This window comes from Callospermophilus lateralis, chromosome 1 (genome assembly GCF_048772815.1).
Source record: "Callospermophilus lateralis isolate mCalLat2 chromosome 1, mCalLat2.hap1, whole genome shotgun sequence".
Taxonomy (NCBI): Eukaryota; Metazoa; Chordata; class Mammalia; order Rodentia; family Sciuridae; genus Callospermophilus; species Callospermophilus lateralis.
Window position 1 is genome coordinate 144,908,058 of NC_135305.1, and position 61,967 is coordinate 144,970,024.

Consider the following 61,967-nt stretch of genomic DNA (forward strand, 5'->3'; position numbering starts at 1 on the left):
TTATATCAAAGAAGACATTTGGCATTTGTTTTTTAGGGATTGGCTAGCTTCACTTAGCATAATCTGCTCTAATGCCATCCATTTCCCTGCAAATTCTATGATTTCATCATTTTTTAATGCAGAGTAATACTCCATTGTGTATAAATGCCACAATTTTTTATCCATTCATCTACTGAAGGGCATCTAGGTTGGTTCCACAGTCTTGCTATTGTGAATTGTGCTGCTATGAACATGGATGTAGCAGTGACCCTGTAGTATGCTCTTTTTAGGTCTTTAGGGAATAGACTGAGAAGGGGAATAGCTGGGTCAAATGGTGGTTCCATTCCCAGCTTTCCAAGAAATCTCCATACTGCTTTCCAAATTGGCCGCACCAACTTGCAGTCCCACCAGCAATGTACAAGTGTACCCTTTTCCCTACATCCAGCACTTGTTGTTGTTTGACTTCCTAATGGCTGCCAATCTTACTGGAGTGAGATGGTATCTTAGGGTAGTTTTGATTTGCATTTCTCTGACTGCTAGAGATGGTGAGCATTTTTTCATGTACTTGTTGATTGATTGTATGTCCTCCTCTGAGAAGTGTCTGTTCAGGTCCTTGGCCCATTTGCTGGTGGGGTTATTTGTTTTCTTATTGTTTAATTTTTTGAGTTCTTTGTATATTCTGGATATTAGGGCTCTATCTGAAGTGTGAGGAGTAAAGATTTGTTCCCAGGATGAAGGCTCTCTATTTACCTCTCTTATTGTTTCTTTTGCTGAGAAAAAACTTTTTAGTTTGAGTAAGTCCCATTTGTTGATTCTAGTTATTAACTCTTGTGCTATGGGCGTCCTATTGAGGAATTTGGAGCCCGACCCGACAGTATGTAGATCGTAGCCAACTTTTTCTTCTATCAGACGCCGTGTCTCTGATTTGATATCAAGCTCCTTGATCCATTTTGAGTTAACTGTTGTGCATGGCAAGAAAAAGGGATTCAGTTTCATTTTGTTGCATATGGATTTCCAGTTTTCCCAGCACCATTTGTTGAAGATGCTATCCTTCCTCCATTGCATGCTTTTAGCCCCTTTATCAAATATAAGATAGTTGTAATATTGTGGATTGGTTTCTGTGTCCTCTAGTCTGTACCATTGGTCCACCCGCCTGTTTTGGTACCAGTACCATGCTGTTTTTGTTACTATTGCTCTGTAGTATAGTTTGAAGTCTGGTATCGCTGTACCGCCTGATTCACATTTCCTGCTTAGAGTTGTTTTTGCTATTCTGGGTCTTTTATTTTTCCATATGAATTTCATGATTGCTTTATCTATTTCTACAAGAAATGCCGTTGGGATTTTGATTGGCATTGCATTAAACCTATAGAGAACTTTTGGTAATATCGCCATTTTGATGATGTTAGTTCTGCCTATCCATGAACAGGGTATATTTTTCCATCTTCTAAGATCTTCTTCTATTTCTCTCTTTAGGGTTCTGTAGTTTTCATTGTATAAACCTTTCACCTCTTTTGTTAGGTTGATTCCCAAGTATTTTATTTTGGGGGGGGATATTGTGAATGGAGTGGTTGTCCTCATTTCCATTTCAGAGGATTTGTTGCTGATATACAGGAATGCCTTTGATTTATGCGTGTTGATTTTATATCCTGCCACTTTGCTGAATTTGTTTATTATCTCTAATAGTTTCTTTGTAGACCCTTTTGGGTCTGCTAGGTATAGAATCATGTCATCTGCAAATAGTGATAATTTAAGTTCTTCTTTTCCTATTTTTATGCTTTTAATTTCTTTCATCTGTCTAATTGCTCTGGCCAGTGTTTCGAGAACTATGTTGAACAGAAGTGGTGAGAGAGGGCATCCCTGTCTTGTTCCAGATTTTAGAGGGAATGCCTTCAATTTTTCTCCGTTCAGTTTGATGCTAGCCTGAGGCTTAGCATAGATAGCTATGTATCCGATTCACCAGAATTTTATTGAGGATTTTTGCATCTAGATTCATTAGAGATATTGGTCTGTAGTTTTCTTTCTTTGAATTGTCTTTGTCTGGTTTAGGAATCAGGGTGATGTTGGCCTCGTAGAATGAATTTGGAAGTTCTCCCTCTTTTTCTATTTCCTGGAATAGCTTGAAAAGTATTGGTATTAGTTCCTCTTTAAAGGTTTTGTAAAACTCTGCTATATACCCATCCGGTCCTGGGCTTTTCTTAGTTGGTAGTCTTTTGATGGTTTCTTCTATTTCCTCAATTGATATTGGTCTGTTTAGGTTGTCTATATCCTTCTGACTCAATCTGGGTAGATCATATGACTTAAGAAATTTATGGATGCCTTCACTATCTTCTATTTTATTGGAGTATAAGGATTCAAAATAATTTCTAATTATCTTCTGTATTTCTGAAGTGTCTGTTGTGATATTGCCTTTTTCATCCCGTATGCTAGTAATTTGAGTTCTCTCTCTTCTTCTCTTTGTTAACATGGCTAAGGGTCTGTCGATCTTATTTATTTTTTCAAAGAACCAACTTTTAGTTTTGTCAATTTTTTCAATTGTTTCTTTTGTTTCAATTTCATTAATTTCAGCTCTGATTTTAATTATTTCTTGCCTTCTACTTCTTTTGCTGTTGTTTTGCTCTTCTTTTTCTAGGATTTTGAGATGAAGTGTGAGATCATTTATTTGTTGGTTTTTCCTTTTTTTAAGGAATGAACTCCAGGCAATGAATTTTCCTCTTAGCACTGCTTTCATTGTGTCCTATAGATTCCGATATGTTGTGTCTGTGTTTTCATTTATCTCTAAGAATTTTTTAATTTCCTCCTTGATGTCTTCAATAATCCATTGATCATTCAGTAACCTATTGTTCATTCTCCAAGTGATGCATGATTTTTCCTTCCTTCTTTATTGTTGATTTCCAGTTTCATTCCATTATGATCAGATAAGATGCATGGTATTATCTCTACTCCTTTATAATGTCTAAGAGTTGCCCTGTGACATAATATATGATCTATTTTTGAGAAGGATCCATGTGCTGCTGAGAAAAAAGTGTAACTGCTTGATGTTGGGTGGTATATTTTATATATGTCAATTAAGTCTAGGTTGTTAATTGTATTATTGAGTTCTATAGTTTCTTTATTCAACTTTTGTTTGGAAGATCTGTCCAGTGGTGAGAGAGGTGTGTTGAAGACTCCCATAATTATTGTATGGTGGTCTATTAGACTCTTGAACTTGAGAAGAGTTTGTTTGATGAACATAGCTACATCATTGTTTGGAGCATATATATTTATGATTGTTATGTCTTGTTGGTGTATGGTTCCCTTGAGCAGTATGTAGTGTCCCTCTTTATCCCTTTCGATTAACTTTGGCTTGAAATCTATTTTATTTGATATGAGTATGGACACTCCTGCTTGTTTCCGAAGTCCATATGAGTGATATGATTTTTCCCAACCTTTCACCTTCAGTCTATGTATGTCTTTTCCTATCAAATGCGTCTCCTGTAGGCAGCATATTGTTGGATCTTTTTTTTTTTTTTTTTTGATCCATTCTACTATCCTGTATCTCTTTAATTGGTGAGTTTAAGCCATTAACATTTAGGGTTATTATTGAGATATGGATTGTTCTTCCAGCCATATTTGTTTATTTATGTTACTTAACATGGTTTGTTTTTCCTCTTTGATTATTTTTTCCCTTTACTGTACTACCTCCCACTGTTGGTTTTCATTGTTATTTTCCATTTCCTCTTCCTGTAATGTTTTCCCGAGGATGTTTTGAAGAGATGGTTTTCTAGCTGCAAATTCTTTTAGCTTTTGTTTATTATGGAAGGTTTTAATTTCATCTTCCATCCTGAAGCTTAATTTCGCTGGATACACAATTCTTGGTTGGAACCCATTTTCTTTCAGTGTTTGAAATATGTTGTTCCAGGATCTTCTAGCTTTCAGAGTCTGTGTTGAAAGATCAGCTGTTATCCTGATTGGTTTACCCCTAAATGTAATCTGCTTCCTTTCTCTTGAAGCTTTTAAAATTCTCTCCTTATTCTGTATGTTGGGCATCTTCATTATAATGTGTCTAGGTGTGGGTCTCTTATGATTTTGCACATTCGGTGTCCTGTAGGCTTCTAGGATTTGGGATTCTGTCTCATTCTTCAAGTCTGGGAAGTTTTCTCATATTATCTCGTTGAACAGATTGTTCATTCCTTTGGTTTGGACCTCTATACCTTCCTGTATCCCAATGACTCTTAAGTTTGGTCTCTTTATGTTATCCCATATTTCTTGGATGTTCTGCTCATGGTTTCTTAAGAGTCTCGCTGAGCTGTCTATGTTCTTTTCAAGTTGAAATACTTTGTCTTCATTGTCTGATGTTCTAAGTGTTCTACTCTGCTGGTAGTATTCTCATTTGAGTTTTTAAGTTGGTTTATTGCTTCCTGCATTTCTAGGATTTCTGTTTGCTTGTTTTTTATAACCTCTATCTCCCTGTTTAGTTGATCTTTTGCTTCTTGGATTTGTTTATGTAATTCATTGTCGAAGTGATCTTTCATTGTCTGATTTTGCTGTCTAATGTCTTCCTTGAGACTCCAGATCATATGAAGCATGTAAATCTGAATTCTTTATCTGACATTCCATCTGCTGCAGCTATTACCTCTTCTAAAGTTGAGTTGAACTGCATTGCTTGTGGTCCTTTCTTTCCTTGTCTTTTCATACTGCTCGCATTTCTTTCTGCTTGGTGAAACTGTTGTGTTATTGAATTTTCCCCCTATATATTTATATTGCTCTTGTATAGTTGCAAAGTCTCCCTTGCAGGGGCGGGCGGCGACTGTGCTCCTCCTCCAGTTGGGGTGATCTGTCTATCACGCCTGCGGGCCGCTGGGCCCCTTCTCCAGGTTGCATGGTCTGCCTACCTTGCGGGCAACGGCTGGGCCCCTCCTCCAATAGGGGTGATCTGTCTACCACGCTGGCGGGCCACTGGGCCTGTTCTCCAGGTTGCAGGTTTGCCTACCTTGCAGGCGCGGGCGGCGGCTGTGCCCCTCCTCCAATTGGGGTGATCTTTCAACTAGGCCAGTGGGCCGCTGGGCCCCTTCTCTGGGACTCGCGGTCTGCCTCCCTTGTGGGCGGCAGCTGGGCCCTTCCTCCAATTGGCACCCCACGCCGTCTACTGCGTGTCTACCACGCCATCGGGCCGCTGGGTCTGTTCTCCCTGTCGGTTGCAAGTCTGCCTACCTTGCGGGTGCAGGCGGCGGCTCTGCTCTGCCCCTCCTCCAATTGGGGTGACGTGTCTACCATGCCGGCAGGCCACTGGGCCTGTTCTGGTCGGTCGCAGGTCTGCCTACCTTGCGGGCGGGTGCGGCAGCTCTGCTCTGCCCCTGCTCCAATTGGGGTGACGTGTCTACCATGCCGGCGGGCCGCTGGGCCTGTTCTGTAGACGGTCGCAGGTCTGCCTACCTTGCGGGTGCCCGCGGCGGCTCTCTAGAACATCTTTATTTTTTTTTTAACCTAGTTTTATTAAATATTGCTTCTTTGGGATGTGTTTATAACAACTCCCAGAACATTTTCATGTAAGGATTCAAAGCGGTCATATTAAAATACAGCTCCAATATAAAGTTTATCACAGTTTTACAGTATTCAAAAATGACAGACCTGCCTTAAAAAACAAAAATCAAAAAAAGGACTATTACACCCAAAACATAAGAAAACAATTAAATAAACAAGTTTGGCATTTTCATAACTTTATAGTATAAAACAGAATATTAAATCTATTACTGGCAAGCGGACACTCATGAATTACCTAATTTGAAATGTGTCCCATTTAAACACACTATACAAGTTCACTATACAAAAGATTGAAGGTCTTTTTGATGAAAGAAGTGCACCCTGAAAATTTTTGCCAGTTTAGAATATTTATCTCTGAAAATCAAAAAAGTCCTTTTCCTTTTTTTAAACTGAAGGCTGAATTCAGACTTTTTTGTGTTGTTTTGTCTCATTTGTCAGCCTTCCTGGTTTAAAAACAATAGTGTCTATGGACGCCCACCAGGGGGCAGTGTAAGATTAGCCATTAAATCACGAACAGCTGCAAATATTGTGCATTCACCTTGTCGCGGTGGATTCATCTCTGCAAACCTCTTCAGAATGTTGCTGACCATCATGGGAGCAGCAACAGAAGAGTTCTGCTGTCTGGGAATGTCTGCCTGCTGAGTTGTACCTGAAGCCATGTCATAAATGATGGGAACTATAATACTAACAGGTTCTTGGGGAGGGACAGATGTTTTCTGAGTTAGTTGAAGAAAAAATAGCATTTTGGATTTCAGCACCACAGCAGGTGTCCCAGGAGGTGCAATGGGCGGTGCACTGGGGGGAATCGTCAGGCAAAACTGAACATTCCACTTCAGCTGTGTTGCCTGGTCAGGAAACAGTTCTAGCTTCATAATATGCACACAGTCCCTGAGGATGTGCGTAGGTGCTCCTAACAGCTTCGTGAAGGCTATTAATGTATTGGCTTTAAAAGGTGGGCCTGCAACTCGTGTTTCAAAGAATTTCTCCAAAACTTGAAGTTCATCAGGTTTCCACTGTCCCGCGTTTTCGGGTGTCACTTTTAGCTGAAGGGTCTGGTTGGTTTTGGGACTAAGAGCTACTCTGCATTTCAGGGCGTCAGTTTTAAACATGATCACTCCGGGTTCATTGGAATTTATCAGTTGCAGCGTTTCTTGTTGAATAATTCTTTGAAGGTGTCGTCTCATGATGACTGATCCAAGGAATCTCTCAAGTGGGGAACAAAGGTAACTACCTGCCAGGCCGGGCACGAGACCTGGCGTTGGAGAGGGCAGCAGTAAAATGTGCAAGGCACTGTGAGTGAGGATGGTAGGTATGGACGCCGCCCAGGAGCGCTGAGGTAGTTTGCGAGGTGGAGGCATGTTTGTCGGCATTGTTTGGGAACTTGTTCCAGCTCGAGGGGAATGAGAAGCATCGGGAACTGGAGAATGTAGTGATGGGTTGGCAGGTGACATTCCAGGCAGACGTGTTGCTGGTGAAGGGCCAGACACTTGAGGGGACCCTGGCCAGTTTCCTGCTCGTCCACTTGGTGACACCATAGTGTATGGGGAGCTAGGGTCAAGAGTTCCATGTGGACTAGCAAAACTGGCCCCTGGTCCTATTGAGATTCCATGCGAGGATGGGGGAGGAGTTGGAACAAATGACGCTGGTGATGGGGCTCTCAAAGCCCCACTGGGGGAGCTGGCGGCATGCAGATTTCCTGGAGACTGTGTGTGCATCATAGAGGGAGACTGATTAACTGTGCTGTGATAAGATGTGGGGGGTGAAGTAAGAGGATATGCGCCTGATGTTCCTGGCTGCTTTGGAAATGGCTGTTGCTGGGGTGGTGGCTGGAGCTGTGACATTAATGAATCCATCATATCCCCTCCTATAGGAGAGGGGGGATTATCATCCTCATTTACAGATCTTCTTCGAGCATCCTGATTGCTGTCAACGAACATATTCAGGAAAGTCTTTAGCCCTGGTGCAGGATAAAAACCTTCAACTAATTTGCTGTTATCAAAAAGACTATAGGCACCATCCCGTATTGCCACGACACCTCGACTCCGGCAATATATGTCAATGCAATACATGTTCCTGAAGGCCAGTCTGATGTGGGTGGACGACTGTGGCAAAATGGAGAAGCACTGCTAGGCAGTGTTGGTTCTCTGGGTCAAGCCCAACATCGGCACAGTGGGGAGTTTGTTGATGGCATTTAATGGAGCCTGAGTGTTAAATAGTACCTGTAATAACTGAACCACATTTGGTGTTTTGTTGAACATTTCTTGAAGCTGATGGAGAATGGTGTTGTGACAGTTACTGCAACCTGAGTTTGGGCCAACTGTTCCCAAAGAAATGTGAAACTTCTGGTGGATGGAATTCCACTGGATACTAATTGAACTTCCCTTGGTGGTTCCATAACACAAGATAAGTTTTCGATAATTATAAACACGAACTTCTGAGAAAATATTTAGATGCGCAGGTATGTCTGGTAGGGAACGTGCAAATTCCAACACACACTCATATAATCGTGCAATGCTGTTCCAGTCATTAAGGAACATTTCAACCACTTTTCTACCACCAACAGGTTCAGAGAGCAGATTTTCATAGGTCAGGTAAACATGCCGGGATGGGCCTTGTTCCCTTGTAAAAGTGCCATTAAGTGGACAATTTGCAAACACTAACTCTGCCACCCACGTGCGATTATTTCTACCTTGTAATCGGAAAGTGCAATCAAGAAGAGAGCGGTCCAGAGCTTTTTGGGTTTCCTCGTTTACACCCTTACAGGGGGGAATTTTTAATAAGCGAATTGCATGGCTGAAGCCATCACCTTCAATTTGCACTCCTTGATGCGGAATCTCCAGATTGGATAACTCCAACCGAAGTCCTACAAATGGCATGTTTGTATCACACATGGCAACAAAGTGAGCTAGAACTTTATTGAAGGCACATGTTTCTCCTGATCGCTTGGTTTTCTTGGATTCTACTGGACATGGATCGTCACATAACTTACACTTAGTTCCAGTTTTAGTCTGTTTCCCAGGTTTTGTACGATAAATCAAGTCCTGGACGTTTTCCTTGAACTGCTGCAGCAGAAGTGCCACCACAGGGCTGTCTTCACGATCGGTGGCATTCACGGACATGAAGTAGTACTTGTATGACAGCTGTGTAGGTTTATTGGGAACCTCCAGCATCTCCACAACAATGTAGTATTGTGGAAGACGGGTGAGTTTAATAAACAGCTTATTCTTAGAAAGGTTTCCAATAGGATGAGTAGAGTAATTGGAAAGCTGCAATGTCTCACTGCTTATTGTAGGCAGATGTTTTATAGATTGTTTGCAACGCTGTTGTCCAAGCCAAAACTTAAGTTGCTGAATCCAAGGAATGATCCGTTTCATGTCATCATTAACAGACTTTTCCATGTCATCGAGAGTGGCTTGGTCAAGTCCATAAAGCATCAACTGGAACATCCCAGAATGCAAATCTACAAAAATGTGCAGGCATTCCGAATTACCACAGGGCTCCAAGATGGGGACGACGAGAGCCGGAAGTGCAGTCTCGATGGAAGAGTTTTCATTGGCATTGAAGCCTCTAAGAATGGCCTTCAGTTCCTGGAGCTTCTGATGAGCTCTTGCATGGACGCTGTCAATCAAGAGTTTTTCTATTGAAAAGTGGTCAATCTTCATAGCTCTTTCCACTAATTTGGAATCAGAAGCTGGCAAAGGGGGATCATGAAAAATCTGTAGAGGCTTGGAGACATCATTCTCATCAATTTTAATTGTAACTTTGTGAACAGAAGCTGTTCCTGTTTTCCTACCAAGAACCTGTTGATTCCAAACAGACAGCGAGAGGCACTTTCCAGCATGATACTTTTCCACCTGCACAAGGTCTCCCCACCGCTCTCGGATTAACATTAGAGTCTGGGAATGTAACACTTCTAACTGAAGTGATAAGCAGAAAGAATGTAGACAGTTGTACATGTCCTGAAGCGGTTTCTCATCAGCAAAGAGCCTAGACTGCACCAGCTGATGGATAAAGTTGATCTGCGTACTATGAACCAAGGCTCGCCCATCTCCTGTTTCTTTATCCTCAACCAGAATTTCTAGCTTGAGAAGACGCCATGGAACATCAGGGTCATCTCCCATCACTGTCAAGGTAGCCTCAAATTCTCCTTCAACTCGAAACTTCACGCGGCCATTTGCAACTGTAAGATTTGCTAGCTGAGGAGGAAGATCTGTGGTTACAAGCCGATGTCTAAGAATCTGATTAAGCTGATAAAGTGTGGCTTGTTTCTCGATTTTGGTAATTGGGTCTGGAGGAATGATTTTATCCCTAATGCAGGTTGGCAGCCGTGGATAAGAGCCAGTAGTCAGGACATCGATGGCATACGGAATGGCAAAACTAGGCAGGCGGGCATGGACCAGAGCATCTCTAGCTAACGAGGCCAGGCGATCAGCAGTATCCACAAATAAGATGGCTTGCTGATCTAAGAAGCTTGAGATCATCGCACATTTTTCCACTTTGCCAGCATTATTAGCCCATTTTACTAAAGCTAATAATCGAACGAAGAGTTGGCGTGTCCGGCTAGCAAACTGTACTATTTCTATTTTCCTTTCCACATCAGATTTTCTTGGCAATTTTTTTCATTCACATTTTTCAGTTCCTTTGTTTGGGCGTCCTGTGATTCTGTCATATCTCATTTCAGGACTAGCAGTATATTTTCTCAGCTCCCGAATCGATCTACGTGCTTTAGATCTTTGATGAAATCTTAGGGCCTGTCTTCTGATCCAGATGCTTAAACAGCTTGTTTCCTGGCTCTTCACATGGATGACTTCTCATTCATCAAGTATCAGCTTGCATGCGTGAGGCCCTGGGTTTGATCCTTGGCACCACATACAAAGAAATAAATAAAAATAAAGATATTGTGTCCATCTACAACTTATTCCATCTTTGTTAGGGAAGCGACCCCACCTCAGTCTCTAGAACATCTTTAAAAGCCAGTCTCTTCTCATCCTCTGACACTCTGTTTCCAGGGTTTTAACATTTTTAAAATATAAAGACAAGTACCTGATGCATCCTCTAAGGAAATACTCAACACCCAGCAACATCAGAAATCAGGGTAATTTCTTCAAATACCATTGCCCTTGACCCGCCATCTCCATGGGCATGAGCCTTTTCACATAAAGGACACGAGGGCTGTATGGAATTCTGCTTCATGTCAGCTGGTGGTACAAGGAATACCTAAATGCAGTATGGAAAACTAAGGACGTGAGAAGGAGGGATTAAAAGCGAGGATGATCGCATCCTCCTTCAGGCAAAGCAAAAGGACAATAGTTGAAGCAGTGATTTCCTTTGCTGAGATGGTTCAACTCAAGTTTTTACAGCTCTCTCATGTCAGGATCTTTTTGGGTGAAAATCAGAGCCACCCAAATCAACTAATAAGCTAAAGCAAAAACTAAATTGATTGGCTCATGTGACTTCAATGCCTGGCCCAAGAGTGTGAGGCTAGATGCTCGGTGTCATCAGACTTTGTACCATGTTATCTTCCGATCCCTTGTACCTCTTTGCTTCTGTATTGGCTCAATGGGTGGCAAAGATGGCCCTTAACAACTTAGGCAGAAAAAATGTCCTCCTCAAGAGCTGTGGAAAAAGACCTAGAGATACCTCTCATGGGTCCAACTTTGGTCACATGTTCTGTCCTGAACCAATGCTGCAGTCAGAGGGATGGAAAATGCAGGTTGGCCAGGTGCAGATCATGTGCACACCCCCAGAGCAAAGGCATGAGGACCCCATAGGCTGGGAGGAAGGGGTGCTTTCCCACTGGTCACCAGCTATCGCTGGAGGAAGAGGGAACAGATCCTGGGCATCCAAAACCTGACAGCGTCAGCTCTGTGGTGATGATGAGATGTCCGGAGCTTTCTCTAGCACCCCTGAGCTTTCTCCTGGTGGTCACTTGTTGCCCAGTACTCCTTCTGTATCTTCTCTTGGCTCCTGGTGGTATCTACAACTTTCCTAAGGCTGAAGTTCATTCTGAAGGTGACTCACCCCAGATACAGGCACAATCCCCCCCTTTCACTCCCTAAAGCACTCTTAATCTAACGTGTTGTACATAATCCCCTTTTACCAAACTTTTGGGGTTAAGATGGATTTGGAATTATAACAGCATAGGAAGCCACAGAAACCCAAATACCAGGTATATGACTGTCCATCCTGTGAGCCTCCTGATATCTTGATGCTGGATTTGGCCTCCTCCCGTCTCTTCTCCCTTCTCTGATATCATCCTCTCTCAAGGCTCCCACCACATGTCTCTTATTAGATACCAGGTAAAAATCAGTATTACACACAATAAAAATATGGAATAATTTACCTGTCTTTAACTTTCTGTTCCAGACTGTGTTCTGGGATTTGCCTTTATAACTGAAAAATCTGCTAAAAGTATTTTCCTATGGGCTGGGGCTGTAACTCAGTGGCAGAGCGCTTGCCTAGCATGCATGAGGCACTGGGTTCGATCCTCAGCACCACATAAAAAATAAATTAATTAATAAATAAAGGTAGCATCTACAACAAAAAATATTTTTTAAAAAACTATTTTTCTAAGCCACAGATACAAACCATTTCTTTCCTAAGTTAAAATTGGTACCTCTGAAGTAAATCAAATCCATAAAGAAATACCATTCCATACCCAATCGGATGGCTATAACTTGAGAAGAAAAAAATAAAAACAAGTCTTGACAAAGGATATGGAGAAACTGGAATACACATGCATTGCTGGAGGGAGTGTAAAGTGATACAGTCACTGTGGAAGACAGAAGTTGAGATACAGAACTACCACATGACCAGCAGTTCCACTCCTGGGTATATATTTCAAAGAATTGAAAACAGGGGCTCTAACAGATATTTATATGCCAGCGCTCACTGCAGCATCATTCACAGTAACCACGCAAGGGCCCATTAGTAGTTGAATGGATAAACAAGATACATATGTGCACATAGCAGAATAATATTTAGCCAAAGGAGTAAAAGGAGTGAACCTTTTACATATGCAACAACATGAATGGACCTTGAAAACATGCTTAGTGAAATACGCCAATCATAGAAGAATGAATATATATGATACCACTTATACAAAGCACTGAGAATAGTCAAATTCATAGACACAGAAAAAGAAGTTTCTATAGATTGAGGGTAGGAGGAAGAGTTATTGTTTAATAGAGGATTTTTCTTGGCAGTAATGAAAGGTTTTAGGTCTAGATTGTGGTGATAGTCACACAGCGTTGTGAATGTATTTCATGTATTTGATGACATTGAATTGTCTGCTTACAACTAATGAAAATGTAATGTTTTATATATTTAATTAACATTAACTAATTAATTAATTGGAAGCTACCACATGACCAGATTCTCCATTTTTTCTTTTGTTTCTATAGGAAAAAACTATAAATGGGAGTATGTCTGCTGAAATGTTGTAACCTGAATATAAGTCCCTCAGTCTGTAGTCATGCAATTATTCATTGCACAAGAGTTTATTGAGCACCTACTCTGTGTAAAACACATGCCAGCTTGAACATGGGAAGAAAAGGGTAGAGAGATGAGTAAGTTCTATATTCTGCTCTGAAGGTAGGGTCGCCAGATTGAGCAAATAAAAAATATAGAATATGTCACCCCATGCAAATCTTTGGGATGTACCTTTACTAGACGTTATTTATTGTTTATCTGAAATTCAAATCTGGATGTCCTGAAACCCTGATAGAGGGAATTCATTGTCCAGTTAGGGAGATAAGAGTTGTTCTGAAGTCACCAAAATGCAAGGTATAATGAACCAAGCATCAAAAGATCAAGAGCGATGAGAATTTTGTAGCCAAGATTATTATATTTAATTCTGAGTGGTCCACTCTGTTGGCAGTATGCAAACATATGTGAAGTTCATAAGTGGAGAAAACAGGCTGGTTTTTTAAAATATATTATGCTTATATTTTTTTAATATCTTTATTTTATTTATTTATTTCTCTATTTTTATGTGGTGCTGAGGATGGAACTCAGGGCCTCGCACGTGCTAGGCGTGTGCTCTACTGCTGAGCCACAGCCACAGCCCCTCCTTCAACCCTTTTTGACAAACATGTTTCTCTTTTACTTCCTCAACATTATTGCTTCACATCCACTCAGCACATATTTGAAGATATGTTGTAGGCATTGCTCTGGAACTGAGAACAGAGTAGTGAACCCGATGTTGTCTCTCCCTTTGTGGGGTTCGGAGGTAAGAGAGGAAGACAATGACAACAGAAAAAAAATGAGAGAACAAAATGTAGACTGGTGAAAACTAGACAGAGTGACTGCAGGGCTTTGAGGGTTTGAGGCATGGGCACCCTAAGGAGTGCTTCAGGCAGAGGCCTGCTGGGTACAGTTCTCAAGAAAGAGCACTGTAAGTGAATCACACTGCATGACCTTTCTGTTCCCGCCTCAAGATTTTTGAGGTGGGAACAGAAAGGTCATGCAGTGTGATTCCATATAACACATTTTCTTTAAACAACTGCTTATCCTCCTATGTCTCTTTTGCACATCCTTTAATTGAAGGGAATTTGAGAAATAGTTCAATGATGGGCAGCACAAGAAAGAATAGAAATCGAGGCATCTCAATAAGACACAAACTAATTTGACTACATAACTTCTAGGGTCCATTCCAAACCCAGTTTTCTAAGGCATATTTCCCCAAACAAACAAACAAAAATGATAGCTAACATGTAAGCCACTTACACTGTGTGTTGTCAACTACAAGCATTTTCTTAGTTCAGTCCTCTAACAGAGGTCAATTCTCTTATCCTCATTTTCCACATACAGGCACTGAGGCTCAGAGTGGTGAGCACTGTGCTCACTTAACTACTAATGCTTAGGTGTTACTCCACTCCACCACTTGCTTCTACTTTTAAGTACATTAGAACCCAGCATGAAATAACTGACCTGCCAGGAAACATCCCAAAGAAGTTAAAGAGGGTCCTAATCTTGTCTAAAGAGAACCATTCTCCATCCTCCTCTCAGATGGAGGTTCTTTTAGTGCACTACATTCCACCAGTTCCCAGGACCAGATCTCACAAAGCTATTCCACCAGCCTGATGGGAATTGCCTCCCTGATGTGTAAATTCAGTACCCTGTTGTTATTATTTCTCTTTATAGCATCCATTGCTATTTTGAATTATATAATTCTCTTTGTGATCCTTGATGATCTGCCTTCCTAACTAGACTAAAAGTTACATCAGGACACAGAAGGGGTAAGCACTTAATTTTTCTTTTCGGTACTAGGGATTAAACCCAGGGCCCTGTTGCATGCTAGGCAAATGCTCTACCACTGAGCTACATTCCCAATCCAATTTTAAAATGAATATATAAATGAAGACCTGTGAGATCTCGTGCATTTGGGTATAACTAGTTAGAGTTGGCAGAATGCTTTCCATTATCTCTTTTGCATGGCTTGTGTTTTGTGAGGTAGATAGTACTAATCCTACCACAAGTCAAGCCTGAACAATGACATGAGACAGTGTGTGAACTGGAAAAGCCTCCAGTTTGAGAATGTATAATATCAGGGTCAAGTTCTAGCGCTGCCACTTGTAGCCTTGGGGCAAACACTTTAAGCGCAGTGTACTCGCTTGTTCAGCAAACATCCATTGCACATCCTGTGCTACTCCTCTCTCTGCGATAGAGCAGTGAGCAAGAACAAAACCCCTGCCTCCTGGACTTTACATTCTAGAGTGGATGGCAGGAATATCACTAAATGTACATCAAGTGTAAAAGGTAAATGGTGGTGAGTTTAAGGACACTGGGGATGAAAGAACGAGGGTGGGAGTGTGCATTCTGAGGCAGAGGGAGGGTTGCGGAGTTAGCTAAGGACTCCCTCAGGTGGCATCTGTAAAATGGGAACACTATTTTTCAGGTCTGGTGGAGATTTTGTAAGAAAGGGCATGGATTGGTACACACACACACACACACACACACACACACACACACACACACTTCCGTAGGTCCAGGATGGACCTAAGAGACTCCTACCGAATGATGCCTCCTGCAGCCCAACGCAAGGGGCGACGTGGGTCCCGGAGGATCGGCAAAGACAGTGGAATGATGCCCGGAACGGTAGTTTGATCCGTGCGGAAAATTTGCCTGGGCGGAACGTTCATCCATAGGGAACCTTTGCAGGTTCGGAACATTAGCCGGGAGGTACTGTCACCCTAGCAACGACACGCGCCGGGCGGATGCAGGCTGCGGAAAGCGGACTGCGGCTCGAGGCAAGGGCGGGACTTACGGCGGAAGTGGCCTCTTTACCACTAGTGCCGCGGAAGATGCTGCGTTCGGTGTGGCTATGGCTAGGTCTGAGCCTGTGCAGCCTCTTGCTGGGGCAGGCGAAGGCCCCAAGCCCAGTGGAGCCGTCGGAGCGGAGCCGGCCGTATGCGGTGCTGCGCGGACAGAACCTAGGTGAGCAGCCGCGGGCGACAGGCAGTGGGTCGCACTTCCGCTTCTGCAGCTTCCGTCCGCAGGAACCTGCCACACTGGGTGGGAGATGTGTGAGGGCCCCGAGGCAGGTGGGGACTCTCAGGAGCCTCGAGACCCTGTCTCCGAAGGCCTGATGCTCAGCACAAGGCCCGGTGACTTGTTATTTTCCCGGAATGTGCTGGTTGTGCCTAAATGAACCGCAATCGACAACAGCCTGCGTCTCAGCCTGGGCCCCCTCCTGTGTGGTTGCGAGGGCTAGGCAACGAGGCGCGCCCTAAACCCCTGAGCACCCTGCGAAGTCGCTTCCACACGTTGTCAGGATTTCTTAGCCTGGACACTACTGACATGTTGGATCAAAAGATTCTTTCTCAGGTGGAGGGAGCTACCTTGAACACTGTAGGTTGTTTAGCAACACCCCCACCCTTTACCCTGTAGATGCCAATAGCCCACCCTGTTTAGATCATCGAAATGTTTCCAGTGGTTACCAGTGACCTCTGGGTGAACATCCCCAGCGCTGAGACCAGTACTATAGATCAGCACTCCTCGAAGGGTGGTCTGCAATCTAGGTTATCTTCAAAGAGATGACTGCAGAAATTGAGTGTTTCAAAACTTAACACCGTGATGTTGTAACATCCCAGCAAGTGGAGACCAGTTCTAGGTATTTCTGACCTGGAACGCTTCGCAGGTGAAGGGAGCTGCAGGTCTGGGCCATAAATCATAAAAACTAGTCCTTTACCATTGGTAGTACCAGAAACATGGCCCTAGACAATCCTGTGCAGTGGGTATTTTTACCTAATTTTACAGACAAGGAAACAGACACAGAGGTTGGATGACTTGTGTAAGCTTATGTAGCTTGTAAACATACATGGAAACCCAAACCTGTGCCATGTTGCTGATCTTGACAATAGTAACAGTGCTTATTATATGTCCAGCAGTTTGTTGAGCACTTTTTTATTTGGCCCTCAAACTTTTTAAGTGGGTGTCATTTGTCCCATTTGATGGATGCAGAAAATCATGCTCCCTTATGGGAACTGACCATAAGGATGGAGTGAAATAGTCTAATAGGTTCTGTCTGGACCTGCCAGTCAGATAACTGATTTTACATGGAAAGTGCAGAGAGAGGTGGTGAGCAGGAGAATCAATCAAACCCCAGATGGATCGGTAGCTGTCCCAATGGACATTGTATACCTCAAAACACATGCTTTTAAGCTGTTTTTAATTTATTTTAAGTAGATTTCCATCCCCCATTCCAATCCTCAGAATTTCTGCTTTGGGAGTTTAAATTTTTTAGATCCCTTCTAAATTCAAGAAAATGGCTTAAGCAGAATAAGACGGTTTTGAATCTAATTACAGTCAGAATTTTAGGAACTTGGAATTCAAGACTTTTGAAAATTGGGGCAGGTGTTTAGGAAACAAGGGCTATTTGAGATATGACATTTAGCTCACATAAGTTGTAGATTTTGTTTAATAAAGACATTAAAGTTACTTGTAACCTTTTGGAGTTATGGCACACTGTCTTTGTCATCTCTTCTACCCTTCTTCTCTCCCTCACTCACCTAAAAAGATGACCTTCCCATGCAAATAATTGGGTTAAGTGTGGATGATGATGGGGCACTGGGGGAAAGTCACAAATACTCTGAAATTACTGTTTTGAAGAAAACTGATGAAATGTTGGTTTTCCAGAGGAACAGTAACTTGATTGGAAAACAATCCAGCTGGTTAGGCCCCACTTACTTACAAGCACATATAAATATACTTGCTTATTAATGGTAACAGCATTTTGAATGCTTCCTAAGATCTCTGTTATTGAAACACGGTTGCACATCACTGCTGCTGTTGAGTAAACCTTCTGGCAGGTGACTGGTTAATATTTTAAAGCACAGGTCCTCATCATCCTGTACCAGCAAAGCTCAACTTGAGTAAATAGTTGTAGATCCCACTTCTCACCTGAGCACCTTGAAAATTTTAGTTGTGAACTTTATTCTCAAAAACATAATAGGTTTGTGCAGTTGGTTAATTGCTTCTTTGGTGAGAAGATCCTGGTCAAGACAATATTAAGAGACTGAAATATTTTATTCTTTACTGAATTTCCAGGTCTTACTAGTGGCTTTCCAGACATAGTTGGGCTCCCTGCACCTGTTACCTGTCCGTAGTCAGATGGTTCTCCCCAGAGCAGCAAGAGGGATCTTTTCCCCAGCAAAGTCAGAGCATGTCTCCCTTTGCCTTCAGTCCTCCTAAAGCTCCTCTTTAAATTTTTTGGGGGAAGTCCTTATTTTCTTCATGGGCTCCAGGGCCCTACATAAACTGGCTTCAGCCTTCCTGTCTGGCCTCTTTCCTTTCTCTCTTTACTCTTTCATATTTGTCTCCTTTTCTTCTGGCCCTTCTCTGATCCTTGGGAGGGCAATGCTCTCCCTGCAGAGCTGCACACAGCTGCTCCTTCCTGTTATCAGGGGCTCAGCTTGTGTGTCACCTTTGAGCTTCCCCCTCCACCCTACCTGCTGTTGCCCGCCATCCCATCACCATCACAGCACTGTTTTCTTCACAGCTTATCAAGGTATATGAAAGTTTTTTATTTATGTCTCACTGCACAAGGGTTTATTCACAGCTCTCTCCCTCCTCCTGGCACAGTGCCTGGCAATAAGTGGCATTTGAAAAATCATAGTCAACAAATGCATGAATTGCAGAATCTGTGTGCCCTTCGGAGTGACATTTTTCTCTTTGCAGTGTTGATGGGAACCATTTTCAGCATCCTGCTGGTGACCGTCATCCTTCTGGCATTTTGTGTCTACAAGCCCATTCGGCGTCGATAACAGCCAAGCAAGCGAGTTCCACCACAAGCTTTTGGGGACAGGATAAGTTGTGTTGCACACGGGCCAATGGAGAAGTTGGAATCAGAACTTTTCTATTTGGAAATGACCTTTGGTCATTTGGTAAAAGCTAAATGGTTTAGAAAAAAAAAATCTAGTGATTTTTTTTTCCCCTAACATCCTAATGCAAGTAATTTGGCTGCTGAGCTGCTTCTTGATGTTTCTTTTTATGTCTGACTATACTTGTAAAAGAACTGATGCTCCAAGGTTCAGGGCAAAGATGGAGTATTCGCAAGAAAGAAAACATGGTAACCCTGTACCCATAAGAACCACACTGGAAAGGACTACCATTAATGCTTGAAATCGTAGTAAGAGGAAGGCTTAGCCTGTAGAGACACTGCCTGCACTAGAGCCATCTGCTCACAGCAGATTAAGAATCACAATTTTCATTATACTGAGTTGACTTAGAATGCCCTGGTTGCAAAGCAGTGTCCACTGTAGGGAACTTGAGCCTGTGACTCTCTACCTGCATCCAACTCTGTATGTGGATGTCCCCCAATGAAGTCAGGGTCGCATCAGGTAGGCCTATTACTGTATGCACCCTTGGCATAGAAAGCTCTGGGATTGGACTGGAAGTGTTTAGCTGGCCCCTCAGGAAAAGAACTCCATCCTGTTCAGACACAGTGATCCCTTTGTTTAGTACTTAAGTCTTTCCAGCCCTAAAACTTGTGTTAGCTTTTCAGATGGGGAACCCAGACTCAGCAGGAACCCTGTTCAGCCCTGGGTGTGGGGAGGGCTCAACCAAGAAGTACATTTCCACTGTGAGCTGCTGTGTGTTTACATAAATTCAATCTCAGTTTTGAAAATGCTGAGATTAGTTAGTCTGCACTGCTGGTAAACTGGATTTTTTTACCCCTTATTAAAATGATACTTCCACACTTATAGACTGGTTATTAGTATTTATTTTAAAGGTGCTAGATTTAATTTTGTTATGAAGCTGAAATGCTTATCTTGTGCTTTATTTAGCACAGCACTGATATTTTCTTTTCTCAACAACCTGCACTTAATGTGAAATAACTGATGAGGCATACTGTAACAATGTGACCTAAGGACTTTGTTTAACCTTGTAACATTGAGCCATTGAGATATTCTTCCTTCTGTACTTTTGAGCAAACTGTCAATTAAAATGAAAAACCAAACCCTATGTGCTGTTTTACTCTTAGTAATTATTTCCCAAGTGTTAAAGTGCAGGTAGGGGTGTGTGTGGGTGTGTATGTGTGAATCTGATTTCTTAAGGAAGCACTGTGAAGTGGAATTTTAAATTCATGTGAAACAACTTATTGCCACTAGACAAAGGTACTAATTTTAAAAAACTGAACCATGTACTTCAGGGTCAAGATTTAATAGTTCTCACCTTTTTGATTTTGATTTCTAGTTTGACTGACTGTACAGGTACTTAGAAGGTATTTTTAATGTTCAAATGTATGCGTTTTACCGAGGATTTAAAATTCAAACTTTGACTTTGTGATTAGAAAATGTGATCTGAATACTGCTAATTTCTTGGGGGAAAAAATTGATTTAGGTTTCTGATCTCTGTGGTGACCTTAGGAAAATTAATTCTAATATTCTGTATCTCTTAGATCAAGTTTATTTACAGCCTTTTGCTTTATTTTATCTTAGTGGGGTTTTTTCCCTTAATGTTTATTTATTTATTATTTTTATGTGGTACAGTATGTGATGGAAATTCAAAGTCCCATGGGTTAAGATTGACGTCCAGTTGAGAAAAGTATAATACACAAATAGTACCCAAGAGTCCTCAGACCTCAATCAGCACTGAGAGGCTTCGGAATCTCAACTTTAAGAAGTTTATTTGTTTTTTGAGATTACTGGACCATCATTAAATGTGTACTGTGAAGAGATTAATATGTATCAAGAGCTTTACCAAAGTCCACTAAATAAACACTACTCAAGTACAGACTGCAAACCAAAATGTATCTGTGTTATGATATTAATTGCAAATAGCGAGCATGGTGCTAAAGTCTACACCAGTGGAATTAGATGAGTGCTATGCACTTAATTTTAAAATAAAACTAGTTTTCATTAAAAAAAGAAGAAGTTTATTTAGTGTTTGCTAACATTTTCTTATTGATGCAGGTTAAACACGTGTTCATCTGGCTACACAGGTAGTATTCTGAGAATGGTTTAGTTATGTGGTCTAGGGTTGACAAGCATACCTTCAGAGATGAAGACTAGGGAAATAATCTGTTTGAAAGTACTAGTTGGCTAGTCTTGACTGCATAAAAGTCAAAAACCCAGGGCTTCACACGTTAGGTGAGCGCTCTCCCTGAGCCACAACCCCAGTCCTTATCTTAGTGGATTTTTTAATTCATTTCATCTATTTAATCAATCACCAAGAAAGATTTTAAAGTATCACAAAATGGAAGTCCATTTTTTAAAATTTTCCTTTGATTAACCAATTAATGCCTACTTTATGCATTTGAGACTGTGTTTCAGTAAATGTAATAATTTTAAAGAAAAAAAAGGAAACTAGGCCATAATCAACTCTCAGGCTGGATCCAGGTAAGGCTTGGATTCTTGTCCCATCTCCAATTATAAACAGACTTAATCTCTCTAGAGCCTCAACTTTCTAATCTGTAAAGTGGTGATATACACACTCTCTTAATTATTGTAAAAATCCAATGATGTGAAAAATAATACAAATGGAGGAAGAATCACCACAGCTGGACCATCCCATAGAAGTCCTAGGTTACTGACTGAGGAAGAAGGGGGTGGGACACAGAGACTGGCATTTACAAGAGTCCAGTCCTAGGAATACACAACCATTACCATCTCATCTGGAAGAACAACTTCAAATACTGCTATGATGTTCATTGCCATTTTTAGAATTTTAAAATGAAACAGTAAAAACTGTCAAACAGTTAAATCTTGTGACTTGCTTTTCGCTTAGAATTTCCACTCATCTGTTCCAATTTTCTGAAACAACTGTGCAATAATGATATTCCACACACAAATCCAAGACCCAGTCTACATTCATGTTCCAGTTTCATCATCTGTATCAATTCAACAAAATAATCTTTGCAGAAAGAGGCCTTTTGTAGAGGGATGCAAAAATATTAATTCTGGGGGAGAAAATTATCCCCAAAACTTAAGCAGTCAAGACTAGCCAACTAGTACTTTGAAACGGATTACTTCCCTAGTCTTCATCTCTGAAGGTATGCTTGTCAACCCTAGACCACATAACTAAACCATTCTCAGAATACTACCTGTGTAGCCAGATGAACACGTGTTTAACCTGCACCAATAAGAAAATGTTAGCAAACACTAAATAAACTTCTTAAAGTTGAGATTCAGAAGCCTCTCAGTGCTGATTGAGGTCTGAGGACTCTTGGGTACTATTCGTGTATTATACTTTTCTCAACTGAACGTTAATCTTAACCCACACCTACCTATTTCTAGACATAGGTCAAGGTTGGACTTTGAGTTCCCATCACCAGTCACTTGTAATTTTCATAGCCCATCTTTTCTATTTCATTGATACCTCACATCATATGCAGTGTGACAGGCTTCTTTATGGAAAAGAAAGTCTTAGAAACTTAAAAGTTGCTTAAAGTTTCTGCTGATATTGGGTCATTCAAACTTGAATGAACCTAGAGTTTAAAAAAAAAGAAAAATAAAACTATTGTTACATCATCTGATCATCCTTCTATCAACTATTGTTAAATCATTCATCCACTTGACCTAAGAAGAATCATTTTCTTTTCTTCACAGTGCTCTCATGGCTCAGTGAATTGGTATCTACTTTCCCACAAAAGCAAAGCAGCTTTTTCACATCCTCTCAGAAATATCAAAGCCTCATTTCCAGAACCCAAACAAACAATTTTTACTGGCCATAAACTACCTTTTCTGATTTAGTAAAACATATTAAGTGTAAGATGAGTCTGGAAGCCCTAAGTATCATCTGAATGGGTAAAGATAGCCTCCCAAAGCACACCAGGGAAGGAATGTTCAGCGGGCCCTCCTGTCCTCCTCCAGAGCCAGTGCGCCTGGGGACACTGCTGCAGGGCTGGCTGAGCAATCCAATGTGGATGCTTTTCCTTTTCATCTGGAACAAGTTGTGTGGCACATGTGGTCTGTGTGAGTTGGTAGGAAGGCTGACAGAAGTGTGCCACCTTGTCATGGTATACAACCGAGCAACTTGTTCCAGTGATGATAAGACAATGCAAAAAAAAAAAAAGAGAGAGACACGACTCAGGGCTGGGGTTGTGGCTCAGTGGCAGAGTGCTTGCTTCACACATGTGTGGTACTGGGTTTGATCCTCAGCACCACATAAAAATAAACAGACACAATGAAGATATTGTGTCCATCTATAACTTAAAAAAAATGTTTTAAAAAAGAGACAAGACTCAGACTGAATAGGATACTGGATGAGCACCCTCTACAGAAGCAGTCTTTATTTGCATTTTAAGAGAACACATAGGAAAAACGCTTTGACAGGTTGACATGTTGCTCAGTCCCTTTTTAAGTGACTTCCTAGGGAGAAAGTCAAAAGACTTTGGGAAGCAGAGCAATGGAATGCAAACACAGAAATTGCCTATGATTCACCTTAGTGAGTAAATGACGTGGCCTAACTAGAGCCATTCCCAAAAAGTGACTTTGCTCACAATAAATGCCAAGTAAACAAAACACCAAGCTGCATATGAAACAAAAGTGATGTTGCCTGTACTGGCCTCGTGTGCAGAGAAGGAATTTTGGTCAGACCGTGACAAAAAGGCAGATGGCAATATGGAATTAAAAGCACAATTCTTTGTGTGTAGAAACCTTCTACTGGCAACACTAACTGTAGGATACAGACATTAACTGGAACGGTAGTATGTTTCTCTTCCTATCCTGAAAGAAGCACAACAGGAAATAGATGTGGAACAGAGGAGGATATTGTTTACCAGGTTATTTCAGTGCAGCCTGTGGGAATAAATACATAGGCCAGAGGGAGAGGTGCCCTCAGCTGTATTCCCCAGGGGTCTGTCTGTTATGCGATGGGTATTTACAGGAGGGTTAGACAAAATAGTTAACTACTAAAGGTATCCAAAAAAGGCCTGAGAAAATCTGGTTAAAATGTATAACCTTGTATTGCTACTGATGGGAGTAGTCATTTTTTTAATATCTTTTAAAAATAATAAAAAGATTCTGTTAAAAAATATATTCATCCAGAAAGATGTTGATTTGAACTCTAAAAAGCAACATGGAATCCCTTTTTCCCTTTTGAGTGAAGAACCATTTGAGCTCTACATTAACTCCCTTTCTAATTTCAAATCCATCCCTATCCTTTGGGTGACATGTGGCCCGTTTTTCCTAAGTGTCTTTCTGGAAATTCTTACCAGACGAGGTGCAGAAGTCACCCTGGTTTAGTTATCTGCTGTTCTGATACTGTGGCCAGCTCCCCCAGTTCAAGAACAAGCCATGGCTTCCTCTAGCAGCTCCTTCAGGGACAGGATTAGCTGCCTTTGATTTAGCCTGGAGGATCCTGCTCTCAAAGGAGCTGCCTTTACAAATTCAAATCAGATCCCTCAATACATGGAGTGAGGTGGTTTCAAACTATTAGTGATTTTTAAGGCTAAGGCAACATCCATGGTCATCTGTATATCTTAATTTGATGCAAATAGTTAACCATAATCTAAAATAGATCCTGTACATATCTCCTCTTTAACTTTAGCTGGGGGTGGAAGGAATGGAATAAGGTGGAGATGGAGGAGGAATAATGACAATGTTCTAGAAACCCTATATATAAAGGTAAAAATAAAGAATAGATCCGCACAACCCATTTCTTTGGTGAACAATAAAGAAGGTCTCAGATTCTCATAAACCACTCTACAGAGGCTGCTGCTGCTGCTCTCGTATATAAAAGCACCCTGACTCTGCAATAACTTGTTTTGTTATCACTCCTTGATAAAAACGTATCTACAGACCTGCAGGGATTGGGTTTTTGTCTAAAGCTGGTAGTAAAAATGTGACCTGCAAGCCATACAACTAATGGAAAGTGACGATGTTCTTCTCCCCTTAGCCTGGAGATGGGGCCTGCCAATCCCCCACTCTTCTCCACTCTGGGGAATGTCCTGGATGTGCCTGGCAGTCCCTGGTCCTGCACTTCTGTGTAAAGAAGGGGCAGCTGTCATCTGCAGAAGTGTAGGTCCTCAGCCCTGAGGCCTCAGTTGACACAGCACTAATGTGCAGCCCAGAGCCTCTGCTTTGTGCAGCCCGCGGGCAGCAAGGTCTACTTCTCAGTGAGTGACAGTTGTAAGACTTGCTGGAGCTCAGCCTCCTCCTCCTGGAGACGGAGCTCCTGCTCCTCCAGCTCTTTGGCAGAGAGCTCCATGGCCAGCTGCAAGTCGCTGTCGAACCGGCTCGTGTCTCTCAGGGCATCTGCGCACAGGCCTTCTGTGCTGGTGAGGAGGCTCTCCTGGATAGCTCTGGGTTGGAAAAAGAAGAGAGATGCTTATTACTAAGGTCATGGTGACAGCTGCATTTTGTAACTGCTTCCCAGGTTCATGCTGTGTTTTGTGTGCACAACGCCATCTTAACCTGAGGGGTGCCAGTGCTGAACACGGATGAGAAACCCAGTGCTCAAAGAAGACTGCCTAAGCTTATCCAGCTACTAAGTGATGGGGCTGCAAATTAAATTTGAGTCTGTTGTGAGGCAAAACCCAGGTTCTCCATAACAGTTTCTCATACATCCTTAAAGTATAAGAAAATGAATCATTTTTTCCCTTAAAAAGTGCTTCTAATCATCTCTGTAGCTCTTACTCCAAGTGTGGTGATCTTTAACACTGTATAAACTTCCCACTAGATAAACTTCCCCTGTGATCAGATGTTCATAGAGGATCAAACCAATCAGAAAACATTTCCTTGATCTTTTTTGCCAATGGCGCAGACCTGGGAACCAGTGGGCATTACCACCCCTTCCTGGAAAGGCACTGTCAAGGGTTCAGAGCTGGTTTAACAACTAACTGCCAAAGAGGAAGCAGCAGAGCTTACACATTGTCTCTCCTGCTAGGGGCTGGGCCATGCGTCTGCCTACGTTATTAAGTGCCTTTGTCAACTTTGGTTTGACAAGAGCCACATCATTAAGACTCATGTCGATTACCTCTCGTACTGGGCCTCATAGCTCTGTGTTGGGCTGATTCCTCCATTCGAAGCTGGTCCAGAAAGTTCCTAGCAAAATCAAACACGATTGACATGAATACCTCTTAGAAGGAATAGTTACCACACTGATAAGGAAACCAAAGCAGCAAGAAACAAAATTTTAAGTATTTACATGCCTATTATTGGTAGTCTGGTGTGAAATACTGACAAGGACTTGGGTTACCTCAACAATGACACCAAATGTCAGGTCACAACCAGTACCACCATGCAGTGCTACCCTGATGAACAACTTCCACCATACTTTACACAAAAATCAATCTAATGAAGACAGCTAATCTTGGGCAACATTTAAATGACCAAAGCAGGTTTTTAGGGCAGAAGACATAATTCAATATTTGTCGTACTGAACTTTGGCTACTCCCCTTGTCAAAACTTACGTCAATAAAGTTTCCATAGATACTGGGTTTGGAAAAGCTAATCCTACTTACAGAAGGGACGGAAGGAAGAGTGTGCTGGGCTGGCACTGAGGTTTGGGGCTGAGATCTTCTACCAGGGAGCCTCCCAAGGGAACGTGCCTGCTCTGGAATCTGGCCTTCAATCCAGCAGCCTCAGAAAACTGAATGGGTCTGTGAATTGGTCTATGGTGGTAACAGGGGACGTGAAGGAGGGGACTCGGATTACTCAAGCTTAAGACTTGATAAACCATAAAACCCAAACCTCAATAAGTAGAGGTGCTAAAATGTGGGTACTACTCTCCAAGCTTAGCAGTCCCAGGAGGATGGGGGCAGGGCCGCCTCACCAAAGAATTCCCAGCCCACTCTGCAAATACCTGCTGAGAGAACATTGGGAGGAAAGAAAAAAGCAGCAACCAAACCAAGGGACAGCAGGAGCCCAGGGGTTCCATCAGAAGGTGGAAAAAGCAGACCAGACCCAGCAGAGTAGAGCAGAGAACCAGAGAAGGGAGAGGACAGAAGGAGCCAATGATGGGGGAGGAGCTGAGGCTTCAGACTGTCCCAGGCAGGTGAAGTCTGAAGACACCACAACAGGACATAAGGCCACTATTCTTACCCAGGTCTCTCCTGTTCCTAGCTCCACTTTTTGCTAGAGAAGCAGAGAGTTTAAGGGGATGACGCCTCTCATGAGTCAAAAAATTTGCATACTTCAGAATCAAGAGCTATTTTCATCACCTACTTACTGGGGAACCACCACCCCATGTTGTTCTTTCTTGGGGAGGAGGTGGGGATTAAAAGCCCATTACTACCTTCATCTAAGTCTACTGACAAATAGTATCTCAGGAAAAAGACAATAGTGTAAGTTACCCTAAAATTACTGCTTCAATACTAGAAAATTATAAAGCCCACCCTGAAATGTACATAATCATTAGTTACACAGGTGAACACAACAGAAAAAGGAAAGCCTGTCTGAAGGCACCTTGTGAGTGATGCTGACTGGGATTACGTAGATGGTCTCGAACATGACGAGCTTTTGTAAAAGACCTGGTTTGTAGAACATTGAATGATCTGTGTGTATACCCGATGCACCAGACTTGCTATTTAGACTAAGTCTCTGGTGATAGCTGAAACCTGAGGGTAACACTTCCAAAGCCCTGTCATTTATCCTGCAAACGCACCGGGCTCCTGCTGGACTCCAAGAGGCTCTGCTGGATGGCAAACTGCATTATCTCATAATCTTCATCCTGCAAATGCACATTTCTGCCATTGTCTTGAATGTGATAAGATTCGGGAATTTCAAACACAGACTGATCAACCTCAAAATTGGTGACCTGGGAAGCTGAAACACAAAAGGCAACCATCCAGCGTCCAAGTTAATTATAACAACTTTCCACTCAAACTTCGATGTGGGTAGGGAGTTTGTTTTGTTTTGGAGACAGGGTCTCACTATGTTGCTCAGGCTGGCCACAAACTGCTGGACTCAGAGCAGTGCTCTGGCCTCAGCCTTCCAAGTATCTGGGACTATAGGCACTCACCACCATGCCAACTTAAAAAAATTTTTTTTTTCTTAATTAAATAAAAGAATGAAAGGATCAAAGTTGAATAATCAAGGTTTGCTATTATGTAAAAGATTTTGAGAAAAAAATTATGACAATAAAAAAATCATAATGCACCTTTTTCTTTTGCCTTGATTTTAGCAAACAAATTAATGCAGTTATAAAAAATAAAGTACAGCACAGTAGCACATGCCTGTGATCCCAGGGACTTAGGAGGCTAAGGCAGGAGGGTTGCAAGTTTGAGGCCAGCATTAGCAACTTAGCAAGACCCTGTCTCAAAATAAAAAATAAAAAGGGCTAGAGATGTTAGCTCAGTGGGAAAGCGCCTCTGGGATCAATCCCAAGTGCCAAAAAATTTTAAAAAATATATATAAGACTACAGACTGAAAAGTGAAGATTTCTCTCCTTAATTCTATTTCCAAACTCCAGAGGTAACAAGGGTTTGCTTGTGTGTCCTTTGAGGACTGCGCTGTATGTATGTCTACATGGGAGTGTTTATGTGTCTATATACAGGGGGTCACACTAATGTGTTTTTCTTTTTAAAATAGGAAATATGGTAAACATATAAAAAAGGGAGTATATGAACTATCTAAACACTTAAAAGTGACAACCATAAAACAAATGCCTGTGTCTCCTTCCCTAGCCTAAGACATGGAATACTGCCCATGCATATCCCAAGTGTATATCCCTTAATATCCCCTTCCTCCAACTGCAGTATTCACTACCTTGCTCTTCTATGGAATTTTACTATATGTGCAAAATATGAGTGGTTTGTTTAACCCGTTTTCAACTTGACTTAAATGGAATCATATAGAATTATTCAAACTGGTTTTATTTTTCATTCAACACTATGTTTTTAAGTTTTGCTACACTTGGCTATAAATTTTTATTTTCACTACTGTATTTTATTCTGTTGAATTATGTAACACAATTAGCACATTCTGTGATCTCATGACGTCTATGTAGTTTTCAGATTTTCACTATTGTAAGCAATTCTGTTGGCCATTACTGGGGGTCTCCAGATGCCCATATGAATGATGTATCTGGGGTAGATACCTAAAAATTGTTAGATCATAGAGTGTCACATCTTAATTTACTAATTAATGCCAGGTGTTGTTTTTTTCAAGAAAGTATTCCAATTTACACTTCCTGCCAAAAGTGAATGAATGTTCCTTTGCTGCACAACCTCATATTACCCAACTTTACTGCAACATGGGAGTATAAAATTGTATATTATTGTTCACTCCACAACTTTTTTAATTTCAAATTTTAAGTTATGTACACTAAAATGCTTCATCAGACTGGTAGACTAACAGGAGAAAAACTATATGACCACCTCAATAGTTGGAGAAAAAGCATTTAATAAAAATCAGTTAACAATGGTAAAAACACTCAACAATGAGCTTGATCCCCAATACCTCAAAACCACAACAGAACAAAAACAACTCTCAACAAACTAAGGATACAAATGGAGAATCTCCTTAACCTACTCAAGGACATCTATAAAGAAACCTACAACTAATATACTTAATAATCAAACAACCCTTGCTCCACTAAAGTCAGGGACAAGGCAAGGATGTCCATTCTTACCACTCTTATTCAATACTGTACTGGATGTCCTAGCCAGTCTGACAAGGCAAGAAAAAGAAATAAACGGCTTAAAGAACGGCAGGGAAGAATTATAACTGTATTTATTCACAGACAAAATGATCATGTACATAGGAAATTCTAAGGAATCTACAAAAAAAACTACCAGAAGTCAAGTAAATTCAGTAATGTTACATGATAACAGGTCAAAATTTAAAAATCAAGTTCTATATAATATAACTGAACAAAATAATAAACCAGATCCATTTATAATAGTATCCCAAATATGAATTGGATTGACGCAAAGGAACATGAGGAAATAAATAATGGAGGCACCTAGGAATGCTCTCTGTCTTGACTGTGGTGGTGTCCAGATACACATTCATTCAAATCCACTTTAAATGGGAGCATTAGACTGTACGGACATCACTCTTTTTTTGTTGTTGTTTTTGTTTTTTTTTTTTCCAAGAGTTTTTTTTTTTTAATATTTATTTTTTAGTTATCGGCGGACACAACATCTTTGTTTTGTATGTGGTGCTGAGGATCGAACCTGGGCCGCACGCATGCCAGGCGAGCGCGCTACCACTTGAGCTACATCCCCAGCCCGGACATCACTCTTAATAAAGCTGATTTTTAAGAATATACTGTCTTTTTTAATACGAGTGGGATCATACATATTTTACAAGTCATTTTTTCATTTAATTTAAACTAAATCTAATTTTTCTTATCCAACAGAGATCTACTTCACAAGATACCCCCATTTCAAACTGAATAATTAATTTATTGACTAATATATGAACTTCTTTTAATCACAAAACAACTTTGCTTTCTTACCTGAATCAGCCTGGGTCCCTTCATTTTGAGTTTCTTCAGCAGTGCTGCAACCATTAACATTTCCAAAAGTAATCCGTGCATTTAAGACATGAAACAAGGGAATTTCTATAAAAAGTAAAAATTCTTATAAATAAACTTCTTGAGAAGAATACTGAAAGCATTCCCTTACTGTGTCCTTACTAACTGGTACTATGCCAAGCACTTCTTACCATTATGATTTCACTGAAACCTCCTAACAACATACAGGGAAAACAGTAGATTCAAAGTTAAGCATTTTCTTCTCGATCACAGTGATTAAGTGACTGACCAGAATTCAAATGTCAGGAATGTTAAAATTCCTCACAAATAATATGGATTATATAAAACACTATACATACTAGTTCAGGCCCTAAAATATATTTATGTTATCAAAGGATCTTGGTGTCAATTGTCTTAAGTAATTATCAAATTTGAAGTTTCACTTACAGTTGACATTAAAACAATGAATTCTTCCATGCCTTTTTAATCTGTCAGCATCATATATAAATTGAACTGATGGTTGGAGATCTCCAAATTTTGATATGTAAAATGAACTTATTAGCATCATGACACTTCTTTAAATCAAATCAAACCAGAGAATAATTCAGATCCCTGCATTATGTGTATTGTGTGCTTCCCTGTACCAAATGTGCTTCAGTTCTGTGCTTCTGTCATCCACAAAAATGGGCAGAACTTACAAGTGTTCCTGAGTTTTATTTAATGATACCTATTTTAACAGGAAATCCAGGTGGGAATTCCAGCTTGATGAAATCTCTCAGTCTTGCAAAATGAGCACTAGTTCGAGCCATGAGGTCAATGATAGGAATGACCTGCTCCACCAGGGAGAGGGGAAACTCTTCGCACATCCACAGCATTGCTTTAAACCTGTAGAATTCAATCAAAGAAATACTGAGGCCAGGGCTGGGGTTGTAGCTCAGTGGTAAAGCACTTGCCTCGCACGCATGAGGCCCTGAGTTCAATCCTCAGCACCACATAAAAAATAAATAAATAAAAATAAAGATATTGTGTCCATCTACAACTTAAAAAAAAAAAAAAAAGAAAGAAAGAAATACTAAGGCGACCTCCACCACGTGGGGAGAGCACATTATTGCTATGCAGTAAGCTAGACAACACCTGCTTCCTTATTCCACATTCTTCCCCATTATCTCTTTTTTTTTTTAATTAACTTTTCAGAACTACTGAGGGACTGGACCCACGAGGAATTTAGATCACCGTGGAATCGGCAATGGGGAAAATTGTCTATATTACAACCTACTCTTACAGCAGCCTTAACTGATAATAATCATAAAGAAATTGATAGCTGATGGAAATAATTTCATTTGATTGGCCAAGATTTGTTCATAATAAAAAAATTAAATAAGAAAAAAGAATTCTTTTTCTCTTTTCTTTTTTGGTACCGGGGATGGAACCCAAAGGCACTTTACCACTGAGCTACATCCCCAGCCCTTTTTATTTTTTTATTTTGGGACAGAATCTCTCTAAATTTCCCAGGATGACCTCAAATTTACGATCCTTCTTCCTCAGCCTCTCAAGTACCTAGTTTTACAGTGTGCACCACTGCACCCGGCAGAAAGAATTCCTACATCTACTCTATAGTCCATTTGGAAAAGGGACAATCTACAGTTAGTTTTCATCAGACAAAGTAATTTAAAAATTCTTTTGAAAGGAAAGGAGCAGAGGAATGATAACCTAACTCCATAAAACAGCACCTCTGAGAAAAATCCATCAGTTCAAAGTAGCAACCAAATCATCCTTACTTTTGTGTTCTAATTGTCAGCTCTTTTGGCCTTCCAATATCCCTGTCTTTCAGATCAAACTCTTCACTAAAGTACTCTTCAGGCGTGATGGCCGTGGGGTTGTTTGCAGTGGCACACTCTGTGGTGAGGTCCTGCTGAGCCAGAATTCAGGAAATCAGCCAAGTAATACAGGTTTCCACCTAGTCTCTGAGGTCTCTGAGGCGGACATGTTAACCAACTACAGATCAAGAGGTTCCAATCATTAACCTTTTAAAATTAAGTTACTGCATGGAACAAGAAAGTCTATAAAGATATTACCATGGCAAGTCTAATGTTTCCCAACTTTAAATTTTTCTCTATTCTCCTCCTGCTTATGAAAAGAAAAGAGAGAGGGAGATAGAATATCCGAAAGTATGTACGACATGAAAGACTTGAAATTGAAGTGCTAGTTCTATCATTCTCGAGTTTCAACATTGGAAAGAAAATTTATTCTTTTTTTTTTTGAACCTCACCCAGTAACACCGATTGTACCAACTGCACATAGTTTATTGTGGGGATCAAATCAGAAAATGTTTGTTAAGATGCTCTATTACAATACAGTCCCAAACCCTTTTTTAAGTGCCATTTTAATAGAGAGGACGATAGTTTATACTGGATGAGTGACTGCGAAAGCGAGAGCAAGAACACCTGATTTCTATACTCTTACCTCTCCTCCAAAACCTTTATTTTCAAAGACTCCCTCATCTAATTCTCATCCAAAATTATACCTCCAATTCCAACTTGGGAGTTCTCTAACATTTCTGAAGAGAGCAGCCTAATCAGGATCCATCACAAGCACACATAAATTGATTTTTTTTTTTTTATTAAACTGACCTGAAAGCATGTGGCTTCAACTTACCCCTTGAGCACCAAACTGGTGTTCCACAGTTCCCAGAAGAGATTCCAGTGGATTCCTGTCCGCTGCAGAGGAAGGGAATGTTTAATGTCTAATATTACAATTGACTATGACTATAGAAAAAGTTCCTTATCATATTTTAAAGTTTTGGATCCAAACTACCTGCATTAGGAAACCCATTTATAGTCAGGCTGATAAAAATCATCCATAACTCTAATTTATCCTTTACAGAACATTTTTTATTAAGATCACTAAACCAAGAATTCAGCAGAATAGTAGAAAGAATTCAGCAGAATAGTAGAAAAGAGTTGTGATTTAAGAGTGAGCCAGATCTGGATTCTAATCCCTCCTCAGTCACTCACTGCCATATGTTCTGGGCCTTAGTTTCCTGTCAAACTGAGCAACAGGCACAGTCATGGTGGTGCTGGTGGTAAGCGGCAACCACATGCTGCACGTGCCGTACTAAAGGTTTGCACGTGGCTGTTCATCTCATTCTTCTCAATAACTGAAAAAGGACCAGTATCACCCTCATTTTACTACCAAGAAAATTTAGGCATGGAGCATGTGTAACTTCACAAGGCCACAGAGCTGACAGAGTCAGGATGTGGCAACTGTTTGGCTCAGAACCCAGGTTCCATCCAAATCTTTCATTGCAATAGTTAAGACTAAATCACTTATTCCCAAGATACTATTCTCCCACATCCTTATCTACATTTTTTTGGCTGAATATAACAATTGTTCATCATAACACATAAACAAACCCCCATGAATGGCTTTAATTACAGCTGAGACAACTACGGGGAAACACTCCAAGAATGAGTCAGTCTCAGGAAATTTTCATAAAAAAAGAAGTTAGGCTTAGGATTAGCATGTCCAGATCACATTACTGCAAACTTAACAGAACAAACAAAGGCTCTCTCTAGACTGAAAAATACAAGGAAAAAAAGAAGAAGAAAACCAAAGAGGCAGGAGGGTGGCGGTGATTACCTTTATACCTCTTCTTTTCCTCCTCAGTCAGATGTTCTGTGCGTATTTTGGTTATCACATTCACATTGTTTACTGTGTAGACCTTGAGAGATGTGTGCAAAAGAAAATAGTGACACAGGGAATCAAATCTCAAAAAAATAAGCACAGCAAGAGCAAGAATGCTGAAGCCAAAAAAAAAAAAAAATCTAGCAAAATAAAAATGATAAATGGTTAACAATCATTAGGAACCTTTAGAGAAAATATGTAACTACCAACTTAGAAATGCATCAGCAGATACTTTCCATATTTGACAGTTTAACACCGAGGAGTGAATAGCGACAGACTGCATCTTCCTACCTGGCCTTCTTGTTGCTAAACAGTCTCAAAAGTCCTGCAACTAGGATTCCCACCTGGGCTCCTACTGTACTAAAGTACCCAAACCTGACTCCCAAACTCCCACTGATCTGTGGTAATCTGACAGTACTGCCTTAAAGGAAAAGGAAAGAACACAGGTTCTCTAGACCTGCAAGAGGCAGAGAAAACCAGCAAATCACTACTGGAAAGGTATTCTGTCTACTGACAAATTATACACATACATCTATTTTATAACTGCCAGAGGAAATGCTGTTAACAGGAATGACTGAGGAAAATCAAATATAACAGTTAACAGACAATTAACTGTAGATGCCATATGTGGATTCCCAACATTGAAAGCTGCAGAAAGTACACTCAGCACCAGAATGACTATTTCTAAATGCATCTTGCTGAGCATGACGTAAGCTTTCTCTGCTCACTCAGAGGCCACCAAAGGACCTTGCAGCACCTGGCACCATCCCCACAAGCCATCAGTCCCTCTGTACTGCAAAACTAAGGGAAGGCCAGCAAACAGCCTTCCTTCCAGCTGACAAAAGGCCAGATGACTCAACAGACAATCATCTCTGCCATTACAGCGCTTTAAAGTCACTGATGTCATGCAAATAGGCTGAGATGCTTTGGTTACAATTAGGCTGATTTTTTAAAAATAGAGGCTTAGAATCAGCTAAAGACATAAGTTAAAAAAGAAAAAAAAATACAAGTAATAGAGACACAAAAGATATCATGATTTTAAAAAAAAAGCACTCAGGTTATTTTAAAAAATGAAAAAGCATGTGAAATCTAATCCCTTTTCTTTTCTTTTTTCGAAGGATTAATGACTAGCTTGTCCTTCCCACTGGGACAACTGGTACCTATTCTCATTTCTCTACAACATTGTTTCTCTTTGGCATAGCTAAAGACCTCCTCAGAACATGCTATCCCTTTTTCTGAAAGTCAATAAAACAAACATCCAAGTGAGAGACACATTAAACAGTATTTAATCCCCAGAGGACCTTCATGGCACAGATGCATGAAAAAAATCTGAACAGACTCCTCATTTGCATAGAAGCTAAATAGCTATATTAAATCTTATTTTAAGAGTTTCCTTTTACCTTTGCTTCGTAACCATTAACAACTTCTGCTTTATCTGTCCTCCAGCCCCAGAATCCGGATTTAGTTCTGATAAAAAGTGAACACCACAAATTTCTACATGTACAATATGCCATTCAGATTTATCCCTGCAGCCTTTACAGTTTTTCCCCCAGCTTAAGTTAGTGAAGGACACTTGGAAATCATAGTCCTATTGTCCACAAAGGATGCTATCAATGACAGATGGCTTAAACACCCCCATCCCCCACCCACAGTTATTAATCAATTTGCCTCACTCCAGGCACAGACAGCCTCTGTTCTTGGCTTCTTTACAAAAACTGCCAGCATAGAAGACAAGGGTGGTGACATTTATTGGACAGCTGTCCTAAAGAAGTGAGTGGAGATGACCAGCATTCAAGGACTTGCCACAAGGAGATATCTGGGTCAGAGCCTTTATCTGGGTCATCTTAACTATGAGTATGAGCAGAGGCTCTGTCTGCATTAGCAGCCACATCTCCATCGAGGAATCTTAAAACAGTGAAGCACAGAGCATTCTGCTCTTTGGAGGGACGTGGATGGGCAGGAACTCATCACTGCGGCGAGCTGCTTGGAGAAGCCATTAGAGCTGTGAAACGGCCTGTGTATCACACGTTCTATCTGGCCTAGTACAACAGGGGCAAAGGACGTTAAAAATGGCTTTGCAGCCCAGCTGTTGACTCCAGTCTATGGAATTTCTTCTAAAGTAGCCCAGCATTCCAGGGGCAGCTGCAGGATTGGTTTCACACCCAGAAACCCAGTTATTCAACTTTGTACTCCTGGGAAGGGGCGTTTAGGAACCAGGAAGAGCCAAGAGGGGGCTGGGGATGTGGCTCAAGCGGTAGCGCGCTCGCCTGGCATGCGTGCGGCCCAGGTTCGATCCTCACACCACATACAAACAAAGATGTTGTGCCCGCCGATAACTAAAAAATAAATATTAAAAAATTCTCTCTCTCTACCTCTCTCTACCTCTCTCTCTCTTTAAAAAAAAAAAAAAAAAAAAAAAAAAGAGCCAAGAGGTTCTAATTCTTCTTCCAAGCAGCTTTTTGCCTGGGAAATGCTACCATTCAGAGGGGACCCCTGAGCAGCCCTGCCGTTTGTCTAGGACATCACATCCTAGCTCTACTTGGCCCTGTGCCTTCTCTGACCCCTAGTGAAGCAGGACATTGTGCAAGAAGCTCAGGGAACAGGCAAGTTATCCAAGTCACAAAGAACATATGTGGTCATTGACATTTTGTGTTTTCAGTCTGCTTTCCTCCTAATGAGATTTGGTAATTGACAACAGCTATCAAATTTGTCAGATGGAACATAATGGGATGTACGTCTGTATTTTAGCCCAACACAGGAGGAGGGACCAGGCTTCAAGATTTCCCTTGCTGTCTACAATTAGTGAAAAATGACCCCAGCAGGGATGGACAGGAATCCTAAAGGGATTACCCCAAATGCTAGCTCTCTCTAACTTACACTTCAGAAACAAAATAACAGTCACAGGACAGGGGACAGGAGCTATACCTGACTGATTAATGAACCACTATAATTGAAAATCAAGATATTTCTTTCAATTAACTAATTCAACCCTTGGTTCCTCATCTTTACGATGTCACTTGATGTCTGAGGTGGGAAATCACTGCTCCCTGGCACACAGTCCTCTGAGGGAGTAAAGAGTGACACCCTCTGCTCCACCTCATCCTTCACGTGTCTGAGAAGATGGAGCTGCGCTGCGCCCTGGAGGACCCACAAGCTCTTCAGTCATCCACATCTACTCTGAGCCGTCCTGACTTCCACGGCCCACTCTGACAGCAGTTTAGCTAATGAACTCAGTGGCTATGCCTGATTTAAAACCAAGATTCTAATAACTCCTTGGCCTTGGTTGACCCTGCATCTCAGGCATCTGAAGATGACAGAATCCCTGCTTCCCTCTCGTGCCCTTTCCACCTCTGCACATCTCCCCTGAGACAACCACACCAAAGGCCACTTGGCAGGCACTGTGGATTGGTGATCCTTCCACAATCTGAAGGAAAGCTCTGAAGGTGGCAGGGAATGTTTTATTTGAGGTGGGAAGAGCAGAATCTTTCAGAGAAGAGAAAAATCCAAAGGGCAACCAGAGCACATGCTGCAGGCCAAAAATTCTTCAAGCATCAAGTCTTGAGTAACAGACTAGAAGAAAGAAATGGAGGACAGTGACTATCATAAAATGGGAGAAAGCCACGCCTTCCACATTCAATCAATGAACACTCACAACTCAAGTTAGAAGGAGCTGAGCAGTCTTTTCGTATTAGCAAACCGCACACTCAAGAGTGGTTCAAATCCTTGCTCCATGCCTGACAAGCTCACTGATCACCATAAAAAAGCAGCTCCTTCCAGGAGCCCCCACTCAGCAGCCCACTGTCAGCTGTGAAGGCAGAATCGGCTTGGAAGGTCTGAAAACTCTGTGACCATGCTGTACACAGTGTACCCTCCTCCTCAGTACAAGTGGAGTGGCTATCACTTCTCATCTGTACTCGGGGGTAAAGCCGGTAACTGCCACACTCCCTTCAGAAATCACACTCCATGACAAACAACGACTCCAGCAACTCCACTAATGAGCTACACTAGACACAATGGCTCTTAGTCACAGACTTACAGACTTCGCCTCAAAACTCATTCATTTTCTTCTTTCAGCTAAGGAAACAGAAAAGCAGAGATAAGGCTACTTGCCCAAAGCCACAGTGATTTATAACTGCTGAAGCATGCAATCTCTCCCACTCTCTTCTCAGGGGCTGTGGTGATAAAGGCAGCCTCCTCTACACCCTGGGGCACGAACACCCCTGAACTAAAGGTACCCTCCTGTCTGCAGAGGCACATGCTGAAGCCTAGAGATACCTTTCCAACACTCTTCCAAGTAAAGTTATCACCAATCCCTAAACCCTACTGTCCCAGGACAACAGCAGCTATCAATGTTAAGACTGATACCAGGAGGCTGGTGAGGGGACTTCCCTGCCTCAGGGGACAGTCCTACCAACTATGGGCTCCTACCAACACAGAAGAGTTGCTGGACACCATACAGGCTGCACATTCTGGTTTTTCTTTCTGCTATTGATATCCTAATTCCACGGCCTAATCAAAATCAGAAATTATTTGACTAAACAGAAATCTCTTAGTTTTATTAACCATTTTTTTAATTGGAAATGAAGAAAAGAAAAATTTTAAGAGGACAGTGAACATACTCATGAAGAAAATATAACAGCTAAATCCAGGATAATAGTGTCCATTTTGCTCAGGTTAAGCTACTTTGTTTTGCAGAGAGCTGGATGTGACATCCTAGGCAAACACTAAAGGCTCTTGTGGGTTCCCTCAGCTCAGTGTGTTCCGCAGTAAAGACACTGTGATGGCTTCTAGCTCCCCTACACTTACATGCCCTCCATTCCCTCTGTGGGACCCAGACCTAGATAAACAGGAATGGTGCTCTCCTCTGGATTAATGAAGACACAGACCTATCTAGAGAATTTTTTCCATAGAATCTGGAAGAGAATTGAATCCCCTCCAGACTCTTGCTCCAAACTATCAGGTCTTACATGCAGAAAAAAGAACCATACTTAACTATATGGTATGTGTAAATCTGACTGGCTAGAATCAGTACAACAAAATTCAACACTGGGTCAATTCAACTTCCTGAAACTCAGAGCTCCACACTTCAATTAAAGAGTGTTGTGGATCCAGAATACCAAAAAATAAAATAAGATCCAACTAAAATCTACTAGGCAGGGCCCATAATAGAACATGAAGAAACTTTCCCAAGACTTAACCAATGCTGAACTATAAAAATGACAGGCAAGGTAGGATACATCCACTACCGTTTATATTTGGTTAGCAATCAATCTTAAAACCCACTAGTGTTATTACATCATATTAGAAAAAACTCTGTCCATAATTTCCAGTTAACACATACATGTCACTAAAGATGGCAGCACAGGAATTAGACATTAAAATTTGGAGTCTAAATTCATACCTTTCAAAAGCAATGTTTTTAGTATCGAGGCTGGTGTTAATGACTGGGCTTGTGAGCCGCCTTTCAACTTCCCTGCTTTTAGGCTTCATCAAGTCCAGAGTGAGGCGCTCCATTTCTTGGGAAAGATCAAAATGTTCGGAGGTGACCACTTTGTCATCGTGGTTGACTTCCATCAACTCTGCCCAATTGTCTGTTAATAGAAACAAAGACATACTAAGGGCAATGCAAGGAAGAGGCACAAAAAAGGATGGCCGTGTATTACATGTATGATCGGGGCTGGGGCTGGGGCTCGGGCTGGGGCTGGGGCTGGGGCTCAGAGGCTCGGTGGTAGCGCGCTCACCTTGCCTGCAAGTACCACATAAAAATAAATAAAGATATTGTGTCCATCTACAACTAAAAAGTATTTTTTAAAAACGTATTATCAGGGCTGGGGTTGTGGCTTAGTGGTAGAGTGCTCATGTGGCATGCTTGAGGCACTAAGTTCAATCCTCAACACCTCGTAAATGTAAAATAAAGATATTGTGTCCATTGAAAACTAAAAAAGTAAATAAATATTTTTTAAAATGTATCATCGGGGCTGGGGATGTGGCTCAAGCAGTAGCACGCTCGCCTGGCATGCGTGCGGCCTGGGTTTGATCCTCAGCACCACATACAAATAAAGATGTTGTGTCCACCAATAACTAAAAAATAAATATTAAAAAATTCTCTCTCTCTTTCAATCTCTCTCTTTAAAAAAAATGTATAATCAATCACTTTTTCCTCCCAGATGCTATCTGATGAAACCTAAAGAGTAATGATCATCAATTACTTACTGGCACTGGGATTATCTGGCCAGCTTTCCTCAACTCCTAGGTGTATCCAGGCCATCTTCCCCAAAGACATAGATTTTTTAAATAACTTGCTTTCTTTATTAGGAACACATTTTGTCTATGATCTTTATAAAATACATTATTATGGAATTAGTATAAACTATTTGTGTATCCCATTGGGTGATCCTCCATTAGAAGGATCGGGCCTCATTATAGAGGGAATATAAAGAGACTCAAGACAGGAGGCTTGCGCTCAAAGCCTTGAGCTGTTCCACAGGTCAGAAGGGTTAACTGGTGCATGACAAATCACATGTGCAAAAGAACTAGCCAGACAAGAACTAAGAGGGATGGAGAGCTGAATACTTAATAAGAATAACCAAAAACACAGGTCCCAGACAGGATCAGACAGATTAAGCACAAGAATATGAACACATTTTGATGGTGAGAAATCACTGTAATTTTAGCTCAAGCAGTGATTATTACAATGGAATCACTTACCTTCTCCCTTAAATATAAAACTACGCCTCCCTCTTATCCAGCTCATGTTTTCAAATCCCAGCAATGTGATATCAACACGCAGTTTGGCACCACTTTTCCAAATTCGACAGACATCATTAGGGCATATTCTGGAAACCAAGGGCACTGGAGGAGAGAAGTGTACTACTGAGAAAACCTAAGGGTCAAGCAGAACACCCAGGCCAAAAATTCAGGATTATGACTTTAATAAAAGGAGAGGAGTGGCAAGATTGTGACTGCTAAATAGAACTAGATTTTTGCCCCTGTATCCCACTTATCATATAGGAAGTCACCTTTAAAAATAAAAATGGGCTGGGCATGGTGGTGCACACCTGTAATCCCAGAAACTCAGGAAGCTGAGGCAGGAGAATCACAAATTCAAAGCCAGTCTCAACAACTTAGCAAGGCCCTAAGCAATTTAGTAAGACCCTATTTCAAAATAAAATAAAAAATAAAAGGGCTGGGGATGTGACTCAGTGGTTAACTGCTCCAGGGTTCAATAAAAAAATAATAATAATAACTGTAAATTAAAATTGGTCAGGCACTGTAATGCACATCTGTAATCCCAGTGACTTGGAGACTGAGGTAGGAGGATCACAAGTTCAAGGTCAGCTATAGCAATTTAGTAAGGCCCTCAGCAACTTAGTGAGACCCTGTCTCAAAATTTTAAAAAAGGGGGGCTGGGGGTGGGGATGTAGCTCCATGGTAAAGCACCCCTGGGTTAAATCTCCAGTGCCAAATAAACAAACAAACAAATATGGAGGTGTGGGAGTGCAGCTCAATGGTAGAGTGTGTGCTTAGCATGCACAAGGCCCTCAGTTCAATCTCAACACCAAAAAAAAAAAAAAGGAAAAGAAAAAAATTAAATTAAAAATAAATAAAATAATGGACCTTCTGTTCCATCGTTGAGAAAACTCTAAATGAATATCCCAAGAGTATTCTCAATTCCAAAGTGAACTCCACTTATGACCCCCACCAGGGCTATTGAGTAGGTCCATCTGGCCTTTCTCACACACGTGCTACTCTTGCCATATGGACGCGGCCTTCCATATTGACATAGCCACCATTCAAAATATCAAATGTCTAAAACGTATCACTCTTCAACAAAACCTGAAATCAGAGTGGCTATCTGTATGAGAAAAGAATCCCTTAGTTTCTCAGAACAATCCCATCCTCTTCCTTTATATACTTTTTACCTCACTTACATGTTTCATTACAAATAGAACTTTTTGCCTGGAAAAAAAAAAAAAGTCTGGAAATGAAAATAGATGAAATCCTGGGAGTTTGGAGTTACTGTTAATGGACAGACAAGAAGTAAAAGTAGAACACCCATGAAAACATACACCCAATTGCCTTATATAGTACTCTGGAGAAATATATCCATTTGGTGAAACACACACCATTCCAATATTTGCCTCATCTTCTTCCCTAGAGTAAGTTTGAAAGAATCAAGCTGAACCATATAAAGAAATGAGTAAGTAAATTATGCAAGTAAATTATCCAAAATTACTAAAATTTTAGCATTTTACAGTGACATATTAAAAACTAATAAGATGGCTGCGCTGGTTGATGTCTCCCCTCAATTCCCTAATACCCAAGCCACATATGTTGCTCAGCTGGGGACAGCGGCAGCCTATCCCCACTGATGCTTTCTCAGTCTGCTTGCTGGCCAGCAGGGAACCTGGGTGCCCATGCTCCCAGGGCACCCTCTGAGGCACCGTGATCTGGGACTACACCCAGAAGAATGAGCCGCAAGGGCATGTTGGATCCTGGCTCAGTCTTGCTTAGATTCCCCTGCAAGCAGTTTGGGCATCAGAGAAGCAACCACAAAGAGATTCTGAATTCCCTCAAATATGTCCAACCTGGTGGTGGGTTCTAGCCCAATTTCACCTTTATGGAGAAATGTGAGGTGAATGACACCAAGCGCAACCACTCTCCACACTCCTGTGGGAGGCCCTGCGGGTGCAGAGCCATGACTCCACTGCCCTCAGGACCAACCCTGGTTCATCATGTGGTCTCTGGAGTGCCACAGTGACATTGCCTGGAACTTTGAGTAGTTCCTGGTGGGTCCTGCCACTGTGCTAGTATAGAGGTACAGCTGCAGAACTTGAATCATCAACATCCAGCCTGACATCAAAGCTGCACTGTCTCAGTGGCCCAACCATGCCTAGGGTAACCCTTCTATTCTGACTTCGCAGATGCCTGCTGCTTTCTTTCTTTTTTTTTTTTTTTTTTGGCGGGGAGGAGAGGTGGGGAGGGTTACTAGGGATTAAACTCAGGGGTACTCAGCCACTGAGCCACATCCCCAGCCCTTTTTTATTTTGAGACAGGTCTCACTGAGTTGTTTAGCACCCCACTTTTGCTGAAGCTGGCTTTGAACTCGTGATCCTCCTGCCTCAGCCCCCTGAGCTGCTGGGATTAGAGGCCTGCACCACCACACGTGGCTGCCTGCTGCCTTCTGTGAGGCTCTCATCCATGACATCACTTCCATAGGAAGCAGATTTCCCCTCCACTTAACTTTCATGGAGAACCACTTGATTTCCAGGAAAATCTCCTTACATGGGTACTAGACCTGTCCATCTCCTCTTCCTCTCTGCCTAGACTAAAGTGATTTCTCCACTAATGAAGTGCTAGATGCCACAAAATAAATAAATAAATATTAAAAACTTAAATAAAAACAAATAAGTTAACTTGGCTTGGATGAACATGCCTGTCATCCCAACTACCAGGGAGGCTGAGGTAGGAGCATTGCTTAAGCCTAGGAATTCAAGGCCAGCCTGGGCATGACGGAGAGACCCTATCTCTTTAAAAAAAAAAGAAAAGAAAAATAACTAATAACATAGATAAATGAAAGGAGAAGCAAATGTCCATATACTATCTGTGTACATGTTTGGGGGCAAATGTCTAATGCTTGGGGATAAAGACTGGAAGGAAAACAAAAGGGGGGCTAGAGGTGACGGTTATTCCTTATTTTTCTGTCTGCATTTCCTGGATCTGATTTTTTTAAAAATACGTAACTTTTACAAAGGAAAAATAAACCTAAACACAGGTACTGTAAATATGGAAACAAAAATAAATTATAAGCCCACACTCACCCCAGCTGGTGAATTCCCATTTCATCTGCACATAGAAATCCGGAGCCTGAGGACAGACAAAGGGTTAAAATAGATGACCTTTGGCACTATAAACCAAACACGAGCACAGCAAGGGTTAAGATGGCTTTTTAAAAAATTAAGGAAGAATGGAGAAAATAAGAAGAAACAAAGTACAAATCCACTGAAATTTTATATTCAAGCCATTACTTTTTATCTTGATATAAAATGTATCCATACAGTTAAGAATATTAACAGCAATGAAGTTGGAAGGGAATACAAGTCAAATCTGATTTGGGGGTTCAGTCAGTCTCCCAACAATTAGAGAAAGATGGGCTCAGTTACTGCAAGACATCACTTCCATAGGAAGTAGATTTTTCCTTCCACTTAACTGAAGATTTTGCTCTAGTTTTCTCTTAAATTTTTAGAATTAGGCTTTTTGAAGTTCTATACCAGCAGAGCAGCCTGTTTAGAGTTCTTTTCTTAGGAAATCCAACAGTTATCACTCAAGAAGAGAAATACTACGATTCCAGGTATGTTATTTGTTTACTTGTGCCCTCACAAGTCCAGGTTTTGCTGTGGTTTTTACAGACACACAGGGCAGGAAAGCTGTGAATCTACCCTGGAATTGTAAAACCAGCCAGGATTCAATGAGAGGCACGGACAACCTCCAAGAGTGGATAAGCAAAGCTGGCACAAGTTATTAAGGAGACACTGTTAAAAAACAGGTCAACAACAGCCTCTGGTGCCACTAACGACAGGAGGCACCTGTAGTTATTGTCTATAACCTCAAGCAGAGAATATAAATACATGGGGTCCACTGCTGTGAATCAATACAGGTGAAAAAAGTAAATCCTTACAGTGAATTTTTTAAATGAAAGAAGATTCCATATTAAATAATTAGTCATTTTCTGCCCTTGTCAAATCAGCAAATGATGATGTTCCTCCTACAGTTAGATAAAATAAATTCATGTGAACCTTGCACACTCCTAAATATACATCTTTTTTTTAATATTTACTTTTTAGTTGTAGTTGGACACAATACGTTTATTTTATTTATTTATATGTGGTGCTGAGGATCAAACCCAGGGCCTCACACATGTTTTAGCTGAGCCACAACCCCAGCCCAATACATCTATTTTTAAAACAATGCATACAACCACTTCATACTTTATGGGAAGTTTCTTTGTTGTACATGAAAATGAATATATTGGTCATGACTCAGGTTCAAAACAATGAAAAAAATTTAAAGAGTGCTCAAATTAGGAGCCAGGTGTGGTGACACATTCCTATAATCCCAGCAGCTTGGGAGGCTGAGGTAGAAGAATCTCAAGTTCAAACCCAGCCTCAGCAACTTAACAAGGCCCTAAGCAACTCAGCAACACCCTGTGTCTAATAAAATATGAAAATGGGGCTGGAGATGTGGTTCAATGGTTAAGGACCCCTGGGTTCAATTCCTGGTACCAAAAAAAAAAAAAAAAAGAGTACTCAAATAATGAACAACGATTATCTTATAACAAAGTTTTTCCTTTTTTCAAGAAATGTCCTTTACCCAAAGTTGTAAAGCTGATTTAACTAGCAAACATCTTAGGAGATATTTGAGAGAACTCAACTCTGTGCTTAATTTGAGAATGAATAATGTTGAAAACTGAACCACTGCTACTTTCTTGTTTCCTACTACCCTGGGAATACAGCACATGGTTGACTGATAAGATGGTTCTTTCAAATAACAAGTATTATCTGAAGAATGGCAACTATCATCCAAAACAACCCAGGAGCTAGCAGGAATATTTTTTAAGAAAGGCATGAGAGTCAGAGAGCTCATAAATTTGACTCATAAGCCAGATAAACTTCCCCAAAGCCAGGAACTGTAAATAAATTGAGGCACTAGATTAGAAGTTGTGAAATACTAATGTCTAGAAATGACAAATGAGTGGCAAAGAGAAGTGGCACATAGACCTCCAGGCCTTAGCAAGCCTGAAACTGCATGCACAGTAACCAACGTTCATTCTGCGCCTCAGGTCACCTCTGCACAGGGCGCTGCTGCTTTTAAGAAAACAGGCACCTAGACAAATTGACTGTGTTTGATGTCCATTTTCCTTAGTTATAATTTCAAAATAGCACTTAAAAAGATAATCCCAGTGACTTAGAAGCCCCCACACTTCCACAAGGTGGACAGGCAATCAAAATATCATATTAGCTATCCATGAAACTCTTCAGGAAGGTACATAACAATGTCAAACTGTGTCCCAAGACTGCACCAGCATGGTGCTAAACCATGTACGGCATGGCTGGTATTATGGATACCTCGAGAATTTTATGTAGCAGTTCAGGAACTCCCTCAAGGGCCATGGACGTGTTGTGGTAGTCTCGATGTTGAAGAACTGTATACACCATCTCAGGGTCACCAGTGCTCACTGCCTCATGTAAAACTGGGAAACAAAAGAGTGAAACTTAATCACTGAGTATCCTCATACTTTCTGACAAATCCCAAAGCCCATTTATCTATATGGATCAAAGACCAATATTGCTTCAAAGAAAGAATGAGGCTGCAGTCCAACAGAGGTATGACCATGACTTCTGATGGCTAGCTCATCACTAAAGAGAAGCAGACGGGGCACACTAAGCCTGGGGATCACCTCTCCTCCTCTCCACTCCCTGCGCTCTTGCCACTGGTTCTGAAGTCCTAACAGTGTTTCCTGAGAGCTAGCTTTCCCTGTGGTTACATGTAGAGCTAGCAAGAGGACTTGCACTTGTGAGTATTTTTGCTTAGTCAACAGAAAATTACTGACTGATAATAAGAGAGCTTGCAAACACCGAGATGACAGGATTTTAACAAAAGAGCCTATTTCTACCAATAATTGCTTTTTTTCTTTTTCCCTACCCTGCTGGACTCAGTGGAGTCCCCACCATACTCAAAGGGCAAAACTGGCCTCCACATTCAACTTGGTGGGCAAGGTTTGCATGAAGGCTGTCTCTGGAAGAGGAGTCGAGTCACCTCTACTAAGGGTGACTCTATGCAACAGACCAGCCAGCCAGCATCTCTGGCTCTCATCTGCTCCCATCCCCCATCCCTCCCAAGAAGGATACAGCTGACTCAAAGGAAAATCATGATTGAAACTAGTTTTTTTTTCAGAAAGAGAAACTGAAATGAGTGACTTTAAATTATTTTACAAGTATACTTGCCTGTCCATCCTTGGCCATTTTCTTTGGTCACATCTGCTTTATGCCGGAGCAAGACTCGAGCAGATTCCAAATGACCCAAAGAAACTGCAAGGTGTAATAATGTTCGACCTCGTGGATCCAGAGCCTCCACATTCTGTGAAGTAAACACTGGTATTTATACAATTGGATGCATAAGAATATGAAAATGAAAGATACATTAAGTATAAAAAGCAGAAAACTATTTATACATTATTACAGAAATATATAAAAAGGTATGTTTGCATGTGAGCACAGTTGAAATATGAATTTAAGGACTATAAAGATAATAGTTCAAGTTCCTTTTTTAATTAAAAAAATGTTTTAAGCAATGAGTTCCTTTCTCTATAAAGTTAAGTGCCTAATAAATAAGAATGATTAGGCCTCAGACCACCAAACCCAACCTAAGCTCTAAATAGTACTCCAGTTAAGCCTAAAAAAGGCTAGGGACTTTGATGAAATGCAAGCACCCTGTGACACAGAACATGGGGGATTTCTCAAGCACATATCAGCATTCAGGTCTAGAACAGGAAGTGCAGGACGTTAATCAAAACTGAAAGTACAAAAGATAATTCGGGTCAGAATAAAATTACATTGTGTAGCTGGACTGGCACCAAAACACCTCTCTCATGATTGCATACTGAGTTCTAAGTGCCCTGAAGTCACACACAATATCCAGCAGCACCTGGCGAGGAGCATGACCTGCCAGGGACCCGCACACATGTGTGCTGCATCCCCTGGAAGGTTTCTTCTCTGTGACAGACATACACATTTGGCCTCGACCTCTTCATTCCTGCTCAGCTATTGAAGCCCGCCCTTCAGAAATGCTTCGGGTCGCCAGAGCCAAGGAGCAGCTTCTCTGGCATGAGTCTCCGACTGAGCACTGCCTGCAAAACGGGGCTCTGAAAGTTCTTCCAAGGACACAATGAACTGCCATGGGACTTTCGGAATGTAAAACCTTTCGGAACACCATAACACTTCTTAGGGAATGTGCTTTATCTTGATTTGAGATGCTAGTTGTTGTACAGGCACTAACTTCAGTCTCCAAAGACACACACCACACGCCACTGAGGAAGGGAGGCGAAATGGAACTGTGGGTAAATAACCATAATCCAACAACTATGGAACCTCCCAAGTTTGCTAAAATTATATCATGGCTATTGTGCAGCACAAGAACTATTGTCGCAGAATAATAGAAGCAGCTGAAAACATTCTGCTAGCTGAACACGGGGCTTGCTAGACAAATCCCAGACTTCAGTGTCCTCCCAGGTGCTAAAATACAATAGTTCCCCCCCTTCTGCATGGGGGACATGTTCTAAGACACCAGTGGACTCACGAAACAGAGGACAGTACTTGGTTCTATACATACCATGGGGTTTGTTTTACATTGTTTTAGTTGTAGATAGACACAATACCTTTGTTTTATTTATTTATGTGGTGCTGAGCCATAGCCCCACCCCTATACCATGTTTTTTTCCTACATACATACATATGACAAAATCAAGAATTTGCAGACAGGGGTGTAGCTCAGTGGCAGAGCACTTGCCTGGCATGTGCAAGGTCTTAGGTTTCATCCCTGGCATCACAAAACAAACAAACAAGAATTTTCACCTCTATACTTAATGGAAGCCACTTTAGAGCTTTCCTTTGGCATATCTGAGTGGCCAACATTAATGCTCTTGTTGTGCTATGGAGCCATTATTAAGTAAAGCAAGGGTTACTTGAACGTAAGCACTGTAATACTGCCCCCCAATAGTGGATCTGATAACAAACGTGGCTATTAAGTGATTAATGGGCAGGTAGCAGATACATAGTGGATACACTGAACAATGCAGTGATTCACATCAGAGTGGAATGGTGTGAGGTTTCACCCTGCTACTTAGAATGGCATGCAATTTAAAACATATGAATTGCTTATTTCTGGAATGTGCCATTAAATATTTACAGAGTGTGTAGACCATGGGTAAGTGAAACTTCAGAAAGTAAAACCCTGGAAAAGGAGGGACTACTGTACCAAAAAGCCTTCTGGAACATGGTCCATAACACTGTCCCATCATTCCCTGACTTTTCCTAAGGGATGGCTTGTCTATCACAACAAAGAGACTGAGAGTTCTAAAAGGCAGAGTCCAAGCATTATATTTCTTAGCTTCTGTCATCCTACATACTAACTTGCATTAAATAATTGTTTTCTTAAAATAACAAGACTATGAACTTATGAACTATGTTTAGCAAGAAAGAAATAATTAGCAAAGTCATTACCTTCCTACACTTCTATTATATAAACCAGTATTCAAATTCAGTCTACATGAAAGGTGCTAGGTTTGGCACGCTGCCTGCCACATAGGAGGGGCTTAACAACATTTATCACATGAAAAAAAAGAAATTCTACTTACTGCAATTCACGTTCCAGGATGAAAGTAACAAATCAGACTAAGGATTAACACTCAAACTGCTAGACAACTCTCAGACATGATGCATAAAATAAAATCCAAATATATTAAATTGTTAACTTTGTTCTACCTTGGACCACAGGGGAAAATGTATGCATAAGCCAAAGAGCTTTGTATGCCTGATTATAATTCTTCAGAGCCTCCTCCTGTGTCTGTCTCACTTGAAATGAGAGAGGCAGGGAAGAAATATATTATGGTGACAACATGATTTAAAAACTGTTGTAAAGCTGGGCGTGGTGATGCAGCTACCAGCTACTCAGGAGGCTGTAATTCCAGCTACTTAGGAGACTGAGGCAGGAGGAATACAAATTTCAGGTCAGCCTCCACAATTTAGGGAGACACTGTCTCTAAATTTTTTTTTAAATGCAGTGGTGCAGACCTATAATCCCAGCAACTTGCAAAGATGAGGCAGGAAGACAACAAACTCAAGGCTAGCCTCAGCAACTTAGTGAGATTCTGTCTCAAAATAAAAAATTAAAAAAGGACTAGAAATGTAGTAACGTAGCTCAGTGAATAAGTGTCCCTGGGTTCAATCCCTGGTACAAAAAAAAAAAGGGGGGGGGGGGGAGGATGCTGAGAATGTAGCTCAGTGGTAGAGCACTAGCCTAGCATGCACAAGGCGCTGAGTTCATTCTCCATTACTGCAAAAAACATTCTTAATTAAAATAAAATAAAACAGATTAATAAAGATTAGATGTTGAAATAGCGGAAAAAAACAACAAAGCCAAAAGTTGGTCCTTTAAAAATATCAACAAAATTGACAAATATTTAGTTTAGATTGACCAAGAAAAAAAAGAACTCATTTTACTAAACTCAGGAATGAAAGGAGGAATATTATTATCAACTCTATATAAATTTTAAAAAGGTTATAAAGGAATACTATGAACATGCCAACAAATTTGATAACTTATATTAAAAAAAAATTCCTATACAGACACAAACCAGCAAAACTGACACAGAATAGAAAATCCAAATAAATTCATAATGAGATTAAATGCACAATTTAATCAAATGTGCATTTGATTAAATTGTGCATTTAAATGAGTTACAGTAGATGGGGTAGAGAGATGATGGGAGGGGAGGGGAGGGGGAGATAGGAAGGGGATAGGAAAGGCAGCAGAATACAACAGACACTAGTATGACAGCATGTATAAACGTGGATGTGTAATCAATGTAATCCTGCAATCTGTATACATGGTAAAAATAAGAATTCATACCCCATTTGAATCAAATGTATGATATATGATATGTGAAGATCATTGTAATGTTTTGAGAACTAATTAAAAAAAATAACTCCTACCCTCTCCCCTCAAAAAAAGACAGGCCTAGATGGCTTCACTGTTGAATTATATCAAATATTTTAAAAATTAATACCAATTATTCACCAATTCTTTCAAGACTCATAAGAGGAAGGGAAACTCTCCTACTTATTATATGAGCCCAAATTTATAAATCTGGCATGAAAAAAATTTATCAATCTCTCATAAACACAGATGCAAAATTTTTCAAAAACACACTAGCAAGTATATTAAAAGGTTAACCATTGTATACTACAACCAAGGGAGATTTATCTTATAATTGCAAGATTGGTTTAACATATGATAATTATTACAATATACCTGTCAATAAAATAAAACAAAAACCACATGATTGTCAACAGATAGAGAAAAGGTATTGACAAAATCCAATACCCCTTTAAAAAAAAAAAAAACGCACAACTCTCAACACTCTGGAAATAAAAGGCACATCCTCAAAGAACACCTATAAAAACCCAGAGATAACAGCATACTTGAAGGAGTGAAATACTGATGCTTCCCTCTAAAATAAGGAACAAGACAAGGATATCCTCTTTCAACACTTCTATTTAACACTGAGGGCATCAAAGCAAGAAAAAGAAATAAAAAGCATCTAGATTTAAAAGAAGTAAAAGTATTTCTATTCATAGACTACATAATCTTGTACACAGAAAATCCAAAGATTCCTTTCTGTGTACATTTTTTGTTAACTAAAAAACAAATCAATGAATTCTGCAACACTGCAGGATATAAGATCAACATACAAAAATCAATTGTATTTGTATATACTTGCAGTGAACTCAAGAACAAAATTAATAATTATGATACACTTGTGATGGCATCAAAAAGAAAAAAACAAATAATTAAACAAAAAATATGAAGCTGAATATCATAAAGCATTGCTGAAAAGAATATAAGAAAAATTGAAACAAATGTAAAAGCACCCTATGTTCATGGTTCAGAAATATTTATTATTAAGATGACGGGGCTGGGGTTGTGGCTCAATGGTAGAGCGCTTGCCTAGCATGTGTGAGGCACTGGGTTCGACTCTCAGCACCGTGTATAAATAAATAAAATGAAGATCCATTGGCAACTAAAAAATATTTTTTAAAAAATGACAATACTCTCCAAACTAAGGTGCAGTTCAATGCAATTCCTATCAAAATCCCAGTTGTCTTTTTTGCAGAAATTAACAAATTGATCCTAAAATTCATATGGAAATTCAAGGAACCCAGAATATTCATCAAAAAAAAGAAAAGTTCAAGGATTTTTATTTCCCAAGTTTAAAATTTATTCCACAAAGTTACAGCAATAAGGACAGTGTGGTACTGGCATAAGGACAGACATTTTCTCAATGGAGTACAATTTAGGAGTTCTAAAATAAACCCACATATTTATGGTCAATCAATTTTCAACAAGGGTGCCAAAATAATTCAGTGGGGGAAAAAAGCAGTCCTTTCAACAAATGGTGCTTGGTCAGCTGGACATTCAAATGCAAAAGACTGAAGTTTCTTCCCTTATACATGAAAATTGGCCCAAAATGGATCTTAAAATCCAAATATGAGAACTAAAATTATTTTTTTAATATTTATTTTTTAGCTTTAGGTGGACACAATATCTTTATTTTATTTTTATGTGGTGCTGAGGATCAAACCCAGTGCCTCACGCATGCCAGACAAGCACACTACTACTTGAGCCATATCCCGAGCCCCAGAGAACTAAAATGATTTTTTAAAAAAACTTTCAGAAGAAAATATAGGAGTATAGCTTCACAAACACAGGTTAGGCTGTCTTAGCTGTAACATCAAAACCATAGATCAGGTGATATGAATTGAATTGCATTCTGCTGTCATATATAACAAATTAGAACAAATTTTTCAAAAGCATTGATCAGTATAAAAGGAAAATGTATGATGATAGTATTTTTGGCAGGGAGGAGGTGGGGTGCTGGTGATTGAACCTGCCTATGGCTTGGTTGGTAGAGTGCTTACCTTGTATGCAAAAGGCCCTGGGTTCAATCCCCAGCATCACCACCCCCCAGCAAAAAAAAAAAAGGAAAATGTAGAAAAAAATGAACTTAACAAAATTAAAACTTTTATGCTTCAAATGATAACACAAAGAAAGAAAAAAGGCAACCCACAATGGGAGAAAAAAATTGCACATTCTATATCGAATTATAAGAGCCCTTTCATATATTCTATCTAAAATATATGAAAGGGCTCTTATATATTCTATCTAGAATATATGATAGGGCTCTTATAATTCAATAAAAAGTCAAATAACTCAATTTAAAAATGGGCAATGCATTTAAATAGACATTTCTCTGAAGATTAACATATAAGTAGACAAAAAGAACATGAAAAGAACTTTAACATCACAAATCATTAGGGAAATACAAATAAAAATCACAATGAGATACAATTTCACACCCACTAGATGGTTAAAACCTAAAAGACAGACAATAATAAGTGTTGCCAAGGACGTGGAGAAACTGGGACCTTTACACCCTGCTGGTGGGAATGTAAACTAGTGCAGCTACATATGATCCAGCAATTACTCTCCAGCATTTATATACACAAGAGAAATAAAAACATACACCATCTAAAAATTTATAAAGGAATATTCACAGATTTACCCATAATAACTAAAAAGTGAAAACAACCCAAATGTCCAAATAACACAAAAAAATCCATACAATGGATTGTTATTCAGTCATAAAATAGAATGAAGAACTAATACATGCCATAACATGGAAGAGCCTCCAAACACACAGCCTAAGGGAAAGAAACCAGACAGAAAAGGTCATATGTCACCTGATTTTATTCATACAAAATGTCTAAAACAGGCAAATCTACAAAGATTAGCAGTTACCTGGGGCTGAAGGGGCTGGCAAGAAATGGGGGATAAGATGATACTTCTTTTGGGGTGATGAAAATATTCTAGAATTGACAGTGGTGATGGCTGCACAATTCAGTGAACATATTAAAAATCACTAAATAGAACACTTTAAATGGGTAGATTGTCTGATAAGTGAATGATATCTCAATAAAGCTGCTGGAAGAAAACAGTAGTATTATATGTAATACATAAAATTAACCTATCATCTGGATACTGTTTTGCTTTGCTTGACTAGTTGCTTAATTTCTCTTGAGCTCTGGTCTGCTAGCATATAAAATGAGAGCCAGAAATAAACACCCCCCTTATAATTCTTTTGAGAGTAAAGGCTTAACTTGGCACTGTGCTTGACACTACAGTGCACACTGAGAAAAGTTAGCTCTTATTAGCATACACCCACACCGTGGAGTTTCATATTAGCTGTCACTCTCTTCTTAAAAGACATTTGTTCAAATTTCATCACAGTAGCGGGGTTTAGGATCATCAACTAATGATACAGTTCAGACACAGGCTTTCAGAATTTAACTGGAATTCACTTTTAAAGATGATCATTTAGGTTTGTCCATTTAAGTTTCTTCAGACACCCCCTTTAACTATGAGCATCTCAAAAGTCAAGGAATGAGGTGTCTACACATCTTCTTGCTTGCTAAGTGATGCCCATGGTCTTTTCTTGCTCAAAAGCTTTCTCTACCTTGCCACTGTCCTCCAAAAGGAGTTTTGAGGATAGGCTGCAAAGCCAGACAGGGTACCACTTCCAACTTCCCCACTAGCCTCAGGTGAGTTATCAGCCCCTCCGTACCCTACCTAGCCTGCTGTAGGCTCTTCTTCTGGGAACCTCTGGCAAGAGGCTAAGGAGCCTTCCTTTCCCCCAACAGGATAAACTCCCTCATTACTCTTCACAGACAGACCCAGCCCCAGCATCCCACCTCAACACCTCAAGTCAGCTGGGAAAAGGGATCCACAGGCCAGTTTCCTATGGTAAGCCTGAGTCCCCAACACCCTACAGTCTACTTCTAGGCACTTCGTCTGGGATGGCTCCTTACTGGCACTGACTTGAATATATGCCCAGTGGTCTCATCTGGCCTGCCACAGGCTGCAAATGAGAACCCCACGGTGGTTCCCTGCTGGGTTCCAGGTATTGCTGATGCCTGGAACATTCTCTTCCTCCTGCCTGGATGCTATATTTTCACTTGATGGCTTCCAAGGAGGGTGTTAGAGTCTAACATCAGGCCTTATCTGCCACTCTTCACCCCACTTGGTCCCAAAGTTTTCCCTATACTCTCTGCGATGCATGAACTCACCTTTGCATTTGTCCCCATAAGCGATTCCGCAGTCCCCAGCATTGGTAAAAAGGCCAAAGGAGTTGAACAGAACACTCTAGCTAAATGACATAAACAGAACACAGTTTCCAATGTCAAGGCCCCACTGAACATTTAAGAGTGGATGGGTTAAGAGACACTTTACTAAGTGCCTCTGCTGGGCAAGCACTGGAGGCCTCAGACAATTGCATAGTTGGCAAAGTGACACCAACACCAGCTACTAGCAACACTGTGGGATTGTGGCTGAAATGTGCTCATCCTCTTCATCTGTATAAACTTGATTCTTTCTGTGCTGCAGAAGTTCCTGAAACAAATTAAACCCTTCCAGCTACCACTGCGCCTGCTTCAAGTCCCCCTAGTGTGATGGAAGGAATGAAGTAGATGGCAGAATCTCAACGGCAAACGAAACATTAAGGGAAACGGCAGGTTTTATTGCTGAGGTGAAAGGGAATTTTTCTCTTTTTAATTATGCAGCCAATACATGTTCCTTGTAGAAAAAATAGAACACACTTAAAAGAAGCTAAATTCAAGGCTGGGACTATGGCTCAGCGGTAGCGCACTTGCCTGCCATGTGTGAGGCGCTGGGTTCAATTCTCAACCCTTGTGTGAGGCGCTGGGTTCAATTCTCAACCCTGCATATAAATAAATAAATAAAGGTCTACCAACAACTCAAAAAAACATTTTTAAAAAATGTTTTTTAAAAAAGAGCTAAATTCCCAGGTTTATAAATGACAATTACAATTAAAAATAGTGGTAGCTACTCCAAATGGTACCGTTCCCATTTACTATGGGCCTGCACTTTCAAATCTGTTATCTTCCTTATTCTCCAGTTTTATTGAAAGAGCAGAGGGGTTAAGAATCCAGGATTTGAGTCAAGCGCAGTGGTGCATGCCTATAATCCCAGTGGCTCTGGAGGCTGAGGTAGGGGGATCACGAGTTCAAAGCCAACCTCAGCCACAGCAAGGCACTAAGACAGGGAAACCCTGTCTCTAAATAAAAATACAAAATAGGGCTGGGGATGTGGCTCAGTGGTTGAGTGCCCCTGAGTTCAATCCCCGGTACAAAAAAAAAAAAAAAAATCCTAATTCAGACTAAGCCTCTCTTCACCTCGGTTGCCTCATCTATAAGGTGGGAATCATAGTAGCACCCACCCAGAGCTGGTGTGAGGATTAAATCTAAGATTACACATAAAACATCTCAGCGCAACACCTGATAAAACAGCAGGCTTTCAGCGTCCCCCATCTTAACAGGTGATAAAACGATTCAGCAAAGGTAACACACCCAAGCTCACAAATTAATCAGCATTCGTGGGGGCCATTAACCCCCACTGCCGCTGGGTCACAGAAGCAGGAGGTTGTTTCATAATCAACAGACTCTAGATATACAGGAGGGCAATAAAATATTTGCTGTCTTGTATTTTAATGTAGTTTAATGATATTGATAATCCACTTCTTCACCCTGAACCAGTTATATAATTTGCAGGGCCCAGTAAAAATAAAAATGCAAGGCACCCCTTATTCAAAATAGTTAAGGATTTCAAGATGGTGACAGCAGAGCATTGAACCACGCATGGAGAGGAGCTGTGCAACTGCCCTGTCTGGGCCCTTCCAATGGCCAAGTTTCAAGACTGAAGTTGTATTATACTGACAGTCAACTAACTTTCCCAGTAGAGACCTGCCTTATGAATACATGTCAATTGTCTCCTCCTCAAATGGTGCACAATAATTCCTGAGAACCAAGTCAAAACCAAAGAATTTGCATGTATGAATATTCTTCCTGACCTCCTTGACAGTCAAGGGCATTGAGGACCCAAAGTTTACTTGGGGAAAGTCTGCAGCAAGATTTTAATTCCCAAGTTCTAATCACAAATGTCCTAAGTTTTTTCAAGGTAAAAGACAAAAAACTTTCAGTAGACATTCTTATCATAGTTTGCAGAGGAAAGAGATAACTTTGATACACTTAAAATAAAAAACCAGAGTTAGGTGCGTGGCCCATGCCTGGAATTCCAGCTACTCAGAAGGCTGAAGCAGGAGAATCACAAATTTGAGGCCAGCCTTAACAACTTGTCAAGCTCATTTCAAAAAAACAATAAAAAAGAGGGCTAGAGATGTAGTTCATTAGTAGAGTGCCACTGGGTTAAATCCCTAATACCATTAAAATAATAGATTATAAACCAAGACTTTGTTTAGACATTTTTTATAAAAATTTAAACTTTTTACTTCACCTCCAATGAGTGGAGAGCACACTGTTTTTAGAAACTGGAATTGAAAGTGTGTGGTTTAATGATGATGACTCTTTTTATGATACAGAATTTTCATTCGTGATAGGATCTTAATTCTATGATTTTCTTGTACTTTTTTTCTGCGTTACATAATTGGGCAGCCACAATACTGAAAAGTGCAGATGCAAAAAGCAGACCCCTAAAAATCAGAACTGATTATTTTTAAAATGCCCCTTATGAGACTTAGAGCTAAAAGTAAAATGGTAGAAACTACCTCTGAGCCACATCTAGTAATAGGGTATTAAATCATCAGGTATACTGGGATACCTAAAGGTGAATCACTTTGTCTGGGAACATGTGTCATATCTCCTTAACTCTTAAATAGCTACTGTGTCATTTAATTAAGAATATGACTCTTACAAAACTTTGTTCTGTCTGGAATTCTTTTTTATCTTTTATTTTTATTTTTCATTTTACTGGGGAAGGAACCAGGGTACTCTACCACTGAGCTATATCCCAGATCTTTTTATTTCTTTTGAGGCAAAGTCTCTCTAAATTGCCCAGAATGGCCTCAAGCTTGTAATCCTCCTGCTTTAGCCTTCCCAGTAGGTGAAACTACATGCATGTACCCAGCTGGAGTTCTTTTCTTAATTGAAAAAAGAGCAACTTTTGAATTCCAGTGGATGTTCAACCAACTTAAATACAGCAAATTGCAAGCATGCACTTAGCAGTAACTGTTCAAACATGGTAAGGCTAATCTTCCTCAATTCCTGCCAACAAAAAGAGGACCAATGCTCCTTTTCCTCTAAAATCTCTTGACAATTACAGGGTCAATTTTGAGGTATTCAAAAATTAGATCTTTAACATGCTGAATAAAATGAATGAAACCAACAAGAACAATTACACCAGATTGCAAATTACAAATCCCTATCCTATTCACTAAATTTTTGGTTTGTAACTTGAGGACACCAGAACTTCCTAGAATTGTCAGGATCCCTTAAAGAAAGATTTCTCAACTAAGACACAAATGACATTTGAAGCCAGATAATTCTGTTGTGGGTGGCTGTCTTGTGCACTGTAGGATCGGGCAGCCTGGCAGCCTCTGCCCACTAGATGCCAGTAGCACCCACTCCTCACAGACACCCAAAAATGTCTCCATACTTTCCCAAATGTCCCCCCCCCACACAGGAGCAAAGTCACCTCCAATTGAGAACCTCTGCTGTGAATAGACGGCAATAAATAAAAAACAAAAAATTAAGGCACTTCGGAACAAGACCGAATTTTAAGGAGATCGAACACCGGGAATTCTCAAACTTTACTATGTATCAGTCTTTCTGGGGAGCTTGTAAAATGCTGATTCCCAGGCCGCGCCCAAGAACTATCAATATTGTCAAGTACTGGGTTCGCCTACATCACTACCCACATCCTCATTCTAAGGATAAATGAACGTGGACCTTAGAACGAAAATGCCTTGCCCAAGGTCACAGGGCAAGTTGGAGCCTGGACTATAAAACAACCAAGCCCTTCTTCCCAAGGGTGGGTGGGGTAAGGGTGTGTGTGTTGTTCTTATGCCTTTGAGGCAACAGAGCTTAAAAATGGTAAAGGTGATGCATTCTAGAGCTAGCCCCCCCCCTCCCCCGAGTTAAAATTCCGGTATTGATGGGGGGGAGCAGCCTCTGGCAAAGCAAGTGCCCCGAGAGCCTCAGTTTCCTTCTCTACTAAATGAAATAATAATAGTACCTACCTCCTAGCGTTATAGAAAAGGTCAAAAGGGATGACACACAAAATTCCCAGGGCCGGGCCTGGCATTACAGAAAACAAACGACACTTATCCTGTTATAATTACTATCCCACGGCTGCAAAGCTGAAAGGGTCTGAGGGTCCCTGGAGGGAGAGAGCTGGAAATGGGCTCAGGAAGACGAAACGACCCCCCAACTCCTTCCGCCCCACAGCTCACCTGGCCCCGCAGCTCCTTCTCCAGCTGCCGGTAGTCGTTGTTCCAGACCAGGAGGTGCAGGGGGAAGTGACTGCTGGCGTCGCTGGTCGAGGACATGGCGAGGAGGCCGCGGCCGGGGTCTGGCCGTCCGCCAGGCAGAAGCCTCGGTCCCGGCGGGGTCTCCGCCGCCCGCCCGGCGGCCGGCTAGCGGAGAGAACAGGAGGAGCGGGAGAGCGAGCGAGGGACGCGGTAGGCGGCCGGGCGGCCTAGCGGGCCGAGTGTGGGGCGCGTGAGGTCTGGGGGTCGCGGGCCGGGTCGGGGACCGGGTCGGCCGCGCCCACCCCGCGCCCCGCCGTGCTCGCCCCCGCGCTGACAGCTCCCGAACCGACTTCTGCGGGCCGAACTGCCCCAAACAGGGAAGTGCGAGGGGCGTACCACCGCGCGCCGCGGCAGGAGGGGCCGAGGACAGGCAACGGGTCCGAGGTCCGCCAGGTCCCATCCACCTCCATGTCCACACCGCGAAACATAATGACACATCCAGAGTAGAGCTGCGGTTCTCTCCTTTGGCCTACGATCTCAGCGTGAGGAACTCTATCTCGCCGTTATCAGCCTGTCTCCCCCTGCTCCAGCGACTTGAGGTGGTTCGGTCCACAACTGGGCCTCTTCCATTGGCTCTGCAGTCAGGGGGTGACGACAGGAGCCTGGACCAAACCATTCGGGCTACTGACTCCTTTGCAACCTTTTTGGACCAGGGCAGATCCTGCTACCATTGGTCAGAAGCCATTTTGGAAGTGGGCAACACCAAAAAATTTTCAAGGAGTTACTACCAACCCTAGAGAGGTGGCTTGAGGTGTTTGCATTGTAAGGGGATAATTCTGTCTCCGGATTTCGTAACCTTGGAACATTTTGAGCTGGATAAATCTTTGTGTGGAGGTTATAAGATGCTTTGTGAGATATGGGGCAGCATCCTTGGCTTTTCTACCTACTAAATGTCAATAGCACTCCCCAAAACATGTCTCCAGATATTGCCAAATGTCCTCTGGGAAAGAAAAATCACCTCTAGTTGAGAATCACTGTTCTCTCTGAATTCCAAACCGGGTTATGACTCAAAGCTGCCTATAGTGGTGGTTTATTCCATTTACACACACACACACACACACACACACACACCCCACAGTGAATTGGACCCAGGCGTGCTCTGCCACTGAGCTACATCGCCAACACCCCTTCCCTTTTAAAAACTTTTATTTTGAGACAGGGCTCAAGGCTGAAAGTGGTCTTGCAAACCTCCTCCCCAGCCTCCCCAGTTATAGGCATGGGGTTATAGGGAGGCACCACTGTCTTAACGAAGAAACAATCACCATTTCTGCCCACCTGTCTACAACTAGATCCCATAACTGGGCAAAGTTATTCAATGCATTCTGAAAACATTCCCTGTCTTCCTTGCGTATGTGCATGCAGCTTTTCAGATGCCTGCAGCAGCTGTTCAAAAATCCTAGCCTAATCCATTCTCCACACGTGTGGAGTGAAGCCCAGAAAATTTGTGAGTTGTTGAACCAAAACAGGACGCAAGAGCATCAGGATGACACCAGGAGCTCTAATCGAGGGATGTGTAGGAATTACATGTTGATGTCCACATTACACGTTTATCACAATGAAGAGAAGGACTTAACACCAATGCATCTGAGGCCTCTTCAGGAGTTGTTCTTTTAGAAGTCTTGTGAAACTTGATCTTTTTTCTCTTCAACATCCCACGTTTATTGAACATTTCTCCTATCTCAGTCTGAAATTTTCACAGTGGCTGCAACCACATCTGCTTTGCTTACCAGATAACCAAAATAATACCTGGCCCACAACAGGCATCCAACATTTGATCAATGGAGATCATAGTTTTATGTTTACATGTACCACATAACAATAAACAGCCATTATTGTTAGAGTCACACCTGTTTTTTCCTTCATTCTGATTATCCTCACTTCATTGAATTCATCTCATGACATTCTGTGAATTACTCTAAATTAGCTATTCTTATTTTCAAATTCCAAGTTTATGAAGAAAAGCAGTAATTAGGGGCTGGGGTTGTGGCTCAGCGGTAGAGCACTCGCCTAGCACATGTGAGGCCCTGGATTCCATCCTCAGCACCACATTAAAATAAAGGTATTTTGTCCAACTACAACTAAAAAATATTTTTTTAAAAAAAGCTACTAATTATTGAAGGCTTACTATGGAGCAGGCGTATCACATTTTCCCATAGCTTAATCCATTTCTCTAGCCAGCTAGTAAATACTTAGTTTTGCTGGTTACATACAAATTTTGTTACATATTCTTCTTTCCTATTCATTCTCATTCTCATTCATATTCCCTCTCCGTCTCTCTCCCCTCCTCCCCCGCCCTCCCCCTCCCTCCCCCTCCTCTCCCCCCTCCTTCTTTCTAGCACCCCCACCCGCTTCTGTCCTACTGGGAATTGAACCCAAGGATATTGTACCACCTAGCTACACCAGAAGCAGGATCTTACTAAACTGCTCAGGGTGGTTTCCAACTTGTGACCCTCCTGTCTCAGCCTCTTGAGTTGCTGAGATGGCAGGCATGTGCTACCACACCTTATTTTTCTTTCTTCTTCTTTTTTTTAATGTAAAAAAAATCCTTAGATGACGGGCTATACAAAAACATATTGTAGACAACGCATTATCTACATTTTTAAAACAAAATTAGTATTGTAGCCCACAGAAATTATCTAATATATCTTTATTTTACACTTTTTTTTTTTTTTTTTTTTGGCAT

At 41.1% G+C, this 61,967-nt stretch overlaps 2 protein-coding genes, 1 non-coding gene and 1 pseudogene across 4 annotated transcripts; 2 read left to right on the top strand and 2 right to left on the bottom strand.

Moving 5' to 3' along the window:
* Positions 1-5,451: 5,451 nt before the first annotated feature.
* LOC143637889 (mediator of RNA polymerase II transcription subunit 14 pseudogene) lies at positions 5,452-10,105 on the bottom strand (annotated as a pseudogene).
* A 5,685-nt stretch (positions 10,106-15,790) lies between these two features.
* On the top strand, positions 15,791-18,904 carry C1H12orf76 (chromosome 1 C12orf76 homolog). Its single transcript, XM_077105212.1, has 2 exons — positions 15,791-15,936; positions 18,679-18,904. The coding sequence occupies exons 1-2, from the start codon at positions 15,804-15,806 to the stop codon at positions 18,762-18,764; spliced, it is 219 nt and encodes a 72-aa protein (XP_076961327.1). The 5' UTR covers positions 15,791-15,803; the 3' UTR covers positions 18,765-18,904.
* Positions 18,905-23,191: 4,287 nt separating this feature from the next.
* Ankrd13a (ankyrin repeat domain 13A) lies at positions 23,192-59,561 on the bottom strand. 2 transcript variants are annotated; one of them, XM_077108843.1, is made up of 15 exons: positions 59,207-59,561; positions 47,055-47,187; positions 46,176-46,300; positions 43,872-43,917; positions 40,759-40,902; positions 39,452-39,641; positions 35,451-35,517; positions 34,006-34,087; positions 33,022-33,083; positions 32,145-32,275; positions 31,094-31,251; positions 30,349-30,453; positions 27,550-27,710; positions 25,921-25,988; positions 23,192-25,246 (listed from the first exon to the last, which is right to left on the bottom strand). In XM_077108843.1, exons 1-15 carry the CDS (start codon positions 59,300-59,302, stop codon positions 25,051-25,053), a joined length of 1,764 nt encoding a protein of 587 aa, XP_076964958.1. In that variant the 5' UTR covers positions 59,303-59,561; the 3' UTR covers positions 23,192-25,050. The 2 variants fall into 2 exon arrangements, with proteins under 2 accessions (XP_076964958.1, XP_076964957.1); XM_077108842.1 differs by having other exon boundaries at positions 32,145-32,278.
* On the top strand, positions 31,289-31,361 carry Trnaa-cgc (transfer RNA alanine (anticodon CGC)). Its single transcript has one exon. It is a non-coding gene; the product is annotated as a tRNA-Ala (tRNA).
* Positions 59,562-61,967: the final 2,406 nt, after the last annotated feature.

Coding starts and splice junctions, on each gene's coding strand:
- C1H12orf76 (XM_077105212.1), top strand. CDS start 15,804: ATGCTGCGTTCGGTGTGGCTATGGCTAGGTCTGAGCCTGTGCAGCCTC. Junction 15,937..18,678: donor GCTGCGCGGACAGAACCTAG/GTGAGCAGCCGC, acceptor TTCTCTTTGCAG/TGTTGATGGGAACCATTTTC.
- Ankrd13a (XM_077108842.1), bottom strand. CDS start 59,302: ATGTCCTCGACCAGCGACGCCAGCAGTCACTTCCCCCTGCACCTCCTG. Junction 40,903..43,871: donor ATGGGAATTCACCAGCTGGG/GTGAGTGTGGGC, acceptor TCTCTCCTCCAG/TGCCCTTGGTTTCCAGAATA. Junction 39,642..40,758: donor TTTTATATTTAAGGGAGAAG/GTAAGTGATTCC, acceptor TTCTATTAACAG/ACAATTGGGCAGAGTTGATG.